The 60,948-nt window shown below is 41.2% G+C and overlaps 3 protein-coding genes and 1 long non-coding RNA gene across 11 annotated transcripts; 2 read left to right on the top strand and 2 right to left on the bottom strand.

Annotated features, from left to right (window-relative positions):
* Positions 1 to 3,343: 3,343 nt before the first annotated feature.
* cyp19a1a (cytochrome P450, family 19, subfamily A, polypeptide 1a) lies at positions 3,344 to 5,621 on the bottom strand. Its single transcript, XM_028402837.1, has 9 exons — positions 5,426 to 5,621; positions 5,147 to 5,297; positions 4,914 to 5,068; positions 4,673 to 4,837; positions 4,479 to 4,593; positions 4,287 to 4,398; positions 4,047 to 4,209; positions 3,724 to 3,965; positions 3,344 to 3,595 (listed from the first exon to the last, which is right to left on the bottom strand). Exons 1-9 carry the CDS (start codon positions 5,619 to 5,621, stop codon positions 3,344 to 3,346), a joined length of 1,551 nt encoding a protein of 516 aa, XP_028258638.1.
* A 3,037-nt stretch (positions 5,622 to 8,658) lies between these two features.
* gldn (gliomedin) lies at positions 8,659 to 13,111 on the top strand. Its single transcript, XM_028402014.1, has 10 exons — positions 8,659 to 9,374; positions 9,741 to 9,792; positions 9,878 to 9,895; positions 10,013 to 10,111; positions 10,566 to 10,667; positions 11,029 to 11,145; positions 11,284 to 11,367; positions 11,455 to 11,580; positions 11,821 to 11,971; positions 12,052 to 13,111. Exons 1-10 carry the CDS (start codon positions 8,880 to 8,882, stop codon positions 12,515 to 12,517), a joined length of 1,710 nt encoding a protein of 569 aa, XP_028257815.1. The 5' UTR covers positions 8,659 to 8,879; the 3' UTR covers positions 12,518 to 13,111.
* Positions 13,112 to 13,709: 598 nt separating this feature from the next.
* LOC114433052 (uncharacterized) lies at positions 13,710 to 18,537 on the top strand. The gene is made up of 3 exons (XR_003670336.1): positions 13,710 to 14,065; positions 18,068 to 18,315; positions 18,478 to 18,537. It is a non-coding gene; the product is annotated as an uncharacterized LOC114433052 (long non-coding RNA).
* On the bottom strand, positions 16,400 to 50,761 carry dmxl2 (Dmx-like 2). Of its 8 annotated transcripts, none has more exons than XM_028401310.1 (55): positions 50,364 to 50,761; positions 44,202 to 44,327; positions 43,865 to 43,936; positions 43,674 to 43,752; positions 43,331 to 43,475; positions 42,621 to 42,687; positions 42,345 to 42,517; positions 41,509 to 41,689; positions 41,223 to 41,403; positions 40,897 to 41,115; positions 40,515 to 40,786; positions 39,413 to 39,682; positions 39,069 to 39,298; positions 38,386 to 38,588; positions 37,699 to 37,820; positions 37,310 to 37,399; positions 37,104 to 37,212; positions 36,897 to 37,016; positions 36,590 to 36,817; positions 36,224 to 36,504; positions 35,579 to 35,751; positions 34,853 to 35,495; positions 34,418 to 34,747; positions 34,222 to 34,341; positions 33,945 to 34,080; positions 33,197 to 33,307; positions 32,904 to 33,073; positions 32,678 to 32,775; positions 32,422 to 32,587; positions 31,674 to 31,938; positions 31,330 to 31,532; positions 30,840 to 31,229; positions 30,331 to 30,513; positions 29,925 to 30,221; positions 29,626 to 29,817; positions 29,452 to 29,528; positions 29,124 to 29,254; positions 28,230 to 28,475; positions 27,760 to 27,945; positions 25,744 to 25,934; positions 25,505 to 25,638; positions 25,328 to 25,413; positions 25,025 to 25,226; positions 24,223 to 24,340; positions 22,633 to 22,701; positions 21,790 to 21,876; positions 21,386 to 21,507; positions 21,157 to 21,295; positions 20,171 to 20,231; positions 19,902 to 20,029; positions 19,740 to 19,817; positions 19,544 to 19,635; positions 19,405 to 19,457; positions 19,100 to 19,317; positions 16,400 to 18,292 (listed from the first exon to the last, which is right to left on the bottom strand). In XM_028401310.1, the coding sequence occupies exons 1-55, from the start codon at positions 50,448 to 50,450 to the stop codon at positions 18,083 to 18,085; spliced, it is 9,360 nt and encodes a 3,119-aa protein (XP_028257111.1). In that variant the 5' UTR covers positions 50,451 to 50,761; the 3' UTR covers positions 16,400 to 18,082. The 8 variants fall into 8 exon arrangements, with proteins under 8 accessions (XP_028257111.1, XP_028257113.1, XP_028257112.1 ...); XM_028401312.1 differs by having other exon boundaries at positions 25,744 to 25,931; XM_028401311.1 differs by having other exon boundaries at positions 30,843 to 31,229.
* Positions 50,762 to 60,948: the final 10,187 nt, after the last annotated feature.

Below are 60,948 nucleotides of genomic sequence, written 5' to 3'. Positions count from 1 at the left end.
TTGACTCCTATCTGTGTGCCAAAATACCTCATCCAAATCTTTCAGAAAGGTTTTCAGTTCATTCTGGGCATCACAGTCTATGCACGCCACTACTATATTGTTAATACCATGTACTTTAGCAAGAAAAACATAAGTAGAAGTAAATATATATCTTCCATGAACTGGGTGAATGCTTTCTTTGAAAAAAGGGAAATAGCTGCGTAGCTGCTTTTCCAAACTTTGCAGCCTGAAAAGCATGAAAACCTCCAGACTGGCTTATTTTGAAAATTGGCTGAAAAAAAGGGAAGGGGGGGGGGGCTAATATCATCTTAATAATAGTAATAACAGTCATGCTGCCTGAAATGATGAGTGCCACCATTCTCTTCTGATGTTCAATGGGAAACAAATGAGCTGACTTTGCAGAGTGGGCTGCATGAAAAGGCCATGAAGTGAGAGTTTGCTTTTGATCCCGAGCCTTTACTGGCAGAGAGCCTTCCAGTCTGGACTTCTTCAGATAGACAGAACGCCCTGATGAGAGAGATTCACTCCTGTTTTGATGAGAGCTGGGCTGCATATTTTTCTTAGAAATTCGAAAAAAAAAAAAAAAAAATCTGCGAGCACACACAGAACATCAGTGAGGCTGATCCAAACAAGCAAATGCCTCCCAGCATCATGGCAAACAGTGTCATCACTAACTGTAGGAGGCACAATTCACATTGACAATGTAGAGAGATGACTGCATTGCCAGTTTACCCTTTCTGGTAGATGTTTCCATGGAAACCAAGGCTCTCTTTTAATGAAGCACTAATCCAGCAGGGGACTGAAACAGAGAGACAATATGGCCACTGGCATTTGAGTATTTTAACACAACATAATGTGTTTGTGTATGTGTGTGGGCGGTACACAGTTTCCAATCAATCAGATTGTCAATCAGGCAGGACAGGCTAAACTTTTCGCTGCTAGGCTCTTATGTTGGAGATATTTTAAAAGCTGTCTGGCATCTTGCCTCGATAAATCTGTCACACAGCAATGGAAACAAATGGACGGAGACGGAAAGTATACATCATGTGACTAACAAAAACCACAAATGAAGAAGCATGGACTTCCCAAAGAAGAAAGAACGGACTGGACATTTTTAAGATCAAATCCAACACGCTGTCAGGATGTGCTCACAATGCACCATCGTTTAACCCTGACTAAAAAAGTAAAAAAAAAAAAAAAAAAAAAAAAAAAGTGTCTCAAAGTGAGAAAGCTCTCATTTAAAAACACTCTGGCATGATGGGACTGCACAAACTTTGTGCCAAAAAATCAGGCAAGCCTGACACATTTTGAAACCACGATTATTTTCTGTTCCTCTTTGAAAACATTCCCTCTCACATACACACACACAGTCCTCAGTAGTAGACTTGAAGTTAAATCTACCACAGATCTATTTAGCAGATGCCTGGTACACCACAGTTTGTAGCCACATCTTCTCTTATTATTTTCTCTTTTCACTCTTATTAATTCTCTTATTATTTTTACTGTAAGTACACAGGAAACCCTTCAGTGAGAGTACTAATGTAATGATGGTGCAGTGGGTCTGCTGATTGATCAGTCCAGCCACTCTGGTGGACTTTATTTATATGGTTTTTGTCATATATTATGCTGTTTGTTTCTAATGATGAAGGACTCCCACCCATCAAGCATGTCAACATAACATTAATATAACATCATAGTTAATATTTGATAGATAGATAGATAGATAGATGGTGGTTAATTAAGGCCCTTATGTGAGAGCGTGATAATTAAATCTGCTCACCCTGAAGCTACTGTACACTGCAGTAAGTGCTAACACATTTGTCAGATGATGTTGTGAAATGGCACTTTAAAGTAATGATGAGCTTCTGTTGGTTTCTCCACCTCTGTAGACGCTGTTCTGCTTCAGCACCGACTGTTCAGACGTTTTCTGCATAAATGACTCAGTTAACTTGATCCATGATGTCACAACAGAAACACACTGACCAACAAACTGTATACTGGACACTTTACAGCTTAGTATGTATCTGTATTCATGTTTACATACATTTTTTTTATGCATTTATTAAATCTTTAATAGCATCCAGCTCTGCAGACGGGATGGAGATTTTGTCAAGTTTGAGTTTTACTGATTACATTCCTGAGATATATTTAAAGTGCAGTCACAGTTATGGTAGGTTACCTAAGATGATTTTCAGCCTGATGGAGAACAGAAATGAGTCTGATGAGAAACTAATGATTTGCAATATCCCAAGACACCTGCAGAGAACAGGCACACACACACACACACACACACACACTGCAATTTGCATTCACATCACCACAGATGGCACATAAAAGTACAAAAATGTCTATTATCTTTCTTTAAATGAGGTCATTGTTCCTTCCGTCTGAATCATTTTCTTTCGAAATATTTTTTTCTACGTCACATGGACGTTGGAGTGTGTGTGCCATCACCAGATGCTGCTACAGCAGAGGAAGAATTTTAGGGAGAAAACACTTGTAATGTAAGTTTTTAACGCTTTGGCCGAAAACACACAAACACAGCTGACTGTCAGTGCTTGTTGCTGAGGTGGTTTGTTGCAGTATTGATCAACTTACGAAGCTCTCTGTGTGTTTCTTTTCCCAAAGACTCATTGTACTGTAATCAGCACAAGCAGGTCCCTGGTGGGTGTGTGTCAGTGAAAGACAGCTGATGGTTGATACTGCAGTGTGCAGCTGAAACTTATGTGATCTGATTTTCTGAGCCTCTTTTAAACAGCTAATGACATACAAGTGAAGCACAGAGGAGCTCCCGGGATTGTTCAACATAATCTTTTGGTGTTTAGAGAGTGGAAAGAAGACAAATTGAAGCATCTGTGTGTGAAATATGTTGCCATGTCTGCCCAGAGGCAGAGCAGCTGAACAGGGTGAACAGACTGGTTACTTTATTTAGGCTGTGCTGAAGATAAAGGGCTCATCATTGTGTTACAGGTGTCACAGTGCCCTCTCCTGGCCAACATCTGCAAGTACAATAGACACAAATGATTTTGTTTTTGGTTTTTATTAATTCTTTTCTCTGCTGTTATTTAATTACTTCCACTCTCTTGTCTATTTTCACTTTTTTTTAAATATCCTAGTTATTTACTGTGGAAAATTTTTTAAAAATCTATTAAAAAAATAGAAGATCACACGATTTTGATACAATAATGTACATTTATTTTTATTTTTTTACTACAATGTCTCAACTTACATTTCAAATAACAAGCAAAATGTTAATGCATATGAAAATATAAACTCTACAGTCGTGAGATAATATAAATGAAGAGATAGATATATGTGTATATAAAGTATCAGTGCGTGTGACTCAGAGTGTTTGCCAGCTTCCTCTATGTCTGGGTAAGAAGCTCATGCTGAGATCACCCTGCTGATGCTCCACAGGCTGCTGGGAGAGGTTGTTGGTCTGTCTGAGGCAGTCCAGGGTCAAGCCCTGATGGGGGCAAACGGAGTACTGCGAGAGCAATGTCACCAGGATGGATTTCATCATCACCATAGCAACGTGCTTTCCAACACAGGCGCGGGGCCCTGAACCGAATGGCTGGAAGTAACGGCGAGGAGCCTGAAGGAGGACAAGAGGAGAATGAAATCAATTGGTTATTGGTGTAATCAGTGAGAAAAGCAAGATTTCATCACTGATTTCAAACTTTACTTAAGAGTTGTGGGTTCAAACTGTAAAAATCCACTCACATTTTTTTCAAAGTTTTCCAGATTGAATTCACTGGCTTTGAGGAAGAACTCTGTTCGGTGCATGTGGCCAGTGTTCAGAATGATATTTGTCCCCTTCGGCACCTTGTAGCCATCTATGACGTCATCAGACAGGGCTCGGCGCATGGTGAAGTCAACAACCGGGTGGAAGCGCAGGCACTCATTAATGAACCTCTCCAACACCCGCAGATTGTGAAGGTCTCCGTTCTGAAGCTTCCTCTCACCTACAACAAGAAAGCAGTGAGCACATCATTACTGCCACACAGGTTCAGTCTGAAGTGATAAAAAACTCAAATCCTTCTCACCTACAACAGTGTCTATCTCCTGCAGCAGCTGCAGCTCCACCTGTGGGTTTTGTTTGAGGAGCAGCAGCATGAAGAAGAGGCTGATGGACAGAGTGTCAGGCGCTGCGATCACCATCTCCAGCACACACTGCCTGACATCCTCCGCACACAGCTCGCCGTGGTTCTAAGAAACACACACATATGTGAGCATACTGACAGGCTTTCTATTGGAGGAAATGCTGAAAGAATTGTGAGACATACTTGTGCAAAAATGAGATCTGCTGTGAAGTTGATGTTGTCCAGTTTATCTGCCTGCTCCATATCTCTCCTCTTCTGCTCCACAAGGCTTCGGATGGCATCCTGTAGTTCCTGACTGTGAGAAAGCGCTTGATTATTTAAAAAAAAAAAAAAAACAAACTGTGATATGAACACTAGAATAAAGCAGTGACTCACGCTGCTGTCTTGTGCTTCTGTTCAATCCAATCAAACTTGAAATAGATGTCCGGTTTGATCAGCACAGTTTGCCATGTGTCAAAATACTTATGAATCTTCAGCAGCAGCTCTTTCTCTGGATGCAGAGGTATCATAATTGTGTTAATATTTTCATCATAAATGCTGAGACATCTTTGCTTTTGCTTTCCATTCACCATTGACAGGTACACCCAGGAAGAGCTGGTTAGAGATGTTGACCACGGTGCAGCGCAGAAAACTGAGGACATCCACGTGATCCAAACAGTCCAGGCTTTCCAGGTGAGTCTGTGTGGAGCAGACGCACACGTCCATCATCTGGTGGAGATTGGGACCTGTCAGGGCTGACGTGGAGAGATGTTCGTTAGTCAACCATCAACAAGTGAGTTTAAAAGGCTCATTAAAGGTTTGAAGTGCTACCTTTGGTGAAATAGGTGCGTATCTTTTTCCACAGCGTTACATTGTTGTTAAAAATGATGCCCCTCTCGTGCATGCCAATGCAGCGGAGTCCCAGCTTGCTCCCAAAACGTGAAGTATAGTTTCCACTCTTCAGCACATGATGCACTGCTGATGCCCTGTAAACAACACGGCACAGATGCAGATTAGTATTTAATACTTGTTTGGTTACATAAGCATGAGCAGAAGTGACCAACCTGCTGAGTATGAGCGTCTCCTCTCCGTTGATCCACACTCTAACAATGTCTCCATACTTGTTGTTATAGTAGTTGCTGGCTGTGCCTATACCAGTCCATAGGAATCTTAAATATGACAGCAGCGGCCCCAAACCCAGACAGAAAAACGGACCTGTTGTGGAGAATGTCAATAAGAGAATGTCAATAAAATATGTATATATATATATATATATATATATATATACATAAATAATGCTCCAGAATTCAGTGTTAAACTTGGCACAAGGATGCTGCACCTACCTGGTACAGTTCTCTTGTCTGTGTGGCTCCAGGCGACCAGCAGCAGACACACGAGCAGTATTAGGGTTCTGGTTGCCATGGAGACGGCTGATGAATGGACCACAGTGGCATTTGGGGACATGGAAACCAGGCTTTTCCCCGTGGCGTCCAAACCAAGAGGAGTCATCACCCATCCACAAGCAGAGATCTGATCCATAGACACTGAGATTTCTGACGACCTGCACACAACTGCTGGGTCCAAATGATGAAAGCCGCCCGGGACTCTCTCTCTTTATAGGCAGCCTGCGCTGGTTACATGCCAGGTCAGGGTAATGCAAAAGCCACAACAGAGGAGGAAAATAATAAACAATACACTTGTAACCTTGGGGGGCTGGATTTGTGCCTGCGCCCTTGGGTGCACAGGATGTAGTCGTAGTTGGTGCGTGTTGGTGAATATTTGACAGGGTTGCAATGAGGAGTTTCTGCTCTGTACATCAAAAGGTTGTAAATCACACAGAGAGCGCAGCTGTGAGGACAGCTGTGTGATGGCTGGCATGTGGTGTTTGACAATACTTTACAGCCTTCACTTTCATAGGGAAGTAAACAAAGAAGATAAGCTGGTTGTATTCTTTTGAAATGCTGCAGCTCTTCTGGAAAACTTCATTTTGCTCTTTGATAATAATTTGAAACAATCGTTTTTTTTCATCTAATTACCAGCAGATGAAGGAGCAGAATTGTTCAGGTTCTCTGCAATAAAAACATACTTTTAGGATTAAAACATATTGTTCTGCAGCAGCTGATGTTTTTCTCTTGGTCACAACTTTATTAAAATCATCAGGAAAAAAGAAGAAATACATGAATATATACAATATATGAGATAGATGCACTGTTAAATGTAGATAAATTAAGTATGTATTTTACAATTGTATATGGAATAATGTGAGTAAATGCGGCTGCACTGCTTAAAATAGACCCAACCCATGAATCACTCTGGCAGCAATAATGTGTTTTTGCAAAAACAAGTCCCAAACAAGATGTAAAAAAAAAAATGTTTAGTTTTATCCTCTTCAGATTATACGTTCTTTGTTTATTCCACTGCATAAAATGGGTGAAAAATAAAAAGAAATACAATCAATCTGTGATGCTTTGTGGAGCAGAGAAGCTGAAGCTTTCATAAAAATGAGGCATTTAGTAGTAGTGTATATGCCTTGCTGGATAGAAATAGAAATAGTTTAGAAAAAAATTATATGATATGTCATACTTATAAACAAAAGCTATTATGCTAACAAGACTAACAGGCTGTTTTACAGTCAGCTAGCAATTCAATTACATAAATTAAAGCCAGACAGAAAAACTAAATAAAATGTCTTTGTTTGAGTCTGAATGTTTACTTTTTTCCAGACTGTAGAACAAATGACAACAAAAACTGATACTGAGTGATGTAGTGAGAGAAAAAAAATAAACAAAGCACCTGTTTCCATTTTAAGAAAAAAACATTTTTTTATTCTATTTTATTTTGAGATTTGTAAAAAGCTCCATGCTGTCTGGCTCTGCTTTTGTTCTCTCTTCATAAAGGACTCTGTGAATTCACTCACTGCCCACACTGGACTCCAAGAATGTGCGCAGTTCAAATGGCTGCCTGTATGCTGAGGCCCTGCCCTGATAGCGATGCCCTGTATGATGCCTTATAGTCCCAGATTGTTCTGCATGATTAAGCAGCACCAAAGCCACCCCCCACCCCCCCCCCCTTCCTCTGCCAGCCTGAAAACAGGGGGTTAATGTAACTGTGTGTCTCTGGGCTCTGTGCTGTGGTCAACCACATCTTTGTCTGAGGCACATGTGAAGTGAACTGTGGAAAAACGCATGATGTCTGAGCATTTTTGAGAATGATGCATGTATTAAAATATGCATCATGGAGTATGCTTTGACAGCATTGAGGAATTAATCTCACAATTCAAATTTAAAGGGGACACAGCAGAGATTTAATAACCAGAAGAAGAACCACCAGTCTCACAAAACACTGGCAGCAGAGTGTAGCTTTCCTCTATGTTCTTATGTAATAAACTCTGCTTATATAACATACCTAACTTCAAAATCTGAGGCATCCTTGATAAGAAAAAGTAATAAATACATGACCTTAATTAAAATGCTTTAAATGGTATTTGTTGTGCTGGTATTTGAATGGTTTTAATAAAGGGAGGACTGGTCTGTTGTGAGATATGTCAGGTCGCCTGGCTGTCCTTGGCCTGCAGACGTGGACCTCTCAGTCCTGTAGTCAGATAAGACCGCTCTTCCAGCAGCTGCACCTCAGAGAAGGACGAAACACAGCGAGTAAATTTAAGAATTTGGACGGATGTCAACAAAAACGAATTAACAGATCCTCACATATAGCTTACAAACTATCCCCTCCTGTAAAAAAAAAAAAACAATCCTAAATCCATTTAAGGACTAGTTCTCTCTGCTTCTCTCCGTGAATGAGAGACAGCAAAGGAAAAGCCTTGGTGTTTTTAGTAAGCTTATACAGTACACATCTGCTGGAGCAAGCTGTCCAACAACTGTCCATCAGTGACCTACAGCCTCAGGCAGGATCACACACACACACACACTGCAGACAAAGCTGCATATCTCAGGAATCTACTTATTTCCTACCTCTGATTGAGTGTTTGTGCATCTTTTATATAAAGTAATGAAACCTACATGTAAGTGTAAAGACGTTGCACCCGCCATGGTTCACTGTGAAGCAGGGTTCAACTGCCGGGCGCTGATTTTCATTCGTGAAAATGTCACTTTTTTCAGCCTAAATCACAGCAATGGAAATGGGTCAGCGTTGTATTTGGTGAATGGATGATGTGAGGATGTGACAAGGAGGAGAGCCAGGGGGAGAAATCCAGGGAGGACACGAGCCAGCTCAGTGGAACTACAGTGGTCTTAATGAATGTGTTTACTTTTAATTGCAGATTGTGTCAGTGACCAGTCACTCTGTCTGCATGGTGTTTGGTATGCCTCCATGTGTTATGTATGTTATGTGTATGTGTGTGTGTGTGTGTGCATCATGCATACGCGCATGTGTGTGTGTGTCTGATGTCAGTCTGCCCACGGCAGTGCAGTAGAATGGGGCTGTGATGAATATAAATCAGGTGACTGAACAGGCAGGGGTTTCTTCCCAGACAAGCCCAGAAGATTGTGTAATGCCCACTCCTACATCACTGGTTTGCACACACACACACACACACACAATCCCTCTCTCCAACACAACAACCACTGTATTTACCAATCTGCCTCCAGATAGACCACCCGTGTGGAGCGCAGACACTGACGCTGGACTGGACTGTTTTTGCACAAAAACTAGACAGCGGAGGACCTTCTTCCTTCCTGTTGGATGATTTTGACATTTTTTGATTGATTTTTCTAGCAACAGTGTGGACAGTGAGGTCTTAAAACGTTGTGTTGTACTGGAAAATATATCCTCCTGTGAATGCTGAGGTTAGGAGACGACCCTCAGAAGAGAGGAGGTGAAGTGGTAACCATGTGGATCCCCACACCCAGCATGACTCTCCCTCAGCGGATGGTGCTCTACGGGACCTGCCTGCTGGCTTTGATGAACTCTGTGGGCCTCCTGGTTCTCTTGGTCCAGCAAAACCAGCAGCGTGCCTGGCTGGAGAGGACAGAGGTGAGGCTGACAGAGGTGGAGCAGAGCTCGGTGGTGGAGTTCCTCCAGGAGGTGCCAAGGGGAGCAGCGGGGCTGCGGGCGAGTGCGGGAGAACATCCACAGTACCAGTACTCCAGGAACAAGAGGAGCGAGCTTCAGGAGCTACAACGGGAGGAGGAGAAGGAGCTCCTCCAGCAGGAGGTCAGCCAGGAGGTGGGAGAGGAAGCAGAAAGGAAGATGAAGCACAGACACAGGCAGCATTACCACAAGGCACAAGTGCAGGACGACATGATGATGATGATGACTTACTCTATGGTCCCGGTGAGACTGAGAGTGTGTGCAGGCACTCTGATTCAAATCTGTCTGTGACTATTGATGCTTAGTCTTAAACTCTAGTCTGTGCTCACTTGAAGGAGTTCAACTGGGTTTGTTTATGTTATAAATAAGGCTTCACATCACTGAGATGTCTGTGTTGCAGATGGTCCCAGATAGTTTGAGTTACTGTGTAGGTGCTAATTAACCAAAATACCACAGACCATAAACACATGACAGTGAATGAAAGAAGCATGAGCGGTTCATTTTTATTCACTATAACTGTATTTATTTAAGTAACATTTTAAATAGAGAATCTAATTAGTAACAGATGCATTTTTAATTACTGATTTTCAATTTTCTTTGCTACTTCAGATCAAATTATTGATCGACATTTGCAACAGCACCAAAGGAGTCTGCATAGCTGGTAGGTTTTTTAACACATATGAACAACATTAAAGTAAAGAAGATCATTTTTTACTCTCTAACTCTCTCAAATGATTCTTCTACAGGACCTCCAGGACCACCGGGTAAGCAAACTTTGAAATCCAGATTTTAAATTCTCACCCTCCTGTACAGTGTGTCTCCTGTTTTTTTTCCAATCCCCCCCTGTGGTGAAGATTTTACTTTCTTTACTGTTCTGGCAGGTTTGCCTGGTGCAGACGGCTTGCCTGGCTACAATGGGACTGATGGCATCCCAGGACTGAATGGATTGCCCGGGGATGATGGGAAAAGAGGAAAGAAAGGTAAGATAAGAGCGAGGCTCTGTTTTCACTCAGCATCCATCTTTATGAAAGCCTCAGGCTGCGTTAGCCATTTTAGTGAAGAACTGCTGGTACAATGTACCAATCAAAGGGTTGAGTGTAACCCGGAGGTAAAAACACCAGAAAGCCTGAGTCACGTCTAATCACACAGTGGACTGGACTTTTCCTGTCTGTGTGTCATAATGGCATCAGATTGTATTCATACTTCATGAATGACTGAGGAGGATGAAGCAGCTGCCCGTCTTTCACATTCTCAGCTAACATTATTCCTCTCTGTGGTTTTGGGCTTCAGCTGAATGAACTGGAAAACTCTCCCACTTCACTCTGCTATCCTCCACAGTGGATGGCATGATTCATTTTAGCCAGTCAATGGAATAATTCACAGTTTTAACAATGGGGCAGAGTGTATTGACACTGAGTGTTTTGTCCTCCACAGGGCCACCAGGTGAGAAAGGAGAACCAGGGGAACAGGGAGAGCGAGGAGAGCCGGGTCCGCCCGGAGAGAAGAGCCAAGCATCCAATGATGTCATTATTGAGGGCAAGTAGAGCACATGAACCATTTTACAGCCGAATAAGAGCAGAGGAAATGGACGGAAAAAATGCCCATACATTTTTTTATTTTTTTTTATATATAATACAATGCAGAAAAAAAAGCAGAATTTTATCAAACATTTGATTAAAAATGTATGTAAAATGCTGTTAAAAATTCATGGACCTTTCTTCTGCCCTAAGCAGGGTGATAGGTCACATGTGAGCCACTACAAGAAGCAAGCAAACAAACAAATAAACTACATGAACTGTTTTAGCTATGGAAAACAATACTACAACATATCAGTCTCAGAGTTTTTCAAACTATATACTCTATGCTGTATTCTCAGACTAAACACTTCTTTGTACAGGTCCTCCTGGTCCTCCGGGACCTCCAGGGCCCATGGGCCCTCCTGGACCTCCTGGACCACAGGGGCCTCCTAGAACAAGACACCACAGAGCCAATCTTCAAGCTGCACATACTATGGGTAAGGGGACATCCTTCATACATCCTGTAGTAATAGTGTCAGACTTGTTTGAGCACTTCGATGAGACTTTTCAGTTAAAAACTTCAGAACAGCTGCTGCATGGACCTGATGGTGAGACTGTGAAACTGTTTCTAACAGGGCTGCTACACGCGATTCCAAATGATGAAACCTCACCTGTGAAAGAGGCTGTGAAACTACCAGAGAAGCCTGCCAAAAAAAATGGTGTGTATTTAGTCAGGTTTGTGTCCACATGTGCACGACCCAACCGTGGAACTATAGAAGTAAATATGCAAGCTTTTATTCCCTCAGAGTGCCTGATTAAGTCTCTGATCAACCCGAGGAACGTGACAAAGATGGAGAGCACATTCGGCACATGGATGAAAGACACGGCTCAGCTGAACGATGAGCGCATATGGGTGGCAGAACACTTCTCTGGTAGGTGATCAAAATGGATGCTTTACATTCAGTGTGAAATCATCCAGGGCTGCCGGATGACCCCCTGAGATCCAGACCTAAAACTCTGGATTCCTCCATTATATTGACAGATGTACACCGTGAATTTTTTTGAAAAATATCCGAGGGGGTCATCCGGCTGATGTGCCTGAAGCTGGATGATTTCACAGGGAATGACCTATTAGTTTTGTGTCAGTAAACATTTTGCCCGTTTCTCTCCAGGCCGTGTGGTGAAGGAGTATAAAAGCATTGCCTCCTTCCAGAACAACAACAGTGACATTGTGGATGTCAAAAAGTTCTACCAAGGCTGCGGCCACATTGTTCACAATGGCTCCTTCTATTATCACATTGCTGGTACTGCCAGCATTGCCAGGTAATGCAGCCTTCCTTCACTGTTGTTCTGATGGGCCTCGGCTCCTGTATTTGACCATGCTGCTGTTTGTCTGTGCACAGATTTGACTTCCACACCAGGAGGCTCCTTACTCTCACTATAGACAACGCTTTGTACCACAACCTCGCCTACCTGCTCCAAAACTCCAAGACCTACTTCAAGCTGGCGGCGGATGAGAACGGCCTCTGGCTCATCTTTGCGTCCAACATAGACGATAGCATCATGGTGGCTCAGCTGGACCAGAAGACCTTCTCCGTCACATCCTACATAAACACCACTTACCCCCGCACCAAGGCTGGCAACACCTTCATCGCCTGTGGCGTCCTGTATGTCACCGACACCAAGGACACTAGAGTCACCTTTGCTTTTGACCTGATGAAAGGAAAGCCTGTCAACATGACCTTTGACCTGAGGTCTCCTGGTGGAGTGCTGGCAATGCTGTCCTATAGTCCAAAGGACAGACACCTGTACGTGTGGGACCACAGCTACATCAGGCTCTATGTGGTGCACTTCATCTCCGACGAGTGAAAAACTGAACATGACAGGAAACACGCAGACACCATCTTTGAAAAGTGGACATATTTATGATTTCAGGAATGAGATAGAGGGAGATGGATTATACAAAACGTTTTCATTTATCAGTTTATGTGGTGTCGCTGTTTTGTGCCATGGAAAGTTGCAAGAAACTTTGTGACACAGGCAGTACTCTGTTGCTCCTTCTCCTTCACCACAATGGTTTTAGTCTCTAAACTTTCGCCATAATTGCTCAAACTCATCCTCTACCTTAGGCCACTAAATTATCAATCACCCTTTATATGTTACTCTCAGATGTAATCAAGAAAATCAATTTTTTGGTTAATAAGTATTATTATTGAAAAAACAAACACTGCTGTATGTATCTCCTGTCTGCAATGGACTTTTTGAAGTTACGGTACTAACGTGTGAAACCATTTTGTATCAGTTTGGAACAAATTGAACATATAACTCAACTTTTGTGGCCGCCTGTATTGTAAGTGTGTTCTCTGTGCATGCCACCTTTAATGTGTTTTTTTATACTTTTTTTTTTCATTTCTTGTGTACATAGACATTTTAATAAAGCAGCATGACCGCTTCCCTGAAAAATATGAGTCTGTAAATATTATTTTCATCGTCATCGTTCAGGACCGGATCTGGTTGGCGCGTTTTGGGCGGATAACAGTTTGGACATTCGATGGGAATATTCATGTTTTAGTCTAACGTGAGTACATTTGTGTGCTTTGATAACTTTTCTGATTACTGTTAGTTTGTCACCTGAAGTCAGGGGTTAGTTGGACCGTCTGCATATCAAGGTAGTTGATGGTAGAAGCAACAACCCTCAAATAAAAATAAAATGCTAGACAGTTGTCACGACCTGGTGTTTATTTATGGTTTTGTTTTCCTTGTTTTGGGTTTTTAGTTTAATATGTGTTTAGTTATTGTTATTTTCCTGTAGTTCTAGTGTTTTGTTTCTCTGGGGCTTTGTTTAGTTCTTGTGTCCTGTTTGTCTTGTCTTGTGCTTCCTGTTTTACTTTGGTAGTCCTGTCCTCCCTGTGCATTGTCTTGAGTTTTACTTCCTGTGTTTGCCCTCCTTGTTTGATTACCTGCCCTGCCCTCATGTGTGTCACCTGTGTCTCGTTGTCTTCCCTGGCCCTTGTGTATTTAGTCTTTGTCTTCCCTGCACTCCCCGACAGTTTGTCTCATCGTCACCCAAGGGGATTGTGTGTTAGTCTCGTCTTTGTCTCTGCCATGCCTTGCTACAGCCACGTTATCCAGGTTATGCAATGCCATGCGTTTAGACCTTGTTTTTGCTTTTTGTTAAACTTTGGACCTAGCCTTGCCTTGTTTTTGATCCTGTGTCCTTGTTAAGTATCTTGTTCTTGCCTCACCTAGTTTTGCCACAAATGGTGTGATTTTTAGTTTGTTATTTTGTACTTTACCTTTGACCACGGCAAGTGAGATTTTTGTGTTTTTGCTTTTTGCCCTCCCATCTTTGAATAAAGACCTTTGTGTTGAACACTTTTGAACCGCCCTCTGCCTCGACGAACCCTGACAACAGCGGTAAGTTATTAGATAAACGTTTTATTATGTCATAGCAACTAATAAAAAATAATAAAATATATAATAAAATAATAAAATAAAATAATAAGTTAACAGCTAATGTTACATTAGTTAAACAGATCATTGTATTTGTAAAACAGGAGAATGTGCTTCTGTTTCCATACTTCTCCCAGTGTGTCAGATTAATTGATGCCCGAATCAATCAACTGCGGTCTCAGCGTCATACAGATGTAAGGTGGGCGTGTCTCTGCAGGACCCGTGTGTTTTTTTTACAAACCAGGAAGTAAAATGCCCTACAGTTACAACAAAACAAGTTAGTATATGAGAAAACGGCAATAACAAATACTACCAAATGAAAAAAAAAAACAATAGCCAATACTAAACTTTTCACAGACACATGCCCACCTTACATTTGTAAAGTCCATGGGCCAGACGAGATGTCAGTACCACCCAAGGTGGCAAAGGTTGCTTATACTTTTTAAAAAGAAAAAAGTCTGCAGTCCACATTTTGATATGATAACCCTATTGAAGTCACGGATAAATTACTCTTATCAGCTGTTAAAGTTAGGTATTGGCCCTTGTTAGAGACATATTTCAATGATTTATGTTTTGTTAGGTATAATTTTAAAGGGGACATTCTGAGCTTTCAGTGAAGCATTAGGGTTAGGGTTACAGCTAGGGTTAGGTTCTCAACTGTCATGAGCCTTAGACTCAAGTGATAGGGTTAGGGTTAGGGTCTCAGTGAGCGAATGCATGAAATAGACTACCCAATAGTAATTAATCAGATATATAAAAATGATCACTTATTGAAGCTGTAGAGTTGTAACGTCACTGTGAGGTAAATAATTATCCTATATTGCCTTTGATTAGAACAAATGCATAAAATGAGTGTGATGTCTGTTTTCTTAGCTGTCAGCTTGATTTAGGCCGAAAATCACCCCCTCAGAATGAGATAATGTAGGTAAACTTTGCATTTCCTGAATCCTTAGAGTCCTTAGTCATGCTTCCCGATGCCACCGGACATCGGCGACAAAAGATGATTTAGGCAGAAATGGCAGGAAAATGTGTGTGATTAAAAGTTTGAAGAGCTCCATTGTCCTCTGTACTTGTCAAAAGTATTCATAGTGTGTCCCCTTTAAAATTATACTAAACTAATACTTTAAAATATTGAAATATGTCCTTAACAAGAACCAATACCATGATATGCACTAGTGTCAAAAATGCTTTTTTTCATTGAGAGAGGGTAACTTTAACAGCTGATAACAATAATTTAGCTGTGACTTCAATGGGATTATCATACCAAAATGTTGACTACAAGACCTGTAGCTTTTCAAAAAGTTTAAGCAACCTTTACCACCTTGAGCAGTACGACATCTCGTCTGGCCCATGGACTAGTATGACACCAAAGCCGCAACCAGTTGATTCGAGCACCAGCTAATCTGACACACCGGTCTCATATTTACCTTTCGCACAATGCATGATGGTATATATTATTAATTAGTGTCCATTGCTTGTACACTACTCTTAGAGATGCACTGTGGGATACATTGAGGGTACAATGCTCAGCATAAATGAGTACACCCAACCACATTTGTCACAAAACCTTTAGTTTCCTTTCAGAATCAACATTTTCTGAGATACTACAAATGTGGGCCATTGATTGCAAACAAGATTTGTTGATTTGCACACACAAAAAAGTGATCTCCCTAACAAATACATGTATTGGTGTTTATATATTTAGTTGTTTTGTTGAGTTGATAAGTATGGTTTCTTAGCTTGATGGTGTTTTTAAATGTTCTTTTGCATTACTCTTTTGAGCTGTAGGAAAATGTTTTCATATTTTATTAGATAAGAAGAAGTCCATAGTAAAAACACATTAGTAGTAGTAGCAGTAGTGTTAAAGGTATATAAAATATTTTTAATATCACATTATTTTGTATGTATTTTTACTGGATTTGTAACTAGATACATACAGAAAAGGATTAGGGCCACTGAAAATATAAAAAAATTGTCATGACAGAAAAAAAATGATTCTGACTTTAAATTCTTTAATCTCAAAATTCTGAGATTAAAGTCAGAAAAAAAAAATTCTCATGACAATTTTTCTTATTTTTTTCAGTGTTCCATAGGATAAAAGATAGTGTAAGTAAAATGTAATTATAGACAGAACGAGTGAAGTACTTAAAATTATCCAATGTAAATTTCACCTAGTGGTTTCCACACAAAAGTCCTAACGCCTTCTAAGTAAATACCACTCCAGTTTTTTTTTAGTGCTCCCATTTGCTTTGAAAACAGAAATAATTAAAACAATAAAAGAGCGCCAAATCAGCCTGATGAAATAAAAAGAATTTATTCACTTTACAAAGGTAAAACTGACCATGACCTGTTCTCTCACACACCTTCAGGCTCAAGTGCCCTCGTAAGCGTCTTACCCATGATATTGGCTTCTTTTGCATTATTACATGCACACGCACATACGCAACCAGACACCAGTAGGACCATTGGTAAAACACTTAAGATACATACAGTACACATAGTGGGCAGAAAGAGGGAGAGAAACACAAATCTCTTTAATAAATACATACACTTAACGAAAGTTACAACTAATCCAACTGGTATGATACAAACCAAAAAATAAAGAAATGCTTTCATGTTTGTACAAGCTGCTGTGGTAGTTCATATATTTATATATATATACTGTATATATTTATATAATTTAAATATTAAAACTATTTTAAACGTTTTACTACTAGGCCAAATAAAGCCAGACATTCATTTGTATATAACAGTTTCTTCAATAACCTATTTATTCGAAATAAACTTTTAGTGTCTCCAGAATTTGAGTGCAAATATCTATTCCTTATGGATGAAACAGTAAAAACAACTAGAGCGAGGTAACACACACTTACATACAGTAGACTGTGTTGCACATCTCCCAGTCAGGTACAGTAAAACCCCTTACATTCCTAAAATAAAAGGCAATAATTTAAATAGTTTAATAAAGGAATGCTTAACCGAACAACACAAACATACAAATAATTTAAATAATAAAATTGACTTAATTAAAAAAAAAATTCAAGATTTTCTTGTGCAAAAACCAGAAGTGAATCTTTGTGTTTCTGCTCTGGGCGGGTGGGTGTTTAGCTTTGGACCAGACAGATGGAAACATTGAAATCACAGTCACAGGAGTAAAACACATCATCTTCCAAACAGGAATGTTCTAGCAGTGAGGCTGCCTCACAAACAGGCATTTGAGGGCAGGTAGGCGGGCAGGCGTACAGATGGCAGACACAGCAGAGTAGACGCACACTCAGGACCTAACTGGGGCTGGAGTGAGTGATGGGGCAGCCAGTGAATTACAGGAAAGGGAAGTTTAGGGAGGGTCACTATAGGAAGCAATGCACCATCGACTCTTTCGTAAGGGCTGAGAATAGCCGGGCAAAAAGGCAGGAGGGGCAAAACCATTTAAACAAAATGCAGATTCCAACAACTCGATTCACACTGGAAACCACTGACTTAATAACAAACCACAGTGCTGGTTACAGTAGATGCTAAGAGATTTCAGCTGTGGGCACAAAATGACGACAGTTACACACTTTTAAAATTTTTGCTTGAGCACTTTTACAGAGCACTATCAATAGACCTGTGATTGCACCGCGTAACGAGAACAGGACATGCATAGCTTCCCTATGGACACACTCTAAGAGTAGAGATTCTTCAATAAAATTACAATAAATCTAGCTTTAAAATCAAGTATGATACCATTTGCTTGTAACGTTGCTTTCAGCCTTTGGGAAAAAAATGTTTGCAGCTCTGTTTGTCATTCTGGACATGATTTACATCAACAGTAAACCCATGAACACTGCACGCTGTGAAAGATGCCAAAAGTATGGCCACGTCTTGACCAACTCCCCCCCCATCGATTATACTATTAATGCCTAGCAAGTGTTACATAAGCTTGTGTGTATTTTCTTTGTGTCTCTTTCCTCTTTGGACCCTCAGAAGTGGAAGTAGGCATTACAGGACATCTACCAAGCTGCTGGGGATGTTGTAACGGTCGGGCAGGACCCTCATCTTCAGTGTGCCGTCTGCTCCGCAAGTGAAGATGCGGTTTCCAGGGCGTGTCTCTACCTGCATGACGCCGGCGCCGATGTTGCGGAAGATGGACTGCTTGGCATGCTCAGTGCTAAAAGAGTGCATGAGCGCATGGCCAGCTAACTTCCACACCTGGACACAGAACACAATAGATGGTAAGTTGTGTTTTTTTTTTTTTTTTTTTTAAAAAGATTTTTCCCAACAATTTCCTGATTTATTGTGGAGCCTGCCAGAGGAAAGTGCCAAGCTGTTCTGCCATCCTGTTTTAGAGTAGTTTAAAAATAAAACATGTCTATTTCTGGTCTTTCATTAAACAGTGGCCAAGAGAATATTAAGCAGACCAACATCAACCCTACTGTGAGCAAAACTGAAGCGGTAAGAAGATAAAATGAGAATTAATTTAGATACATTTTTTTTTTTTTTTATTACTAATCTATCTAAAATCTAAAAGGTAAAATGACACATGGTCTATTATGTACCAAACTGGTATTTCTAGTTACATTTTCTACCAAGAAACACTTTTCAGTAATAGTAATAATCTGTGTTCTGTTTTCAGGTTCTCAGAAATTCATTGAAGGATTTTCTTCAAAACATGCAGTTGGAATCCAAGATAAAATGATGTCTGCGTCATTAGCTTAGCGTAGTCAATGGAGTTCAGTCTATCCAACTAGCATGTCATGAGCAACAGAGGAAAACAACACAAGCTCTCTATCTGCTGGTGGGAGTGTGTTCACCTGTGTCTGTGCATGTGTCTATTAATGGCAGCATGTATTTTTTGTGCTATAAATCTTTCATCTGTATGTTTAATAATATTGTGAGCAATAAATATAATAACAAAAGTTTTCTCAATACTTGGAAAATGTATCTTATTTGAAATAAACTTTCAATCGAAGCCAAAGTTTTGAAAAGTCAGTGTGAGCATGATGTAGCATGCGTCACCTTCATGTTGCCCTCTGCGGAGCCAGTGACGAAGAAGTCCTCGAAGGCATCCAGTGCGAGGGCCTTGATGGCTGAGTCATGGGCTTGGAAAGTGTGGAGCAGCTGCCTCTGGCGGATGTCGAACACACACACAAAGCCCTTTCTGCCTCCAGTGATCAGCAGCTGCTGTTTGGGAGCATACTGGAGCACAGTGGCCCCGTTCTCGTGGCAGGGGAACGCTGAAAGGGGAAAAATGTGGAATCAGAAATCACAGAGCAACTTAGAAGAAAATCTTTGAAACTGTCTGATAATCAGGAATTTCTTACCGTGGACCATGGTATTGCTAGGTGAGATCAGAGTATCCCACAGACATACATTTCTGCAGAAAACATGGACACAGAAATAACATTAGATCACTGAAACTGGAAAAGAGCAGTGTTGGTGTTTTACAGAGCAGATGCTGACCTGTTGTCGTTGGACTGTCCGGCTGTGGCGATGAGGCTGGAGGACGTGATGAAAGCGAAATCCCCGCAGGTCTTAGTGTGGCATTGCCAACTCTGACAGCAAAAACAGGACAGCAAATATTGATTTTAATGAATTGGAGTTTGATTTATGTTTTGTGTGCACTGGGAGGTGTGGTGGGGGTGGCTGGTGACCTCACCAGGTAGGGTTTGGGGTTGGAGGACGTCTGGTTGACCTGCCAGAGACTGAGGAAGCCCTCTCCATCAGCGACTCCACACTGCAAGAAGAATCCAGACCAATCAGTGAAACTGCACTACATAGACAAAACATAGCTGTTAACACTGTGTGTGTGTGTGTGTACCTTATTGCCCTGGGAGTTGAAATAGAGCCGAGTGACTCTAGCATTGCCTGCTTGTCTAAAGCAAATAAGCTGCTGAGGTCTGTTCCATTCAAACATTCTCACACTACCATCCTGAGCCCCCGTCATGTCTGACGCACAACCACAAACACACAGAGGGTAAAAGCGGGGAGAGAGACAGATGAACGAGATTAAAAAAAGCAGGAAGAAAAAAGAAATGCACTGAAAGTTGTTCAAAATATAAAAAGCATGGTCTCAGTGTGGGCACTTACAATACTGATAAATGGGATGGGAAGTCATTCGCTTCACATTATTTAAATTCCTCTTCATAATCTGAAAAACATAAAAACACATTTATGTCACAATATGTTACAGAGGAAATGCACAGACCTTGCACACACCTCTGATGGCAGGATCACATGAACACAGATGTGGAATCACCTGTATAAATGTTGTGTTTTCTATTATCCTGTTAAATAATTCACTAATTTAAAGGCCAGAGTGTGTTTCCAGAAAATTTAACTAAAACTTAAACAAAGGAAGAGGATGTATTTCACACTGTTAGTGTCATGATATTCTGCACATCGGGAGATGATGCTCCACTCATTAACTGTACAAAACGGCACCTTCTTGTATCAGACTGTGCACACTAAAGAAAGCCCCCTCTGTAATGATTTGAACATGTATAACACCCTTTGTCCTGTCTCCCTCGGAGTATTACACCAAACATTTATCAACGTGGCGGGGACATGGAGAACCCTAGCCGTGGGCTAGAGTGACGCAAATCTGTACCTTGGGTAGCCGGCTGGGAGAGCTGCTGCTATCTGTGTTTATATGCAGCCATCTCTGCCATGCAATCACACACACCCTCTATATCAGCATCTATAGACTCAGCAGGCCAGCTGTTTAGACGCTGTGGCTGTGTTTGGCTCGACACTGATAAGAATTAAAAACAAAAACTTTGCCTGAAAATGTACAGTAAATACAGGCTGCAGAATAAAATCTTAACAGCCTTTAAAATTGTAATTTACTGTTGGGTGTTTCTTGCTAAATTTCTGTCAGGTTTTGACCTTACAGTGTAACGTGAAAACAACATACTTTATGTTGTGAAACTGTAGTGAATTAAAACAGTGCAGTCGGATGTCTTTCTCCATGTGCTCTGAAACAGACCTTGGTTTCCCCCTGCTGGCCACTACTGAGAACTACATAGCCATTAAAACCTGGTGTTGATGTGTTTGTGTGTCTATAGAGATCGTACCACGCTGGCTCCCATGCTGGTCTGACCACTACCGAGCCATGGCATGGATGCAGAGACGGGCATCTGTGGTGGTGCAAAAGGGGCAGAACTAGCCTGGGCAATATTGGTATGAGAGGAGCGATGGTCGATGTCATCAGAGCTGTAAAACAACATAACCACAAGCCATCAGCTAGAGGCGATCTGTCTTAGAGATGATGACATTTAAAATATGATCTAATATGGTTCTAACCTGCGGGACTCCTTATCAAAATCATCTCCTATCCAGGTGTAAGGCTGGACAGCCACCAGAGTAGACACATCCACCTCTTGGACATCATGAGTGGAAGCCAACACTATCTCATTGGAATTAGCCTGTAAAAAAGAAAGAAGCAGAGATACGGAGATCAGATAAGAGAGTGTGAGAGTGTACTCAGCTGCTGTTTGCCCTAATTTCCTTGAAAGAACCTGATACATATCTGTCTGAAAAAGATTCTTGGAAACAGTTGTGTAATTTGATTTTGTATAACAATATTGACTCAATTCACTGTTTACTTGTCAACAAATTACAAAGTGAATCAATTTAAATATACAAATCTTTTCCAGAAATGATGGCCTGAGCAGTATTTCTTTTTTAATTACACAAATGTGACTGACCTTATTAATAGCAAATGCCATGATTATATCTGACTCCTTGTGAATGATTTTAGCCTTTCCTCCTGGATAGCCCAGATCTGCCTCCACCTAGAAAAGCAAAGAAAATGCATTAGCTGAAGACATTAAAGCAACAGTACAGCACCCAGGGGCCCACTGAGTGAAAATGCTCAGAAGCCTGCTCTTCATAAATTCTTCATCACATGAATCCAAAAAGGATTCCCACCTCATGTAAAGGCACTATATCATACAGCTATGTTCAAAAGGGAAATGAGTAATCAAAGTGTAGTTGATTAAATATTTGGATTTGTTTTGTTGCAGTTGCACAGTTAGCAAGCCTCACACAGCCCTGATAGTGAGCATGCATGTTAGTAAGTCTACTAAGTGGTGCCAACTCTCTTTAAAAAAAATTATTTGTTTTTTTTTGTTCCAGCAGAAATCAGTTGAGCTAGAAAAAAAAAGACAGGAGTGAGAAACACAGGGAGACGTGTTATTGGTAGGGGTCGGGAGTGAGGTGTGAGTGGATGTGTCACCGTGAAAGGAAAAGATTAGACGTCAGATCTAAGCCTTAGAGCCTGAGTAGATTTAACGCCAGTCACTGTGAGGCCAAGCTGGAGAGGAGACACCTAGTGCTTCACCCAGTTTGGTGCCATTTCTCACTATATATATATATATATATATATATATATATATATATATATATATATATATATATATATATATATATATATATATATATTTAAACAATTAATGCACTTGTTCCTTCAAGTTTGGCTTTACAGTGACTCCCCAAGACAGACAGACAGACAGAGCCAGGGCCTGGGCTGGTACAGTAAATGATACTACCTTATTATAGGGACTGCTAGCTCCTGCTATGCAGTGTGGGCTTATACGGTCCATATGGTTCTCTACAGACTACACAACACACAGAGGCAATATAGACACAGAACACACCAACACAGCACAACACAAAACACATGCACAAACACAGAAAAATAAAACATGGGATGAAAAAAATGAAAAAGGCCAACCAGATTTTGATGAACACTTGGTGATAAAATTTAAAACTCTGTCTACCCCATTAGCATGTAGCCACAGGCAGGACAGTGGCAGGAGGATGAATGGAGGTATGAACAGTGGATCAGACTTAACAATTAAAACTGAAGAAATGGGGTTATTCCCATTAGCAAAGTAGATGTAATAATAAGAATCTAAGCACATGGTATACAGATGTAGAGAAGATTGAAGCAAGGCGTCTGGACTTGTAGAGTTTTCTAGAAGACGTTTCGCTGCTCATCCAAGCAGCTTTATCAGTTCTAAATGTTTGGTGGGGAAACATGGTTTATATGTGATTACAGACCTATGTGGGTGGGTCTGGGTAAAACTTAAAAAAAAAAACTTAAAAACAATAGCACTAAATGTTTCCATACTTACCTGTGATGTTCTGGCTGACTGGGCCAGGTGTGTCTAACGACTGGCTAACGACTATGAAACTGCCGGAGGGGGACTGGTTGTGGTAGAAAGATGATGTCTGAGGCCACCACCTCTGTTAAGGGAAGGTTTTTCCAGCTTAACATAGATGGCTTCCTTGACTCCTCTTTCATACCACCTTTCCTCCCTTTTTTTTTTAAGTTTTTCCTCCGTTTTTTTTTTTAAGTTTTACCCAGACCCACCCACATAGGTCTGTAACCACATATAAACCATGTTTCCTCACCAAACATTTAGAACTGATGAAGCTGCTTGGATGAGCAGCGAAACGTCTTCTAGAAAACTCTACAAGTCCAGACGCCTTGCTTCAATCTTCTCTACGTATGATGACCTGGATGACTGAGAATCTTCATCAACATGGTATACAGATGTTCTGAACTGAAAGCTATACTAGCAGCCTGTGATGACATTAAAATGAAATAGTTCCAAGCACTGAGACACAGGGCAGTTAACTGTCCGTCAAAGCAAAGGTTATAAAAATATCAACAACACAGATAAACGCTTGCTGGGCGGTTCTCTGTGTGGTATTTTGAAGTGACAGGTTTAGACATATAAACCAATACTATATCTGGTCATGATCTCTGTCCTACAATATTAAAAGTCCTATTAAGACCTCAATAGAACACAATTCTTGTAGTAAACCTACTGTATTCACACTGACCCTGCTACATATGATTATCCAGTAGGAAATATCTCAGTCTACTGATAACTATAATATCCTTGGTGAATCCACTTTAAGTAATTTCCCCAAAATATCCTCTTATATTTTGGCTAATGTAAAAACTGTGTTAGGGGGATGAAAATAATAAAGAGAAAAACTAAAGAAAAACAAACAGTATGGTGTAAATATGACCTAACATAACTGCAAAATAAAACAACGGCAGGTTTAAATACGATGAGGACTGAACTGAGGGATAAAAAAACATTTTCTTTATGCTCTCTGCTGACCTCACTCTGCTTCCTTTTCTTTGTGAAGATATAACGGATCAAAGTCTCCTGAAGAACTTCCTGTTTGACCAGGAAATGCCAAAGACGTCGGACTGGGAAAGACTGGTGGTTCTTTGTCCTGGAAGAAAAAATGTTGACATCTATTTGTTTGTTCCATAAATCAGTGAGGTCTAAAGTCATACGCAGGACTGTAATGTTCAACACATGTATTTCTCAAGTTCACCAATAGTTACAAACCCACTTGATAAAAGTAGTAATTGAGCTAATCTATGCTCGCTGTCCTTGCTGTCTTTAGTGTCTTCAGTGTGATCGATCCAAGCCAGTTTATAAGAACCATATATTAAAACCATATATTGTGTGAGACTGTGCACCTATATTATTTAATGGTGTATGTTATTTTTAGCTGTTTGTTAACATAAAGGCTGCAAGTTAAAGCACCCTTCACCTTGGACTCTTCAAACATTGCCAGACAGCTGTTCAGCCTGTCTTTACAGCCTATTTCTTATAAAAGACCTCAAGGTGATTTATTATGTTTAACAGAAGAGGCTGTAGTCTGTGAAGGCTTTCAGTAAAATTAGATTTTCACATAAGGATGTCTCAGCGTATAAGCAGACAGACTGAATATTAAATTAGCAGAGTGTTCACCCTGTAGTGTTGCTACGTATCAGTTTCATTTGTTTTCCTTATGTATTATTTTGTTGTTATGATCTGTGTCCGTATTTAAAATCAAACAACACTCTTCACTGACGTAACAGCTGGTATAGTATATATTTCTGTGTACTGTTCACGATTTAATACTCACTTGAAGGGTGTGTTGTCTGGTTCCAGCATGGCCTTGTGTCGCAGTATGGCAGGGCCACCCCCTGCGCTGAGGTCAGTAGGATATGTGTTGATGTAGTTGGGAGGTGGGCCGTCAAACTTGTTCATTCGCTCCAGTATAAGCTGTTCCCAATTCTCCAAAGTCTTCAGCACAGCGTTGCTAAGAGGGGAAGTGACTGGCAGATCTGTAACAAACACAGCATGTGTTGTATATAAGCAGCAGCAACGACAGCAAATATTTGTTTTTATTTATGTCTGCAGTTCTATTCGCTTTAAGGAGAGATACCTGTGAGGTCGAAACCAGTTATAGGAATGAAGTTCTTGACATTGTGATGTGCCAGTTTCACCATGACCAGGCGAATCAAAGCCCAGCTGTGACAAACAGACGGAGACAAGGGTCAAATACACAGCACAAACTCAGAAAATAGATCTTCTACAAACTAGAAAAAAAGCCAGGCCCTACCTGTAGGAGTTGGGGTCAGAGTGCTCCGTTATCTGTGTGTCAGACAGGAAGGCATCATCATCATCTTCATCATCTTCAGCGCCGCTTTCGTCTGAGTCATACAGAGCATTGCTGTCTGACAGTGGCAGGAATGGCTGAGAGGGAGGAAGTAATGATGGAAGAAAAAAAACAAACAACTTTTCGTTAATCCAAAGATTTGGAATCACAGAATGTATTTCTCAATTAATTTGGTGGCTTACTTTGGCCACAAAGTAGTCCCACATGCTCAGCTCTGGAGGAATGAACTTCTCCCTGTAAGCGGGTCTTTCTGTGGGTACAGGTGGCGGTGTGGCAGGTGTCTCCTTTACAGGACGCCCAGGAACCAGCATCCGCATGTTGAATCTACGTCTGTAACGATCTGCATCTTCTGCTGGAGGCTGAGGGGGAGCTGCTGGAGGGGGAGCAGAAAGATAGCATCAAACACTGTGAACTCTGACAAAGCAAATTAGCGGTAGATCGGATAAACTGAGACTTGAACTGAGCATAATTTTGGATCACAAACAGATTTAGAGGAGGAGAACTGCATCATCACATCCCATTCAAAGCACAGAGCACTTCACATCAACAGCAGAGCTGAAGCGTAAACTTGAATCCTGTCAGAAATATCTTTGCTGTTAGCACTGAACTTCAGTTTAAGGATGATTCAGAGCACACAAATGAAACAACTGATACATGTGGAGAAGGGAGACACACACACAAACATTTAGGGCAGAGGCACAGGACAAGACACACTAGACTGTGCACAAACCTGCACCATTATCCTGGGTCACTATCTCTGGCATCGCACCAGACAAAACAAGACAAGACACAAACCAGAGTAGACAATGCAGTTAGACACACATATACCACACAGTCCATTACATAATTGAATCAGTAAATGTTTGATATGGTGCGTGGCACAAAAATACACCCACAAAAAAACATGTCATGTGCTAAGCATTTTCTTATACAGCATTTGAGTGAGGCATACATGATGAGAATTACAAAATGTGTAGTATAACATGAATGTTAATTTGAGCATGATAGAGAGGCATTAATGTGGATCATTTCTGTGTGTTTTTAGCATGCATGTAAGTTTGCAGCAGCCCTCTAAAGGGCAGAATTTGAACAAGTGATACCTATCAACAGGCTGGCATTTAAGACTTTCTTCTCTAGAGAAGCTCTTCAAATGGCTGTCGGCCCTGCTGAGAGCTACCTCAGACTCTACAGAGATGTGAAATCGAAATGTCAGCCCATATCTTACTTCCTCACAAATACAATGCCAGCACAGATTACTCTGGCCTAATGAATACGGTTAAACAAATTAAGTCAACAGGTGTAGACTTACACAGCAAACGTACTCAGGATTTAGCTTCATTTCTACTAAAAAATAGGGACATGTCACACAAGCTAATATCTATAGGTGTGTTTCAACCAGAACAACCATGCCTGAGAAACCAGCACGACTGAGTGTGTTTCCACTAGATGGACTTCCTTCATACAAGATCTTTTACTTTTTTTGTTGACAAAAAAGGGTCATATTGTGGGGTATTTACTTTTGTGCAGCAGAAAAGGCAGGGTTGCAAGAGATCCAGCACACATCAGCAAAAAATCAAAGAAAAAGGGAATTGAAAGTAAAATTACAGAGGATGAGGTGGTGATTTGTTGGCTATTACTGCAAATTGAGTCAAAAAATAGTGGTTAAATAAAGTGTTCCTGCAGTTGAAACACACCTTTTGATATAATAATGTACTAATCGGGTAAATTTTTAAAAACATTACATTCTACAAACCAGACAAAACACACTTCAGGTTGAGCTCTATGTATTTCATGGGTCTAGCAACCTCTCAGAGTACCTGGTTTAGTCTCAGATTCAGATTTAGTCTCAGAGGGCAGCTCAGCCTTGGTGTCTGAACACTCCTTGCTAGGCCCAGCTGTCGCTTTAGTGACATAACAAGATGAGCATAGAGGACGTTACAACATGCAATGCAGTATACACACACTCTCACAAAAAACACACTCACACAACATACACAGCTGTTGGCTTATAACACTGAACACAAATGAGTTATGTCTTCATAGCAGTAGTGGGCTTTGTTGTTTGTAATGGCATTCAGTAGTAGCTGCATGAGAGAGAGGAGGGTAAGTCAAGCATCTGCACCAATGCACACCTGTACAATTACCATGCACTGCAATCCTGCAAACCAGCACTGCAATCCACCAGCCCAGTTACTCACAGCTGGCCTTAGCTGCAGTTGCCACAGTGCCCAACCCCTCTCCCCTTGAAACAGGAGGAGGGGGTCGTTTGGGGCGCTGGGTTTCAGTGGGGATGGAAGTGGGGTTTGGGGTGATGCTGCTCTGCTCAGGTCTTCCTGTCTGTTCTTGACACTCCTCTGGCCTGGCTGCCTCAAAATCAGCTGGCACTGGGACACAGGGCAGAGGGCACACTCACACAAGACACTACACACCAGCAGCAGAGCATCGACAGCACAGGACTAGGTGAACATCTATGACATCATATGAAAAACCCAGAGGGACTGGCGCATTGCCTTAAATGTGCGCCATCATGTAAAAAGCCAACAGATGAGGGAGAGAATGACAACCCAAAGAATAAAGGCACATAATAAAGACCATGTAGAAGCACTTGTGACAACAAGGATGGGCTTAAAATACAGTAAATTAATTAACTTCAAAACAATAATTTTACCTGGTGGGAGCTCGGGCCTCTTTGGCTTGATAATGACTTTGGCCCCTCCTCCAAAGACAGCGGCCCACATGCGGTTGTTGAGTGGATGTGCTGCCAGGCGGAAGAGTTCATTGCTGCTATGAGTGCCCAGGCCATGGATGAGCAGTGAGAGATAAACAGCCACAACCGCTTCACACAGCAGCACGCTGAGCCTCGGCTGGTCCTCCTCCCTCGCTGACGTCAACAGAGAGATCAGGGACGACACGCCTGCAGAGAGGACGCACATCCATACAACATGATAATTGTTTAATAGATTGACCTGTAATGTGGGGGGAAAAAAACTTCCACAACTATTTTTGAAACATTTGCATGATGGCGTGATCACTCTCCGCCTTTCTGTTTCCTTCCCAGAGGCCATGGAGCTCCTATTATAGAACACCATCTGCCTCTGCACAAACACAGACTGTCTGCTTTGCTCTGCTTTCCCTTTGCAGTTCATACCTTCTCTCAATCATGTGTTTGATGCTCATGTGTTTCTACATTTTACATTCTGGAATATGATCTAACTTAAGAGGGACAGATTGGCTTCTTGTGTGAGGTACTTGTCCAGAGTATTACCTACAGTAGATGGTAGTCAGTGGGCCCATAGTTTAGAGAAGCAGACGAACATTTAAAAGCTAAAGCTAAATGTGTTTTAGCCATCTAAAACAAGATTCCCCTAAAAAGGGTTTTCAGTCAGCTGCTGTACAACACATCCCACACATGGATCTGAACCAACTTGTTAACACACCAAAATTACATAGTAACAAAAGTGACACTACATGGTGGCATTAGGCCTCTGCTTAAGTGCATGTCAATCGGTGTGAAGGCTCCAACCCAAAATTTAAGTGGCTTGTGAAGAAAAGATTTTGTTACCTGGCCACTGTGCAGGAGCAGAGTTGGGGGTTATATGTTCTTCAATGCTTTCTGTGCGAAGTCGTTTCCTCTCACTGAGCAACAGGCCCTGATATACCATCCCTGTAAACTGATTGGCCTCTGCTTGGCTGCTGCAAACCCAGAAACAAAGAGGTCCTAAATATTTAAAACATATTCAAAGCATTTTGGGAAAATTTTAACACTCATTTTTTTTTAAATGTAATGGTTTGAGGCTGTGGGTAGGCAAGCTTAGTATCCAAAGCAAAGACCATAAAATACTAAAAGAAAGACAAGACTTTTTTGTTTTCAGGAAGAAGAACACAGTTACCTGTAGCTGTGGCTGTCACAAAGTGCTTGATATACACAAGCAGACAGAGATGCTGCTAGTGTGTGCAAAGCAGTCACCTGATGAGTAAAGACACATTTCATTATTCAACAAAATAAAAAAAAAAATTCAGAAAAAGGCTTTAGAATCTATGCTCTATTTGTATTAAAACCTTACCTTATCGTCTATAATGTCAGGATGTGGTGGGACTTCCATGAGTGTGATGGTGTGGAGGATGTCGTGAATGTGGTTGCTGAGGTGAAGAACGGGATTGGCAATGACTGTTTTTGTGGGGGCAATGCAAGCTGATAGCAGAGGCAGTGTGGTAGGCAGAGGCAGTGGAGACTGCAGCTGCTTCACCGTAGTCTCCTACAGAGTGAGACAAAAATAATTAATCTAGCTTTTCCTCAACATTGCTTGGCATTAATCCAGAATAAGAACATAACATATGTGTGGCTGTGAATGTGCAGGTGTACCTGCTGGCTCTCCTGCAGGAGGAACAGAAGCTCCATGCGAACAGAGGTGACTCCGCCTCCCTTGGCTCCATGAAGGCTGCAGTAGGACAGAAACACCCTCAGCAGGGCTTGATTCTTTCTCAGCCATGCCTTACGCCTCTCAGAGTGTTGCTGCTTGGCCTGAAGGCGGCGTCGCTCCATCTGGTGGCGCTCATAGGCCCCAGCCTCTGTATTCTCCAGTGCCTCATCTGATATGTCCACTGATGCTGTACGCTCTCCCCAATGCTCCACCTCTGAAACCTCTTCCTTCCCCTCCACCTGTGTGTTAAAGTGTACTTACGGTGAATAATCACGACTAACCAGAAACACATAAACAAATACAATACCAGGTACTGCTAAGACTTTATCAGATATTATCAAAGTGTACCTTGTAGTTGCAGATCTTGTGCATGGCTGCTATCTCCTTCTCCAACCAGCTGTAGAGCTGAAACCGGAGCTTCCCACCATCCACCTCAAAGCCCGTAGCCAGTGTGCGTAGCTCTGTCATCAGGATCTTCAGACAAGCACGGAACTTCAGCTGCTCTGCAATCACATCCACTTCTGACTCCCCCTGAAATGTTAAAAGGGAAAAGCCCATATTTTAACTTGCTGATTTTCCTAATTAACAGTTTAGGTCTGGAAAATAACCTCCATGTTCACATACTGTAATTACTCCAGGATGGATTATAGGTTCACAACATGTTTTGACTTAAACATTGCAACAACCGAGACCTTGCAGCAAGTGACACATTTTAACACAGCTAATGTCAAGCCAGTTTATGACATTAAATCTAAATTAGATTATTTTAATGGTTGTAAATCCGGTGCCAGTACATCTTAGATAAAAATTGTTGTAGACAGCAATGCTGTTTTATGACATTCTATAAATATTACTGCTACCTGCGAGTCGTCTCGTTGCAGTTTAGAGTGGCCCTTCTCCGACTCCTCATCTGCTTTGGTTTCAGCCTCTGGTTTTTTCATTGTCAGCCCATCATCATCTTCATCCTCGTCATCTTCCTTGTCGGCACCCCAGTCCAGATTTAGCTCCTCTTCCTCCACCTTGACCATAGGCTGGCTCCAGTCCATCCCACCACTATTGTCATTTCCTCCCCAGGCAGGTGCTGCAGGGAAGCCCCAGTCCAAACCTCCCTGGGTGCCATTTTCCAAGGGTTGGTTCACATTCAAGTTGGCCTTGGATGAAGCTTTGCTAAGAGGTGAGGAACCAGATTTTTTGCTAACTTTAGGGATTTTGGAGAGCACCTCCAGAGCCAAAACTGGGCAGCCCACCTACAGAAAATTAAGAAATGAGAAAATATTTTCTTCTAGTAGAGGTAGATAAGTGTTGTGTACAAGTGTATCAGAGTAGCAATATTACTACTGATCCCACCTTGAAGTGTGCATTAGCAGTAGTGAAGAACAGTTTGCGCTCTATGAGGTTGATCTCATCTGCACTGCTCTTCTCAGCAGTGAGGCCCACAGTTGTTGCTGTTCCCTCTGGATTTGCAAAGTGCCGCCGAATGATCAAAGGATGTGTCCTTAAGTAATTATAGAAACTAAATACCACAGGGTTGCAAGATTTCACCATGACATCTAAAACACAAGAATGGGGACAGGGGAGTGGAAAAGAGAAAATGTCTTTGAACATAATGCACAATGCAAATAATAACCTAAGCAAACAGGTTTGTGTGTGTCTTGTGCAATACTGGTTGAAATATCTGCAAACCAACTGACCAGGGTTTTCATCATTATCTTTGGGGTTTCGCTCCAGTAGCGTGTCCAGGGCTCGCGTGTAATCTTTCATGATCCAGTAGGCTATGCTGCGGAGGAAAGGGTCAGGGTGTAGCCTGGAACAGTGGTAACCACTCCCGTCTCTGTTACAGCCCAGCACCTTCTCATAAAGTAGGCCTTGGCAGGTGGATGAATTTTCAAAGTCAGCTTCATACAGTCTGGCTACTATCATAGCTAACTGGAGGTCCTCCATCTTCTCCATCAACACCTAAGGAAAACAGCATGATGGGTTAAACACAAAGGTAAGAAATCCAGGTAAGTAGGCATTCAATTTTGAGGAAGTAATTAACACAAAAATACTGGAGACAAGCAAAGCACAGACTTAAATTTTCTTTTTATGGCTATCTGTATATTTTGACTGTGTGGTGTGCAAACTCAGGCCAAGGAAAACTATGTGGGATTGTTGTGCATCTTATCAGAGTTATTTAGACTTCTCTGTTGTGATTTAAAGGCTACAGAATAACCATCAGTCAGCAACAGATATCTGCACCATTAGCAGTGTATTGGTTTAACACTCATACAGACAGACCTTCACAATCTGCATGTTTTGCCACTGCCAAATGGGCAATATAATCTACACTATATCACCATGGTAAGTAAAATGAAAATGGAAGTGTTGGAGAAGACTCAACACTGTGAAGCTGTGTCTGTGTATTTTGTGTCTAACTGTGCGTGTGTGTATTGTGCCAACCTCTATAGCATCTTTGAGAGAGCCAGCCAATAGGAAGAAGGCAGCAGACTGTTCAAAGCGCTGCTTTCCCAGCAGGGAGAAAGCATTTTTCAGAGCGGCCTTCCGCCAGCGGTCCTCACTGAAGTTGTTCTTGAAGAACTGAGTCATCTTTTCATCATGCTGGGACCTGAGGGAAGAAAAAGAGCACCGCTCAGTATCCCATGGTGATTTTGTAAGAAACTTCTAAATAATTGAGTGTTCAGAGAGAATGTCCTACCTGAAGAGTCCCCACAGGACAGCTTTCTTTTTCATGGCCAAGTAGAACAAAGCAGCATCTAAAGGGTCATTGTGTCTCTGGAATGCAGCTTTACCTAACTGATTTTACACAAACAATAAAATCAGTACATCAGTAGGTTGTCAGATATAGGCTGAAATTATGTTGAGTGCACTTAAAATTACTATTTCTTTATCTACTGTGAAAGTAAAATTTATTATCCTGGTACCTTCTCCACCATTTTCCGCAGAGTGTTGATGTTACGTATCCACCAGCCAACACCAACAGCTCTGAGCTCAGACCATTGCGGGTCGCCTCTCTGCATGGCAGGGATCATGTTTAGAAGCTCCTCTTCTGCTTCTGAGTGGAAGGCCCATGCAAAGTGGCAAGTTGAAAGACCTACCACAGAGACAGATGGAGGTATAAGAGAGACCTATGTTGAGCTCAAACAATTAATTAACAACATAAAAAAACTGTTTTAATGTGTGCTAGTGGAGCAATTTAATAAACAGTGCATTTTACCCTGGTGAAGCAGCTGCATTCGATAGAGAGGGGGCAGAGAGGTAAGCAGGCAGGTATGAAGACGCATGGCAAGCAGGTACCTCAGTCCACACTCATCGAGAGCCTCGCCACCTTCACAAACACCAAGAATCTGTCAGCTTTGTCACTCTATTAAAATGGCTGCCAACATGCAAAGTCATTTTAAAATGTATTACTCAAGTTCATGTAATTCTGTTGGAGGATATGTCTCTGTCCCTGAACCTTCTTACCCTCTCTGTGCTTACTTAGCTTTGGAACAACCTGCTAATGTCTTCCTCTTAAAAGACTAAATAAACACAATGGAAAATTAGAGAAAAAAGAAAAGATAATGAAAAAGTACAGAGGGACAGTATATCCACTGTTGTTTATATTAAAGATTTGATGGCTGGAGATTAATTATATGCAAGTACACACAATCAACAAAAAATGTATTTATAACCTTTAGTCAATATTATTTCTTATCAAGGGTAACGGAGTCAAGCCAGGACTTCAAGGGCTAGAAACCATTTTGGTAGGTAGTGTATAATTTAGAGAAGAAAGAAGAAAATTAACCTTAAGATATTTTGGATGGTTGAACTTATTTAATTTAATGTAGCGCGACTGCCATTAAAGTAACCCCGACATCCCTGGTAAATATTTGTGCAAATAATTTATATCTATTTTGTGATCTAAGCTGTACATGTCAGAAATGTAAATTGTAATCTACAATGATATACGTAAACATACTGACCGGTGTATTGTTGATCAGTGGAGCTTGTGACCTCAGCGCTGGTGGTAGCGACAGTATCAGCCAAGGCTACAAGGAACATCTGCTCGAGCCTCGTCAGCCCTGGAAGGCTGGAGTGCATCAGGTGACTTGACAATACCTGGACACACAACCAGAAGAAAGTGAGTAAAGGAGAGCAGTGAAAATAATCAATTATTATTGATATTAAGGCTCTGTTATGTGCACAGTTACTTACTATTACATTTACACTAATTATTATTTTTAATAAAGTGATTGTCACCTGAGCATGTTCTGGTCCAAAATAGGTAGGTCCATACTGAGAAAGATTGATAACTCGGGACTTCTTCTCTGGTTTATCAGTGGCAAAGTTTACAAAGTCATCTGTTGTAACTGTTGTAACCTGGTCAGACAAGCAGAAAACAGTTCCGTAAACATAGCTACATCTTTAACAACAAGAGTTGTCCGGACTGGCCTACCTGGAAGAGGTCAGCATACTGGTCCTCTGTGGACTTCTGAACTCCCTCGCCATCAGCCACTTTTGCTCCTTTAGCAGACTCTTCCGCTCCCTTGTATGAAGTGTCCAGGTCAGCCAACATAAGGGCATAGAGAGGCAAGGGAGGGATGGAGTTGATCTCTGTGTAGTCCCTGCCCCCATCACGGCCTGCCACAATGGTGTCTTTTGCTGTGCTTCCAGTAACACTGATTGTCCGCGACAGATGTCTCCTAGATCCGCCCTCACCTGCCTCTACATCCCTCACCACAGCAACTTCCCCAGCAATACACTTTACCAGGTGAGCGAGGATGGCCTGGGACAGAAAAGGCCCATGGTTATATAGTGCACATAACACTGTGAATGCCGCGTTCTCATGAAAAGTTCTTGATATCAATGAATGAGGCAGACACAGACTCACCTTGGCACGGCGGACTTTGCCCAGGTCCATGAGTTCCAGCAGTTGGGTGGGATGGTACTGGGGTAGAGTTGGCGACAAGGAGTGAGCTGCCTCAAAAAGTCCCCCTTCCTGAAGTCCTGCAGGGGCACGTAGGGCCTCGTCCACTGCAGCACTCCCTTCAAACACACTTTTAGACCTAGCTCTCCCTTCAAACACAGAGGAAGTCTGACCACCAGCAATGTCTGCAGATGACAAGTTGCCCTCCTCTCCCTCTCCTGGCTTCTTGTCCTGATGCCACTGGGCATACACATGCATTTCACAGTCCATGCCCACCACTAGGATACCATCCCTAACCCAGGACAGGGAGACTGGCAGTGATGGTGTGCCATCCACAGATGACAGGAGGTCCACAGACCGAAGCAGGATCCAGCGTGAGCGAATCCCCTGTTTGATACTGCCCCCTAGGGGAAGGGTGATGACAGCCATTCCCTCCTTGCTGCTTGTCTGCTCATTGACCATACCAGAGATGCGGCCATACATGAGAATGTTGGAGCCAACCCCAACAGTGAGAATGTGAGATCCATCCTCCTTTGACAGCCAGTCCAGGTGCACATAGTGCTTAATGTTGGGCGAGCTGTGGTCTCTGTTCATGTACAGGTCAGACCTGAGGTGGAGAAAAAGATCAACTTTTGACACACCCATACACACAAACACTGGGATGTGTTACACAAAAAGTATCCTCCTGACCTGCTGTAGACAAAGAGGTTGGAGTCCACGCTGACTCTAGGATCCAGTGTTGATGCAGGTCTATTAAATTCATCCAGGAGGAGTGTTTGCTCTAAAACCCACTCTGAGCCACCAGTAGACTCACACTCATAGATGGACACATGCATAGAGAAGTCCTCTCTCGAGCCCTGCAGCTAAGGACAAAAGAAACACTTTCTTACAAGTATTTCACAGTGAAATACTCAACTCAAGGATAACTTTTAAACATACATAAAAGGATGTGGGCTCATAACTATATCTAACCTGTGCTGTCCTATGGACCTTATCCTGAAGTACATTGAAAATCCTGATATGTAAATCAGACAGACTGCAGCTAAAAATTTCAAACACACAGCTAGGCTTTGTGCTTATTGATTAACAGCTAATGGCTGTTAGCCTAAATGTACTGCCATGCATCCATGCTTCCCTAATCTAGTTCCTCCTGCTTTACATAAATATGTATTTATATGCTGATATATGTGGGACTGCAATCCATTTTTATAGGGTACAGGAGCCATATCATAAGTATTAATTTCCATTTTTATTACAATTTTTCATTGGAGGGTAGTAATTTTTAAATCTATATGTGTTAAAATACACTTACAAAGCCTTACTCTAGCACCCTACCTGTCCTTGTCGTGGCTGCTTAAAGGCCACAGCCAGCCTGCCGATGTAGGAGCAGGACACAGCTACAGGGCGCCCAGACACACACACAGCACTGTTGTTGTCCTTCTCCTCATTCATCAGGGTCCAGGGCTCCCAGTGGTACACCCGGTTGTTGTGGTCATCATCACCATCATCACCATCAACATCACAGCGCCAGAACCGCACACGAGAGTCAGAGCAGGTTGTAACAATCAGGTAGGGAGCCAGGCACACGGGATAGATAGAGGAGGAGCTCAGATGACCTGTTAGAAAGAGGAGGCAGGGCGAAAACACATTTTCAGCACATGCTAAAATAAAAGCAGATCTAACTAGCATTTTAAAACCAACCTGCAGAGGGAGTAGCCCTGGTGACCTCCACCCCATGCGGCAAATCAAGCCGCTTGCTGTACACCAGCTTGGAGCTCAGGATGAGTTTGCTGGCTGACTGCAAGTTTGCTGTAGAAGCTGACCGTGGCAGGGGTCTGACAGGAGAGGTCTCTGGTGATGAGTCAGCATTCACAAGTTGATTGGGAACCATTAGCTGGCTCTGGAAGCTGTAATCCGGGCTTGGCTCATCTGAACAAAGAGATATTAGAATTGGTTTACACCTCAGCAGAGGTAGTTATATATATAATTTTAAGAAAACCTGACATACCAACACAGGCTTGCACAGACTTGAGGTGCAGGTGCCACATCTGCAGCACAGAGTTCCTGTTGAGGTCTTTCTCTATCACCACCAGGAAGAATTTCTCGGAAAATGGAGCAGGTTGGTAATCTGGAAACAGTAAAATTCATTATCACCTGTTAACAATGATGCTTGAAGTAAGAGGCAACCAAACTAAAATTTAACCCTGTATTATACCTTCACCAGAGGGAAAGGCCGGTGTGTATACTTCTGCTTCTTGCTGAGGCTTGTAACCTAAAATGAAGTCCTCTTGGAAGACATGCAGCAGCTGGGTGTTGGTGCCACACTGGATGGACATGGACACAACATCAAACAGTTTATTTCTCAGGACATTTCAGGATTTTATTACATTAAATACATTACAACACAGAGCAGCTGCTAACCTGGTTTGTAATGATGTCCAACTCTATGATACATCCAGGTCTGGCAGTGGACTGCTGGCTGACGATGTTGAACACCTCGCCCACGAGTTTCTAAACCGAGACACACATTCGTTTCAGACCAATAATGTGCTGAAAAATACTGGTTAGTATCAGTTGGAGTTGTTATGAAGCAAGAACAGGAAAAAACTATATCCACATTTTAAATTAATTTGAAATATGTCTGCCTGATACAAACTGTGTATTGTTGATTTGTATTTTTGAGTACATGTATTGTGATTACATAAATTGCATGATTACAAAGGTCACTGAAGAGAGACTCTAAACAGAAATGATCACAGACCAATGAGCAATAACAGTTTTTTTTTAATGTGCACTTAGTGTCCACTCACAGACGTTTCTGGATCTGACAGCTCATCCAGTAGTTTTCTGGCATCCACCACAGCTTGATAGAGGCGCAGGTTTTTACCATCTGATGCCACAAAGCAGGCGCTGGCACTGTTACAGTAAGTTCCTGATGGATACAAAACAGAGCCACTTCATGAAAGCTGAACAAGTGATTGATCTATTTAATCTATACTATAGATTTATCAAAATAATAATAATAAAAAAAAAATGGAAACAAATTCTCAGGCAGCTGTAACCAGAAACTAGAAAAACCCCCAAAACACAGCTCATGCAAACAAGCTTAATACATGAAAAATGTACTGTGGCTTTCATAAAATATGGTTGTCCTGGTAAGTAATAATGAGGCATGAAAAAAAATAATTAACTTTTAGTCCAAATCTGACATGCACAATTGGCTTATGTTTGCCATTGCTAACACCAGAGGCATGTAATTTAGTGGCCTGAATGTCCATTTATTCTAAGCCTATTTGTCACAGTTTACCTTGACGAACAATGAACACTGAACCAAATATCACAGTGTTTTATAATGCAAGGGCAGATGTTTAGATAATTAGGTAAATATGAGACTTTTCTCACAAATTATATTCTCAGAACAAAGCCATTTCTGCAATGTCATCTGTACATGTTAAAGAGCTGTTTATAAACCATATTAAAATGTACGGTGTGTTTACCGAGTACAGAGCTGGGGACTAGTGTAGGCAACCAAGCAACATTGCTGAAAGCAGAGGTGTGCAGAGAGTTGATACGAGCCAGTTCAGAGACCCCTCCAGTGCAGGACAGGGGTCCAATGTGGTCCACTCTCCACAAAATCAGCTCACTGTAAATGGCATTGGGGTCATGAAAGGTCCTTGTAGCTGCATTACGAAGCTGCTTTCTGTCAATTAAAAAATCATGTGATGAGAAGTCATATTTAGAGCAGATGACAGAAAGTTAATCATTTATGAAAGCCTGACAGACCATGTTACAATAAGCAACATCTATGACATTTTAACTCTTGTCTATTCTTTTAGTCTGCTTTTAGAGCTGCATTTACACAAATAAAAAGTAGTAATTATTCTCTTGCCTGTCATGAAGGTACAATAATAATTCACTTGTTTGTAGCTTGATTTCTGTAATTTCATTTGTACATTTTGTTTTCTGTACAGAATAGATTTTTGAAAAATGCGTCTGGGCTTTACACAGTTGTTTCTCACACTGCATTTGAGCACACCTGCATATATTTGCACTATTTTTTAATGCCAGACCACTTTATTCAGAGATCAATAGTTAACCATTCTCTTAACAAGTCAGATAAGTAAACGTCCTATTATCTACACTCTTTATTCAGTTAGCCTTCTTTCCCTTTGTTCTGTACCTGGGAAGTCCCTTTGGTAGGGGAAGGGTAGGAGGCTGTTCTCCTTCCAGACTGCCAGGGGCCGAAGGAGGGGTGAGCAGGGCATTGTGGTGAGATGAGGTTAGCAGCAGCGGCAGCACTGTGTGACAGGCTTGGTCATTGAGATGGAAACGGTGGCCACAGTACCGGAACTTGTGAGATACTGTCAGTACGTTGGAGAAGGCAGAACGCTCAGCAAACGTCACTGCCCACTGCAGACAGAATGAATGAAAACCTTTTGTGAGAAAATGCAGATACACAGTTGCAATACATGTTATTGTTTTGGTTAGGGCATTCAATTACAAATATGAATTTAAACTTTGTACCTGGTTAAGAGATCCATCCACATGCTTGGAAACCATCATGACCGCAGGACTAATGCCAAGACGGGAGCTGGGAGAGGCGGCCACTGCAGGTGACCCTAGGCCAGCCGAGGCAGAAGCAGAGTGGGAGACATGTTGGACCATCCTCCCCTGTTCGCTGGACCCGATGCTCTCCCCCTCGGTCAATGTGCAGGCGTACATCAGTATGTTTTTGCTCAATGAATTGGCATCGCCTGTAGGAAATGCTACTGGGATACGGGAGGAGAAGGACACCTGGTAGAAGAGATAGGGAAAAAAAAAAACATAAACCACATGGACTCCAATTCTCTGTAGGCTTTCAGCTCTATAGAGATCTAATTAGCTATTAATTCCAATATGGTATCATCTCTAATTAATCTGTGGCAACAACATTTAGAAGGGTATCTGGCTCACTGCTATGTACAAAATTAAACCTTAAACATACATAGTTAATTGCATATTACATAAACTACTGCTTTGTACAGACTTCATCTTTTATTTACAGCTTTTATAACGTGTGTTTTCTTATTTTGTCCTTCTCGGTCTGCCTCTGTTACAGCATTGCTCTTCTTAGACAACCAGCTAGCTTCTCGCTAAACATCAAAATGAAATTTAGAGCATTAAAGTGAAAATATTATTGAAGCAATTGAGACCCTGGTCTTGGCAACTGAGACAGTTTTGCTGAACTGAAAATATCAATCATCCCACTTTCACTAATTAGAAACCAGCACAACATGTAGACAATATTCATGTAATATGTTCTCATTTTTACCCAGTGCTAAGCATCACTTTCACTGGTCAAATGACAAATGCTGCCTATTGCAGGACATGTAAGCTGTTGTTCATTATGTTCATTATTGAGTGGCTTGAAGTGGCAGAGAGAAACTTTATGACTTTTCTTTGGAAGAAATGAATATTATGAGTGTTATGTAAAGAATGGGGGAGAGCTGAGTCACCCTACATTTAGACAAAATTTAACCACAGCTGCCACAGAAGTCAGTGAGTGAGTGTACTGCTGAATTTAAAGCAGAAAAGTTACATACTGGGTAAAAATAGGACATGAAACACATTTTTTCTTTTCCCTCACCTGAACCTGTCTGAAGATGCCCTGATTGAATTCATCCAAGTACTTCACATGCCAAACCAGGAAAGATCCATCAGAAGGATGGATGGTGAACAGCATGTCTGGGCTCTTGTTCCACTCTGTCGTCAGAGTCTCCATCTTCCTTTCCAGCAGCATAGAGGGCAAAGGCATGCTGGAGCTGGAACCTGGGGAGGATGCCTTTGTGCTTCCCTGCTCCCCTGCCTCACCCTCTTCTCCATGCTCTGAGGACCCTTTGTCAGACATCTCATCAAGGTCTACAAATTCAGAATATGTCTTTAAAACATGTTTAATATATGTTTGAATACATTTTCATTATACTTAAGCCATTTATGGAAATGTACATTGGCTTGGTTGTGGGACCTACCAAAGTCAAACTTCATAGGAGATCCTTCAGGGTCCAGTGGGTCTTCAGTAGTCTGTTCCAGCTGCTGTTCAGAGAACTTGCGGAGCTGCAGCATAAACAGGTCCATGGAGGAAGTGAAGCTGAGGTCTTTATTGTTGAGCCAGTGAACCACAAAGCCTCCACCACCAGAGCCATCCTCTGGAGTAAACACTGCAGAATCAGCGAGCATTGATGGGATATCTGACAAAGGAAGAAAAAGACAGGATAACAGAGAGATATAAGGCAAGCTTCTAGATAATTTACACAGGTTACTCACTATCTAGGCCAGTGCCAACCAAACAACCTACCTGTGTTAGGGTTAATACTGGCTGAGATATGGAAGTGACACAGGGCATTGGCATGATGAGCGATGTGGCGGTGAGTGTGTGCATCCTGCGTGCCAAGCTGAGAAGGCAGCAGCTCACTGTGTGCCACAAGAGCAGAGGATCGTCGCCGGCCCCGACGCAAATGTTTTAGGTGGTGAATTGACTAAAAATAAAGAAGGGAGAAATTGTTAAAATGAAGTCTAAACAAACCGTATATGCTGTGTATTTTTTTTATGAATTATTTTTATTCAGATCTGACTAACTGTACCTCCAAAGCATGCTGTATCTTGTCCTTATTGCCTGCCAGGCCTGGCAGGCTGGAGCTGAAAGACTGTGTGTTCTCAGAGATCTGACCCCCAAGTAGACTGTCTTCTGGTAACAGCGTCTCTGACCATATTCTACACACACCGTCCTCACAGGATGTCAGCAACACATTGCACACTGAACCCCTACAAAAAAAATCCAGAAATCTTAATCAGTAATTCATACTCCAATAAAAAATTTTCCTTCTAAATACATTACAGCACATTATCAAATCAAATCAAAAGTTCAACATCCAGATGCAAACACACTTTCATTTCCAAGCACTTTACTATCTAACATTCCTCACTAGGGACATGGTAAATGACACTGTAAAAAAATTAGAATAAACTGGAACTGAAATTTAGAGGAAAAAAACTTCTATTCACACTGTCAAGCAGAAATAAAATGGGACATTAATAATAAATCTAATATTCAATGCAATGCAGATCACAAAGTTGTTAATGTGGTATGGTATGAAGCTCAGAATTAAATATGTTTTGCTTGAAAAAGAAGCATTTGGCAAAAGCTAAACATAAGAAGAGATCACATTACGTGGATTAAATTACTGATTCATTAAACAGGAATCAAACAAAGCACTCCCTCTCAGTGGCTGGTACCACAACTGATTCAATATTCTTAATCTGCCATGGATAAATGTGACTGATGCTAAATGACCAAACAATAGCTGGGGATGCTGGTCAGCTGGAGGCACAGCATCCTCACATCCGGCAGACTGAGCAGTAATTAAACAACAACATGTTACTGACCCCCCTGATGATGTGATTGTGTATGCTTTCTTACTTGGGCATGTATTTGCTAGTTTTCCTCCAGGACATGCCGGTAACTGAGCGAGGATGAGCCAAGTAAACAAAGGAGAAGTTAACAGGCGGGGATTTTTTATCAGTCGGGTCCTGGACCACCACTGCGGAACGCCAGCCCGTGGTGGGATACCACACTTTGAGTAAACAGTCATCCTGCATACGCACATATGTGAACATATATTATAAACAAGCATCTCTACAGACTCAAGAGTCAAAAAGGTTGGTGTTTTGTAATATGTTAACATGACTCTCATACCTTCCCAACTGTTGCAAAATACTCCCCATCAGGAGACCACTTAGCAACATGAACGGATGCAGCAGTCCTGAGAAACACACAGAAAAAAACAAGTAAATCAACTGTTCACTTCTCTGTGAGAAATGCTCAAGGGACAAAAACAAGCACTGTGGTTTTCTGTCAGCTGTCAGTGTGCATGTGTAGTAGCTCTGTGATGGTAATTTTAGACAAGTGACTATCCATGTGTCATCATATGGCAATTACCAAAATGGTGTTAGGTGTCTATGTCTATTTACACAGTTAGAGCACAAAGAGTCAAACGAGAGGCTTACAACAGTCCACACAAGCATTTGAAAGGGAGACCAGATGCATCTGGCTAACCAGTAACAGGCTGTAAGTTTTTATTAGTAAAACTGATAATTTCCTAACGTTTAAGAGGGGGAATTGAGGTTATTATTTTGTCTGCACAGGGTAGGATTAACTGTTCTACTGCACAATACAAAGTCATCATCTGACAGCAATACAAATACCAATCAAAGGTATTTTCACTTAAAATCATATGTGACAAACTTAGCTAAAGCAATCCTCTACTGGCTTGACATTTATGAAAAAATATGATGGACAGACAAACCTTTTACTATACACCAATGTGCAACTGTGTATGTGACAAATAAAATTAGATTTGATTTGGACAGTTTTACCATATGCAAAGAAGCAAAAAAAACACGCACTTGCACTGCCAGACACAGTTCCAGTCGTTGAGGGTAGGGTGGGGCCTGTCCTCAATCATCTGCCCATCCTCCTCCTCTATCAGGGCATCTGCCAGCGGAGGAGCCCACAGCTGGAGCCGCTCAGTTGCTGCTAGGATACGATTCCCTGAGGACACAAAAGCACTATGCTACACACCTCACATCCCACGTTGACTAGCACAACACACAGAGCCACATGCACACTATGACTCTTACATAATGCACACGTCATTCCAGACAAACCAAAATGCGCTAGGAGCACTGGCTGTACGTAACGTGGATTAATTTTTCAGACAACTGTTACACACAGAAAGCACAGGTGTACCTTGTGGGTCCCAGGCGAGGTTGTAGGTGATGGCATCAAGGAAGAACTGTCCTGTCTTTTGCCACTGATAGTTAAGTTGCTGTTAGTGGTAGGAGAGCGACACACACCATGCAATGTTACTGGCAGACACGTGAGATTAAACCCATCATAGAATTTAATTATCACCGCAAAATAATGGCGTTCATACTCACCTTGTGTCGTTTATTTGGGTTGGTAGAAAGAGGTTCAAAGATGCAGACCGTGTTTCCGTAAGATGCAGCAATCTAAAAATAAAAAACTGTGTTCATCATCACAACATTACTCACCCCATCAGTGCTTCTGCACAGTCATTCCCACAGGAGAGGGGTAGGTGGGGTGTGGTGCAAGAGAGCAGAACGGCGAGGAGACAAGAACACGAGTGGTACAAGACGGAGCTAACACAGCTAAATGTACCTCTTTATACTGAGCATCACTGATAATGTTTTTTGGCTCCACTGAAAATCTAAAATCGTGTGTGGGAGTGTGTCTGAGTGTGCAGTCAACACTTACCCTGCCAAGCTGGTGGGAGCACTCCACACAGCCCACCTGTATGTTTCCATTCTGAGCTCCTGGGATAATCTGAACACACTCAAAGTCGCTGGCCAAGATCACTACATCACACCCTGAGCCATAGGCCTAAAGATGAAATAGGTACAAGAGGAACAAAAAAAACAAAAATCAGATCATCATCACACATGCTTTATAATTCGGTTCCACACTGATTTAAATCAATATAAGAGTATTTAAACCAGATAAAAACAGACAATCATATAATTCCAGACAGTATTTTTTTACCATGCACAGTGACTGTGTGGGTGTCAGCTAGCTAACAGTTGTGTGGTTCATATACAATGTATAAAAGGTCCTTTAGAGGTTAAATATATGGATGTGGTTGACAAACATATAGTCAGTTGTATTACTAGTCTTGTTGCTCTTAAACAGCTGTGCAAATCACTATAAAGTATAAAAGCTACAGGTTCAACAAATTAAAAGGTGGAGATATATTGTTAGCTTAATTTGACAACAGCTAATTTTTTTTTTGCCTTTATGGCATTCAGTGTGAGCAGCAAAGTAAGAATTTCATTGTCCAGGGAAACCAGTTTCCTTACTGTGCATATGACAATAAACGCTTTGAATCTTGAATCTTAACACAGCTCTAGAGCATTAACAAACACATCTGAAATGTGGAATATTATAATTATACCCACTGCCAAAAGTATTTGCAGGATTTATTAAAGATAAAAAACAGTGGTTGCTCCTGTGTAACCGTGTCGGTCTGATGCATTAGACATGAACGCATGACAACTATGCAAAGTCAAATTTTCCATCAAAATCCTAGCAAGATGCCTATCCTCCCCATCAGAGCACTATTTGCACTTATCATTATGGTGCTACGAAAATAGAGCCCTTGATGGCACTACTATGAATATTTCATTGAAAGGGTTAGATGTTAGCACAGCATGAGCAGTTATCTTAAACTACCACAGCACCTTGTGGTTAAGAAAACTAAAACAAAAAAAAAACAAAAACAGTGTGCTGCTGTTGGCTTACAGCATGAAAAATAAATGTGCAATAAATATGCATGAACAAGATATGCTAATTGTCACACACTTAATGGCCCAACCTACAGTGTGTTAAGATTTTGAACTTTTAACTGGAAAGTAACGTGATACAATACTGACTGCTGGCAGCTGGCATTCATGAGCAGAATGGCAGCAATGGCAGCAGCAGCAGCACCTGGGAGACAGGCAAGCTGGCTTCACAGCAACAGTACAGTCAGGGTAAAGCTTGTGTCTTTCATTATTCAGGAGAACAGGAGGAGAGGCTGAAAACCACTGGGTCACACAAGCACAGCCTTATAGCTAGTGGTGTAATATAAAGTGACAGCAAGTGATTAAGTTATATTGAAGGCTGTCACTGGACTACACTTTACATACTATACCATTATATATGAGTAAAAGGTAGAAAGATGTAAGCAACATGCGGTGTGTGCTTTACTACAACTGCGGCATTTGCTTCTGCACATTACAGCTGGAATTAAAAGCGGTCACCGTCACGCACTGTCCAGGACTGTTCTGCTCCTCTCTTACACTTACACTCACACACACTAGAGAATGTGTAAATCCAGTCTACTCTCTTTGTCAGCAGGGTAGTTTGGACCTAGCAGGACCTTGAGCTAGCAAGCTTGAGTGCATCTGCCTTAAACAGTATGACCTGTCATCATTGATTCATTCTTTTTTTTGTTTGGCCTTGTTTGTGTCCTGTATTTCTTTCATCGTGTTTTCAAAAAACACACATGCAAAGACCATCAAGATGCTGAGGATGGAATACCGCTTAGAATACCTCATTAGTAGCATCAGTCACAGGAAATACTGAACAAACCATTTATACTAAACTGAATGTCCCTTAGTAAACAGCTCAGGACGAATACATTTTTTTCCTCTCAGCTGACCCAGGGAGAGCTCCATCATATACAGATGGAAGATTTTACACCATAAACAAACAGAACTAAAGTCTACCACATTTTAAGTTGGGTTAGGGGTCAGTTGTTTGTTTTTCTTTATAAGGAACGAAAAATTCATTAAAACTGTGTCTCATTGCTGATTTATCATCTCAGTAATGTCCAGAAAATGATGAGTAAATTTGCAGAGCGGTTAAAAACCCTTCAGTTCTGTTAGAATCAATTTATTATTTGATTCAGCAAAAGATGGCATTAGAAAGCTGCAGATGCTGTCTGTGAATGTACTGGAGTCTACACAGAAGACTCTGCAGATTTAAAATCCACTGATTTAATGAGTACCACCCTGAAGCAGCAAGGCTTCCTTCCTGTCAGACATGTAAGCAGCTTATATCATGAGCGTTGCTGCTGCTGGATAAATACTACCTCTCTTCTGACAATACAGCTGCATCTGAGGTGAGCAAAGAAACAATGAACTGTTACAGTGGAGAGTAGAAATGTTTTGCTGAAATTACCCCTTATCTGAAACTATCTTGAGAGCATGTTCTTTCACAGAAATCTCACAAAGGATTTACAGTTCATCCCAGTAAGTACTGTGTTTTGAAATTAGGAAAAAAAAGGATATGAGTAATATGGTCTGAAGCACAAAAATCTGCACTCAGTGAATCATCCATGTAGGCTGGGTTCGTTAAACCCATGCTGGGAAACCCGCGTACATTTTTTTTTTTTCAGAAACCTACACTTCTACTCATCTGAAAGAAATACTGTCTGCATGGCATGTTGATGTTACTGATGAGAGCTACAGAGGTTGCACATCTTGCTAGTTGAAACCATTTTAATTTTATTTGCATAAGATATAGCTGCCTTTCAAGGTAAATGTATTTCGGGGGAAAGAACAATTGCAGTCATGTGCTGCAGTAATGAAAGTAGATAAGAGGAAGAGTGAGACATTACTTCTGCCTTTACTCCATCATGTCACTTCTTCCCTATGCCTAATGCAATCACGTGAACGTGCTCACTAGCTGCTTTACCACAGGTCACATTTTGATGTTTGTGCTTGTTAGCTGCAAATATTTTAAAGCACAAATTGATGGATTCTGACCTGTAGTAATGTTGTTGTCTCTGTCAATCTTTATTAAGAGATCCCTGGCAGAACCTATAGCACAGGTTTGTACTTTGATCCTTTAGTCATACTATGTGCTCCTTGCTGTTCTTTCTGCATGACAAAAACACATGTAAAGCTGATCTGACTTCACCCAGTTGGTCAACTTTATCAAGATAACCAGCCAGACTGCCTGCATTTACTGTGGCTAAATGGACACTTTTTGACACTGTGCTATAAATATACATACTTAAATACTGACATAAAATAATTTAGCTAACTCCATTAGTTTAGTTAAAGTTGTACCATACTTCTTGCAGATTTTATGTTTTGAATTTTGTTACACAGTTGATGCTGGTGGCCAGACTTTAAAGCAGAATGCATTATTGCATGTGCCAATATCTACTGGAGATGAAACAACAACATTTTGTCCATGCTGCACTGGTGCATTGAATCAATCATTTTTAAAATGGCAAATGTCGATGGTCCTTTAGTATAAAACATTCATCATTTTGGAAAATTTCTGCTTGCACAACACACAGAAATATTTCCCCCAATAGGCTTTATGTAATCTCATAAAAAAAACTTCCACCTTTGACCAAACTGCATTATTCACTAGCATTATAACAATCAAGATCCTGATGTAAAACAACAAAATTTGAGAAATATGGAGGCTTGGTGCAGCTCTTTCCCTCTGTGCTTTGTAGTTTACACATGCATTCTATTTTTAGCAGCTCACACATCTGCAGCTCTGCACATCAGACACACAAGGCTGTAGGTACATTTACAGCATCAATCACAGGTTGAGAAGCACTGTAATAGGCACGACAATGATAATTCTAACTATTGTCACAAGGTAATCAGGCATGAATCACAGCTGTATGTGTCATTTATGTGTCAGTGGCTGGGACCATTCTGAACATTCAGAAATTTAGCAAAGCAATCTATGCAGTGCAATTACTTGATCACTGAAAATCAGTAAATTGTATGTTGTTATTGTGTACTTCATGTCCTCTAGTTCTTCCAATTCCTACTTGTAGATCTAATTAGTCTGGCAGTGGGTACTTGTACACAAAATTACATCCACCCTCCCTTTCTTGGCCCACTGGGTTGGGCACTTTCGTTGCCCTTTCTCTGTCAATATATCAGTGCACAACACTAAGCACGAGACAGCCACACTGAAGCTGTTGCATTAGTGGCTGCTGTAGTTTAGGTGTGTGTGTTGTCATGGTCTGGCCTAGGAGCCCTAGGGGTCAGTGTGAGTGTAACCGCATTGGACATGAGGTCTAGTGTTCTTCAAATATCCTCTCAGACTCAGAAAGAAAGCACCAGGCACAGAAACCAGGGCCCTGTGGCAACGTGCAAAGCCTCAGCTACACAACATCTCTGTCCTATGCTGTTGAGCAGATGTGACCCTAGGTACATTGCCCGGCTGTTTACATTTAAACTGCCTTGATCTGGAGCCAGTCTAAGGGCAAAGAGGGACAAAATCTCTCTGTACAGTTTTAACAGTAATTAACAGGACAATCATTTTGGTTGTATTCTGTGCAGACTGCAGTAATCAGAAAAGAAGGAGCAAACAAAACAACAGTAATACAATAACACCTCATTCATAGGCAGCAAGAACAGACCGAGGCCAGATCTGGCAGCCATTTGACAGGCTTACAGTCTTCTCAGCATGAGGGAATGATTTTGTGCTACATAGCTACTCAAGATTTTTGAGCTAGAACCAACAGAATTTCACATATGCAGCTGCACTCATTTTTTTCAGATGAACTTGTAAGATAAAGTCTCTCATTTTAGTGAAATAAACACATAAAATCTTTTGACATAAACAAAAACCTTGTGAAAATGAAAGCTTAGTGTTAAATCATTCAGTTAAACTATAACTTAATTGACGGCTTTTGAGTGGTTCTCAAAGATCCTTCAGCTATCAATAAAGTCATTCATCATAAATCATCATTCATCTAATTACAATACACGCGCTGACTCACTATTTGTTTTCTGCTACAGGTGATCCATTTTTAAGTAAAGAAACTACACCATCTGTCATCGGTGTTATGACGCCTTGTGTACTGTAATATTATAGCTTCTTGCCATGTCTGGCTGCACTAAATGGAATATTGACTTGGCTTCTCGCTCCGGTCAACCTGAGACACAAAGAGAAATTCTGGGAAGTTGCCAGACCTCAGACATGACTATTTGTATATTTATAGCCCAAAGAGGTCAACAAATAGCAGATGCAGCATACAGTGTAAGGTACAGTCTAAATGATTGATGTCAGACTGAAAAATTATACATGGCCACTACACATGAGGGATAAAAGTAAAGCGATTCTTAATCACTCTAATCAAACTGATGACAGGTGGCACTACGTTTATGAATATATTTTTTCCAGCAACAGCATACTTCCATTCAGCCTTCTAGCTCATGTATCCATATAAGGCTCTCTACGTCATGGCTGGCGCGGCTGATGCCAGGATGACAGCGAGCTAATGATCCGTGAGGAGGATTTAACGCCAAATGGTAGCAAGCTTAGCTTGTTCTGCACCACATAACATTTTGATTCTACGCTTGGTGCGCAATTTTATCATGCTCCACACACGCTCAACTGTACGTGTGCGCTGCGAGATTTCTCCCGAGCGTCTCCCGGTGCAAATATTTACCAATAATCTTATGGCTGCACAAAGGGATTCCCCTTGCAGTAATTCTAACGTTACGTGAGATGCAGCTAAAGGTCATTTGAGTGGCTAGCGTTAAACTGTCTTGGAGCGATAAATAATAGAAGCGTTACCGTAAATAACAGATGCAGACATTACCGCTTACCATCTACTTGAGGACATCAGCTGGTCACTAGCTGACTGACTGTCAGAATTAATGAAAGAATGGTTTGTGATAAGGATGCCCCGTGTGGTCTCGTCTCCCTGCCAGAGAGTCTCTCAGTGCGGCAGTTTTGGCTAGCATATTACCCGGCTAGCTAGTGCTTTAGCTCGCTAGCCAGCCAGTTTACATCTACTACAGCGCTAGTTAGCTAACTACCAAGCTAGCGACTCAGTCGTTAGCTTCAGTGGGTGTCATTCTGAGCAAATAAAATATCAAAATAAAACCTCACCGTGAAGGGAATGTCATTCACGCTTCCCACCGAGTAGCAGCAGTCTCCAGGGTTTACAGCTCCCGTCAGTACCTGGTGCAGATGCATTTTCCTTATATATTTTTTGCAGCAGATGGGTTTTTTAATTATTTATAACGAGTCCACCCTTTTGGTTTCTCCATCTAGCAACGACTGGGAATTCCATCAGTAACATCAACGGTGTCCTCGGCCTGGCGGTGTCGTCTTCCTCCACAAACGGTCCCGTTGCGGAGAATCTGTGTCGGACCCGAATAAACGTAATTTCATCAGGTCCTGACATTTATTTAAACATGGGAAGCTGGCCGTCTGTCGCCTCTCGCTGTCAACACCATCCCTACGATTAATCGTGAGAGCCGAGGCAGCAGGATCTCTGCAGCGATCCTGACATGCGCGTTCACGACGCTATCCAGGCACGACTGAATGGCCATAGATACGGTACACATAGATAGGACAATATAAACACCTGGACTTTACTGTGTGCTTTTTTGGACTTAATCTAGCAAAAAACACACACTTACTTACGTTACTTACTTACTTACGGAATCTTTTAACTGGAATACCGTAAAGTTTCACTTAATATTTAGACACTCTTTGCTGATATGCTATGTAGCTGTTCTAATACAAGTTTTCTATACTTACGAAGCACACGTTTGTGGATTGGAGTTCATTGATCATAAATATGGGGTCTGGGGGTAAAATCAAAAGTGATTGGGTAATAATGTCTTCTCTTCTCATATAAGACGAGACTGTGGGCATAAAAAAAGCATTTAATTTAAGGAGAGGGCACCTTTAAACGAGGGTTTAAACACTGTTTCACCATAACAGTAGCTTTTTATACAGTGCACATTTTACTATTATTATATTATTATATTATTATAATAGCATTAATAATATGTTTCATGTGGAAATCGCTGAAAAGGATTATTAAAAACCTACGTAATTAGCAGCATGCAGATAATTAATTTATTGATTCATTAATTGTAGGCATCAAAGCAAAAGAAGGGGGGGGTGTGTGGAATTTCTTTCTTTTCCAAGGAATCAAATAAAATCAATATTTGTAGCTTTTGGACTGCTATCAGAGGCAGTTTAGAGACAGCAATCAGCATTATTTCACCCCAGTTGGTCATATATAAATATATCATAAATAAAAGTCTGGTAGCAGATTACATGTAAATTCTGAATGTAATATAAAGTACAATTTCTCTGTGTCTTGCTCCAGGAACACAATAAAACACAGTGATGTCCACTATGTGCAGAGAACAGAGGGTGAGTGAGCAAACCCTAGCTGAGCCTCATTGTCCCTCGGCTCCTTATCTACTCTCACTCATCTCACTGATGAGATTTAATGCAGCACATCACCATAATGCTGTTTATACTCCTTACCTTTTGTACCCTCCCCTTTACACACCCACTGCAGCATTCAGTGTTTCTAGATAGATGATGAGAGGGATCCATAGGGGGGGTGATATACAACCGACCATCATGGTACTGGCCTAATTATTTAAGCTACACTGACATCGTCAGGCAGGGCCTGCCTGCCAGCCACCATGACAAACAGGACAACAGTACAAAAAAAAAAAACGCCAAGCAGTCGCCTAGAGAGAATGTGACACATACGTGTAAACAGTGTCAACAACAATGGCGGGGCACACTCATCATGTAGCATGTGTGTCCACCCAGTTAGCATTTGGTGACTACTAGTTTTTGGACCCTGAGTGTCAGACTTTGCAGCTGTTCTCCTGTCATATATTAGCCACCATGACTGCTGCAGGTCCAGGACAATCTGTGTTCAATAAGGGACTATAAAATGAGATGGCCCAAAAATATATATATGTATATATCATCATATTTTCTCTGTAATGTTTGACCAGTATGTGATAAGCCATTGTAAGCCATTATAAATCAGCAGGAAAATGCATGGATGACTGTGTAGTGATATGTAATGCAGATTATCTTCCAGTAGATTTAAAGTCAGTGAAATCTTACCAGAGACCTGCCTCCTTCAGCTTCTATGTCTTTGGATCATTTTAAAGGGCACAGTGCTTCAGGAGAATGTGACTAAGACTGTGAGTGCATATCTCCAGGCTGAAGTCTTTACCCCGAAGCACTTCTCTATTACTGAAAAAAATAATCTACCTAATCTAATATCTGTCTTTAAGACAATTTTGTACTCCTGACCTCTTTCATCATCCCAAAATAAAATAGATGGACAGTTTCATGCAGCAGGTTTTTTTTGTGTGTGCCTGTCCATACTGATTATATTTGAAATGAGGGGAGGCATCCACTTTAGATTATCAGGATGCAGAAAATTAATCTCCTGAGTAGCAGACATGTTGTGCAGTTAGTAAAAATGCTGAAATCATGGCAATGAGAGCACAGCCAAAACACCATTGCTGCAGTATAGCTGAAGATTGGAGTTTATTTAGAGCACAAAAGTGGGGTCATGCAAAAGTGTGTGTGAGAGAGACAGAGGAGGAGAGAGGGAGTACACTGAGTAATAGCTACTGTATGTCTGGATATTGCAGAAAGGTTGGAAGAAGGTTGATGCAGTGCTTCTGGACCTTCCAAAGGGAGCAGTGCCTTGATCTACAGAGAACAGAATTAAATGCATTATAGATTTTCTCATTTCATGGATGGCTGCTAGCTGGAGGGAGTTCCAGTCTGCCCCTGAGGTGCAAAACAGTCTGCACCCGGGGACCAAAACAGGTGCAATGGAGCTTCTTCACAGTCCTAAATGAATAAATCAGCGCATACTGTTCAACTATAACGAAGTTTGACGTTTCAGTATCTAAAGGCCTTATGAGACAAAGAGGGATGCATAAACAACAGGCTGGGCTCAATAGCATCATGTGTCTTCACATTTAATGAGGAAATTTTCGGCTGACGTTTCAATCATTCTTTGATTCAAATTTCCTTTTAGAGAAGCCATGTGAATTTGACCTTGTCTTCAAGTCGTGGCACAATGTTTTTAGTAAATAAAATGTCCACACTGCTCTTTAGCTAACATTTGTTTGGCATGAACACCATGCTCCATATAACCACACACCATGGTTTGCGAATGGGAGTCTAATAAAGAGTCTAATGATTCCTTTAAGACTTTTTTAAACCTCATTAAAGGTAAATACTGTGTTTTGTTCTTTGGGAGTCATCTAAGCTGGACATTGATTTAGATACAAAATTAAACTAAAGCATGTAACTGGGCAGAATAGTCTGTGAGATGACTTTTCAGATTTCTGTACGTCAATTCATCTCCATACAGGTCTTATGGTTTCACGGTAAAGTTAACATCTGGTTGTGTTTACAAAAGTGTTAAACCTACAATCTTGTTTCATCGATTGGCTCACACCAATTAGTTTTTATTGAGAGCCATGTGAATGGCAGCTTATAGGGGATAATCCCTGTTTTTAAATGATGCTGTCAGAATGGCTCAGGACAACAGATTGTTCTAGGTCTACATTTTGGCTTTTATACACCACACACTACAATTCACTGTGTGTTCTATTTCTATTTTCATTCATATCTGCTTTGAAAGCAGATGAGATGCAGTGTTGCACTGCATTCCAAAGATTCTCTGTATACAACTGGGCAAGATCCTCATCCATCTACTTATCACGTCTCTGAAACAGGACAGAACAAGGGGCCGATCTGGAAGCCGGCTTTAAACAGGCCACTGAAGTGTTCATCCATCTACGCTATTCATGAACAGATGTGTTGTACATGCCTCCGGTCTCAGATCCGGCAGCATGCACTCTCTGATTCCCTGTTTCTGAAAGTGTTCACAAAGTGTTCCGCTCTGGCTGGTTCTACTGACATCTACTTGTATGAAGAATTAATTGCTCAGATAAATTAAATATGTGCATGATTGTATAATGAGGCCACAACAAAATGTTTTGGAAGCACCAAAATATGCCTTGTCTCTTTATACAGGTAATCATTGTGAGTAATTGCAGTTCTATAATGATGGAGGTTTATTTATGTCAATAAAATTTGTGAACATTGGAAAAAAACAGGCAAATAAATTCCATTAGAGCTCCATTAAAAACAATGATTGTCCTTAAACAAGTAAGTAAGAAGAAGTAAAATATTTCACAACAGCATCATTAAAACTTCCAAACTGTTTTTATTGAGATACAAAGATTTCTCTGAGACTTTTATGTAGGGTCATTTTTTTTAAAGACTCTTTAGCTTTGTGCGGTATAGTTTGTGTAATGTAAAGTGAGAGCAATTTTCGGGGCAAGGTCTACTTCTGATGAGGTGGTTCTGGCCATTTTTTAACCTTGTGTGTTAACATACACAAAGCAGCCCTGTCACTGCATGTGTACATTTTAAGTCACATGGTTAGAAGAGCACAGCTTGTCAATCAATATGTAAAAAATACTTTAAAAATTAATTTATCTGATTTATTTTCTTTACCGGTAAATATAATATCACTATGCTGCATTGAGATTTTGAAGTTAGTCATTGTATATTGCACACATGACTTCAGGGAATGCGGCCTACTCACAGAAAGCAGAACAGGTTTAACTGTTCAGGTTGACAGCATCCTGTGACTACTTTTTATGACTAAAAAAGGCCATTGTGATCATCTGTCATTACAAAATAAAGGCAAACCAGGGTCAGGGGTGTGTTGCTGTAGTGTGTCAGCTTTGTTTTTATGTCATACCTCTTTCGTTCTCTGTGTGTTTCTACTGTGTCTCTACACTAGGAAAACAACATGGCTAAAATCAGTGTTTAAGGTCTCAATGTCCCTTTTGATGATGATAATGTAACCAGTTTTATAGATAGGATGGATAGTATTTAATACAAATGTCAGAAAAGTTGATCCTCTGTGTTCTCATCAGCCTCAGTATATGGTTACAGCACTACTTACTAAGACAAAAAAGGCTTTAATGGCAACTGTGTGAGTGTCTGCATAGATGAATGCTAATGCTGTTTTCTTTCCTAGGGCAAAAATTACAGCCTCTCACAGATTCTCATAACAGGGTTATTTGTTTTTTTTTAATCAGAAGGATTTCTTCCCCTGTAATTACCTCACCTCTTCTCTTTCTCACCACGTTATTTGATTTTGTGGTGAATGTTTTTTTAACTTCACACACCTGCAGAAGTATCACACTGTAAGTCTCATTTCTTGCTTTCTATTTCTGTTCTTCCTCTATCTCTGCCTCACACACGCTGCAATTCCTCTCAGAGTCTCACTGATTTCTGTGTCTGTAGAGATACTGAAGATTGATGACAGCTATTCCAGAGCGTCGTCTCCATCTTTGACACCATCCCTTCTCTCTCGCTCTCTCTCCTTCCACACTTGTGACGCTTTCCCCTCCTCTTTCTACTCAGAAGAAGGTCAGCCTCTCTTTCTGTGGTTAAACTAGTCCATCTGTCTCTCCTGCTTTCCTGTCCAGCCAGCCTTGGGGCTAACTGATGGATCTCTCACACCAGCAGTTGTTTCAGGGATGAATCACAGCCGCTGCTGAGGTGTGTCTGTTTGTGTCAATGAATTATTTCCTTTCCTTCTTAGGGGTTCAGAATTCTATTCAGGTCCACCCCAGTGCTCAGCAATGCAATTAAATTATGTGTGTGTGTGTGTGTGTGCACTCACATGAGTGTATTTTGTGTTTATGAAGCTGGCTGTACCCATTTTGTGCAGTAACAGGATTACCTGTTATTTCATCTCCACATTATTGCACTTTCTTACATCTCTTGTTTCATTCATGTCTCTGCTGGCTGCAAATTCATTCTATTTTTAGCAGCAGGTGCACATGCCCAGTGTGTGTGTGCATGTGTCAATCTTTTACACTATTGTTTATCATTTGTCGAACATGAATATAAGGACTTCTATGTAACACACAGCATAAGACAGAGGAGCAGATGGTGGGCGTGAGCAGATTTGTGAGGTCACTCTGAAGTGTGAAGAGAAGATCAGCAGCTTGGCACACAAACACTGATGCACACACAGTACTAAAGCTTATAATCCCAGCTGAGTTGCAACAGGTTACTGAATCACTGGGATAGAAAATGATAAACAAAAGAGATGTGGTAGGTGTCACTGATCGTATGCCAGGTCTTATTTTTTATTTTTTTGTCTAACCCATTTTATCCAATGGATAATATTAGTTTGTACATATGACTGCATAGTTTGGCCCCTATTAGAGCTCTAATTGTTTGACAAGTCAAAGTCACTGGGTGATCATTCATTGATATTCTGTTTACATAGTTGGGTCAAAGGCTGGAGCAGGCGGAAACAAACTGAAGTCACAGTGGAGAAAGCTCCTGGTGAGCAGTTCAATCGCTGCCTGAGGATTATTCTTAATTACTGGAGTTCATATCAAAGGGACCATAATTTGTTTCATGTAAGTATAGCTACTGTTAATATAACCTATTGTAGTCCTAAAACCTACCACAAGATGTCAGTGGAGGAAAGTAGAGAATCACTGAAGACTTTTATTTTGACATCAAGGATATATTATACTGTAAATATTGTGAGGTCTTTTCTATTTTCTGTTTCGATGTGTGTCAAAAAATGTGTTGCTATAACCCAAAGTCTAAAGTACATGTCAGGTAAGAGCATTATACTGGCCTGAATCCGAATAAGAGACCTTTGTCCAGTGTCGTCCCCTGTTTCCTCTCAATATATTGCACCTTTACTCCCCAATCAACTATGTAATAAAAGAAACATAAAATAATAATACTTTGTTTTTATATTACATATAATGTTATGTCAAAGAGGCACATTTCAGCAAATCAGGCACTATTATAATGGACATTACCGTACTGGTAACAGGATATTTTAGAAGACATTAGGGAGTTCAAAAACGAACAAAACAGGCTCTGCTGTTGCCAAAAATAAAATGTTTCTTTCATGAATTATAATGTTTCCAACATTTGACACACAGCATATCTGAAGCACTGTACTCATTCAAATAAAAGTCAGCTGTGCTACTTGAACATACTGTTTACTCCTGCCTGAGTGAGCATTGCATTGGACAACTGTGGTTATTTCAGGAAATGTGTTGACTACAGGTTACAGACCTCAGACAAGCCTGACCACTTTATTTTGGCAGGGATGTGAGACCTATATCAGCAGGAAAAAATATCCACTTTACAGCCTGTTTCGTGCCATTGGCACCATAAACATTGCATTTTAAATCTAAATGACTTTACTCTAATTGATATTCCACTGTTTTTCTAGCTTGTGTGTCATAGTAGGCAGGTAACATTATAGTTAATAGACCCAAAATTATTTGGTAATAGTGTAATAAGACATATGAACCAGAAGAGGGCACTGTTGACTGGCAACAATTCACCAAAGGGATGAAAAGTAAATAAATATAATACAGCAGCAGCTAGCTGGGGGCCTGCTCTGTGTGGTTGGGGTGTAGGAATAAACTGCACAAAGGATGTGAGTTATGTCTTTGGCCCAGCTGGTGGGTCTTGGCAAACACCAGCACTTGTAGTAGAAAGATAGCATGCATGTGCATATCTGCGGTTGTGAAATTTATTCTTGCTGCCAAATGTGCCCATCAAGTGCACGGGCATTAGTGCTGTGTGAGCTTGCGTGCATCTGCTTGTGTGTATTTGTCTGCATGCACATATGTAACATGCATTCTCGCTTATGTCTGGCATAGGCAGACGGGTGAACCCCAGGAGTGCAGTATAGCCTACAGAGCAGGAGGAAATGATTATACCACACGGTACCACTGCTGCTGCTGGTCAGCTCGGCCTCACCCTCCAACCCCCTTCAGCTTACACGCGGCTCTGTTGGCTCAACAACCTACAGTGAGATTATCAGGATTATATTGTGACACAGACCAATATGTTAAATAAAACAAAATAAAATAAAATAAAATAAAGAACACACAGTAGACAATAAGATTAGGAAGCCCCCCCACAACACAAAGGTGTGGCTTAGAATTCAGAACCAAGAAATGCAGCAAATATACCTCCATCTTATGTTTCTAATAGCAGAACATATTTCATGAGTAATTAGCTCCTAATCCTATCATCCAGCTTAATTAGAATAGAAAATGTCTCATGATAAATGGCCCAGAGTTACACCACAGCCCACATTATGTGAAAGAGTATTCACTAGTTTAGTTAGGAATTGTTATCCAGTTTGAAAAGGTGCTTTTTCCCCCCACTGACGGAGATTAGATATGAGAGAAGGGACTACAATAATAAATGGTGTTTTTGAATAGTGCCTGATTTAAAAGTAGACTTTTGCAAATGGCTCTGTCTCCGTGTGTCTTTGTGCTCTGGCTGATCATTAATCTGAACTCTCAGGTCTGATAAGATGTTTCTAAAGAAAGAAGCAACTAAAGGATCCTTCTCAGAGTGAGAGATGTGTGCGTGTGGACAAAGAGAGTGTGTGTGAAACCATAGCACTTTAAAGGACCTTGAGTTTGATGATGGTCATACTGCAGCCCTTGTAAATTTTACAGGAAGCTCATAATAGACTTCTTATCTGTTCAGGAGACAATGAACCCTATCAAGAGAGTGAGAGAGAAAGGAGGAACAAAATAAAAGGAACTGGTTTGTGAGGCAGAGAAAGGGGTGAAGACTTTTATGTACCGGATCAAATAAGTACCATTTGGCAATGCCAAGGAGAGGAAGAGGAATGTTTGATTTGGTCTCACATGTAGAGACGCAGCCCTGTGATAGACTGAGACCTGTTCAGGGTGTGACCTGCCTCTCACCCACTGACAGCTGGGATAGGCCCCAGCTCCCCCACGAGCATGTAGCAGGAGAAAGAGGGTTAAGAACAAGGATGGAAGGATGTATAGATGCTGAGGTCACTGTGTTTTACTGTAATCACTTAAAATCTTTTAAAATTAATTCTGATAAACTTTAAATTTAGTCAATTATCTGCTGGGTTGAGTGTCTCTTGCCACTGCGTGATTGTAGTGAAATCTTTTCCAGCATCGCAATGCTTACTCTCAAAAATACATATATTAATTTACATATAGAGGAGATGTCTTTGAGTGGTGAATATGTGTGAAATGAAACTGAATTTTGCTACAATAAAGCAATTATATATTTTTTGATGAGAGGTCGCTGGGATGACAGGAAAAGGAAAGCAGAAAGGAAAATCTGGTTAAAGTTTAATGGTGTTAAATGTCATTGTCATCTGCGTCTGTGTCAGACATCCTTCATTATCACCTTATTCATTCCTCATGACACTTGCTGATTGGTAGGACTGATAAGTTGAAAACATCAGGCTTAGTCAGATAATTTCCCCAGACAGTGGGTGATATGAAATGCGGTCACTCACTCAGCGAGCACATATTCTGCTGTTTAGCTGATGCAGATATCAAATTTGAGTGTTAAGAGACTGTTCTTTCCTTAAATATTGCCAGCGCTGCATTCTGCCAACTGAAGCGTCACATTTAAAAAAATCTGCAAGAGGCTTCTAGACAGAAAAAAAAGATAGACAGCAGTTTTCTGTTAAAAGAAATGGAGTTAAATAATGTTCCATAATGGGGTAACCTATGGAGTCAGAAGGTGTTTCTGTAGAACCAGTAGGGGGCAGTAGAGACCAACAAAAATAAAGTATCCAGCAGCAGTAGAAGTGCAGTTTTAGGGTTTTAGGGTTGACCAATTATTTATTTGTCATTTTTCTTTAAATTTTGTACATAAATAAGATTCCTTGCACCAGTATCCACTGTAAATTCTTTGTGTGTTTCCACTTAAACACATCAAAATATATTTTTTAAGACAACAAAAGATGAAGAGCACACATGGATACAGACAGAAGCAGACGGTCAGCATGTGAGGCAGCAGGTTCACAACCCATTCAGTTTTGTTTTGATGTCCTCCTTAGTGTGCGCTGAATGGCACTGTTATGTTTGTCTGTAATGGTTTCTGCCAGTGATGTATGAGAGAGGGAATCTGCCGCCCCAGACTATTCTCCATTTGGCAAAATATCACTCCTCTCCTCTAAATGGCTGCTGTCAGAGATGTTCTTGAGTGTACAGTACACACAAGTGTCAGCATGTGTGTTTGACGATGTGCGATCCAGATGGGCATGTTAACAAGAGCAAGCAGTGCCCTCTCAGACGCTGGCGGTCGTTTATTCCTGTGATTAGATTGTGCTGTTATGTGACTCCTTCCATAATCACCTCATAAAGCCATCTTGTCTTCACCAGTCAGTCTTTGTCTTTCCTCCCCTCGCATCTCCACTATCACGACACCCCACTTGCCTCTTTTCTCTTAATGTAGTGCATCCTTTCAACCTCCCGCCCCCAGTATGGTGGTGGTTGCACCTGGCCTATAAGAATGAGCAATGAGTGAGAGGAAACTGTGGAGCGTGTATTGGCTCAGGGCACACGGTAGCCATTATGGGGCTAAAGCACTGCCAGCGTGCTTGATGAGGGGGAACAACGGAGCCTCGCCCTGGGACACTCCATTAAACTCCCCCTCTTTGTCTTTCTGTCTCTGCCTAACACACACACACACACACACACACACACACACAGTCCCATATGGGTCTCTGGTGTGTTCCTATACATGACCAAAAGCCATGGCTTTCATCTCCTCTTATAGGAGAAGCCATCACCTGGACAGCGTTCTTAGC

This window comes from Parambassis ranga, chromosome 3 (assembly GCF_900634625.1).
Source record: "Parambassis ranga chromosome 3, fParRan2.1, whole genome shotgun sequence".
Taxonomy (NCBI): Eukaryota; Metazoa; Chordata; class Actinopteri; family Ambassidae; genus Parambassis; species Parambassis ranga.
The sequence above is the reverse complement of the archived record's forward strand: the minus strand, read 5'-3'. Positions and strand labels throughout refer to the sequence as shown.

Coding starts and splice junctions, on each gene's coding strand:
- dmxl2 (XM_028401310.1), bottom strand. CDS start 50,450: ATGCATCTGCACCAGGTACTGACGGGAGCTGTAAACCCTGGAGACTGC. Junction 39,683..40,514: donor GCATCTTCAGACAGGTTCAG/GTGAGGGAAAAG, acceptor CTCTTCTACCAG/GTGTCCTTCTCCTCCCGTAT. Junction 32,776..32,903: donor TGCGGAAAATGGTGGAGAAG/GTACCAGGATAA, acceptor GTGTAAAATCAG/TTAGGTAAAGCTGCATTCCA.
- gldn (XM_028402014.1), top strand. CDS start 8,880: ATGCTGAGGTTAGGAGACGACCCTCAGAAGAGAGGAGGTGAAGTGGTA. Junction 10,668..11,028: donor CAATGATGTCATTATTGAGG/GCAAGTAGAGCA, acceptor TTCTTTGTACAG/GTCCTCCTGGTCCTCCGGGA. Junction 11,972..12,051: donor GGTACTGCCAGCATTGCCAG/GTAATGCAGCCT, acceptor GTCTGTGCACAG/ATTTGACTTCCACACCAGGA.
- cyp19a1a (XM_028402837.1), bottom strand. CDS start 5,621: ATGGATCAGATCTCTGCTTGTGGATGGGTGATGACTCCTCTTGGTTTG. Junction 4,399..4,478: donor CAGAAGCACAAGACAGCAGC/GTGAGTCACTGC, acceptor GCTTTCTCACAG/TCAGGAACTACAGGATGCCA. Junction 4,210..4,286: donor CAGATCTCATTTTTGCACAA/GTATGTCTCACA, acceptor TGTGTTTCTTAG/AACCACGGCGAGCTGTGTGC.